This window comes from Balaenoptera acutorostrata, chromosome 1 (genome assembly GCF_949987535.1).
Source record: "Balaenoptera acutorostrata chromosome 1, mBalAcu1.1, whole genome shotgun sequence".
NCBI lineage: Eukaryota > Metazoa > Chordata > Mammalia > Artiodactyla > Balaenopteridae > Balaenoptera > Balaenoptera acutorostrata.
This window is the reverse complement of record NC_080064.1, coordinates 100,185,690-100,257,778: the sequence shown is the minus strand read 5'-3', so window position 1 is coordinate 100,257,778 and position 72,089 is coordinate 100,185,690. Positions and strand designations below refer to the sequence as shown.

At 40.4% G+C, this 72,089-nt stretch overlaps 1 protein-coding gene across 1 annotated transcript; it reads left to right on the top strand.

Annotated features, from left to right (window-relative positions):
• Positions 1-24,132: 24,132 nt before the first annotated feature.
• On the top strand, positions 24,133-58,124 carry SLC16A1 (solute carrier family 16 member 1). Its single transcript, XM_007169376.3, has 5 exons — positions 24,133-24,272; positions 43,139-43,399; positions 47,860-48,003; positions 53,223-54,074; positions 56,345-58,124. The coding sequence occupies exons 2-5, from the start codon at positions 43,183-43,185 to the stop codon at positions 56,620-56,622; spliced, it is 1,491 nt and encodes a 496-aa protein (XP_007169438.2). The 5' UTR covers positions 24,133-24,272; positions 43,139-43,182; the 3' UTR covers positions 56,623-58,124.
• Positions 58,125-72,089: the final 13,965 nt, after the last annotated feature.

Here is a 72,089-nt window from a genome sequence, read left to right as displayed (position 1 = left end):
TCTTGCATGGAGTTTGTTTTCTGAACATTCCTCTCTGTACGCTCCCCTCCCTACCCACTGAGGTATATTCCTGGTCTTTCTCCTGTATCTTTGGCTTGGCTCAAGCCTCTGATCCCTCCACTGTGGAGACTAAAAGCAGGGAGATGGCCAAAATAGGCAGTCAGGGAAGAGCACAGGCATTCCTATTGCATCTGCTCAGTCTCTCAGCAATCCTCGTGTCAGGGAACCGCTCAAGTTTCCAGGCTGGGGACAGAGAGAGAGGCTCCCCTTCTTCACTCCCGGTGTGAGACATGGAGCAAGGTCTCTCAGGGGCTGTCTCCTGAGTGCGGAAAGTCATAGATACTGGTGTTGAATGTGGGTGTTCTCCGGCGGCTGCCTTCTGGATGTAATTCCTCAAAGCTGTTCCCTGGGTCTGTTTGAGGCAGGGTCGAATGACTGTGCTCCCAACATGACTCCTTGCCCTTTCTCTCATTGTCATTGGCTCTCACGGGAGTTGTTGCTCATGGTTGCACAGGTAACACCTATTATTGTTGTTGTTGTTATTTTTAACACTCAAAAGAACCGACACACAGGGTTGAAAGATTTCCACAAAACCAGGCAGTAACGACAGGCGACCACTTTGGCAAGGCTTGCTTGACTGATTGATTTATCAAAAATATTTGTTGAGTATTGGCATGTGCAATGTGGATGTGCAACTTGATGATGTGGAGGGAAACAAAGATGGGTGAGAAAACAAGATTCTCTCCTCCAGGAGGTTGCATTATAATGGAGGCTTAGCTGCACATATAAATCACTGAAATATAAGGTGAGGACAGAAAGGCAGGTCACAGTTACCCTCTCCACACCTGGAAAAGTTGAAGGAGAGCATTTTCAACTGTCAGGCCACCAGGCAGATGCCTGTTCATCTCCTGGGGTAGTCTGATTCTGTTTTTGCCTAAGAAGCCAACACTAAGGTTAATAAAGTCAATTGTAACATGTTAAGCACCATAAAGTAAATACTTCGTAATGCCCTATGTGCATATAACAGGAGCTCAGTGTGTTATCACTTTCTTTTAAATGGATCTCTTTAAATTAATGAAATAGGTTGACCGCCATTCACTTCCTTTTTATGAAAGGGAAAGAGAACTAGAAAAATAGAAGTGAGAAGTAGAAGCTGCACTTCCCTTCCATGTTCCTCAGGGCAACTAACAAGAGAACAAAAAGGATTCAGTACCAGGAATAACGTTGACTCATACTCTTAGGCTTTCTCTCCTTTTAGAACACATTGATTGAAGACTTGGAATGGGATAACATTCATTCTCATAGGGAAACAGATGAAGTCGCCAGGGAAGAGAGGGTAAGGAGGGAACAGGGAAAATGAGGTGAAGGAACAGGAGGCAGCAGCTGCTGCACCGCTTTTGACAGTCTCTTCATCTCAGAAGAAAAGGCTGCCCCCGGGAAAATTATATTCCAGGCAGAGTGATGAGGATGAGTAGAAATCATATATATTCTGGCCCAACATCCTAGGGGAAGAAAGTAAGTCTTGGGACAACATGAATAAATACATCTTTGTGGCCTGGTACCAGCCCAAGGTCCACAAGTCTAGAAAACTGAAAAACAAAATCAACAAGAGTATAGGCCCTAACATACAGAGCTAGTAGTAAAGAGAGGAGGTGGACATTTCCCAAGGCAGGAATCACAGTGAGTGCCATTGAGTAACCTTAGGTCAAGAGATGAGAACCAAACATCCAGGAGATGGCCCAAGGTACATGGAAGACTAATATAGGACAAGGACATCATACCTCTTCCACAAGTGCACCTCAAAATAGTAACATGAAGGAAAACAGGGCATGGGGAACTCTGACACTGGGATCTGGCTTTCTAGATAAAGGGGTAAAAATGATGTCTTATCCTCCAGTAAATTCATTTTTTCTGTAACATCTGTCAGTTGTCTTTACACTATTTAAATATTGATGTTTATTTTTATATAAACTATAAACTACTTGAGGGCAGTGATCATATATTTGTACCTTTGATGGTAACTAGCTCAGTGCCTGTTCTTATTAGGTCACTAAGAAACGTTGTTTGATTTAACGTTATAGGAGAATTGGACTTCAAGGGTCAACAGCTGCAAGGGCCAACAATCCATAGGTCTGGCCAAGAATTTCCATGAGGCAAGGCAACGTTTGGCAATTACAAGGGCATTCCAGTGAAGTGAATAGGAGTGTCAGATTTTGCAATAGTTCTGCAAATAAGATAGATTTTCTGGAGTGGCTGGTTTCTCGGAAAATTATGTGCTGAATGGCAAAAAGTAATCTAGGTTCTCATCTTTAGAGAGATCATATATAATCTGCACCAGATTCAAATAGGAAAGGGTGACATTAATAAGTTTTCTTAGATCTATATAGCATTATGCTAGGTACTGCACATGAAGAACATTTTATTTTATTTTATTTATTTATTTTTGGCTGCGCTGGGTCTTTGTTGCTGCTCATGGGCTTTTCACTAGTTGCGGCGAACAAGGGCTACTCTTTGTTGTGGTGCTCGGGCTTCTCGTTGCGGTGGCTTTTCTTGTTGTGGAGCACGGGCTCTAGGTGCACGGGCTTCGGTAGTTGTGGCTCGCAGGCTCTAGAGCGCAGGCTCAGTAGTTGTGGTGCACGGGCTTAACTGCTCCGCGGCATGTGGGATCTTCCCGGACCAGGGCTCGAACCCGTGTCCCCTGCATTGGCAGGCGGATTCTCAACCACTGCGCCACCAGGGAAGCCCTGTAGAACATTTTAAAAAGTAAGATGTTATTACTACCCTCAAGCTTAAAACCTTAATGTAGAGTCAATGTAAATATAAACTAATCAGAGAACAATATGAGCGTTACACTGAGTTATAAATTAAACATTACAGCACTGCTGTTGGAGGTGTCCTAAGATGGTGGCCTTGATATGGGTCTTCAAGACCCCCCAGTTTTTGTGCATTTTTGCCCCTTTGAGGCTTTAAAAGTTATCCTGTGGACATTTGAAATATAATAAAGTTTATTGCTTTAGACCCCACCCCACTCCACCTCACTCCTGCCTATTTGTATTTCAAGATAGCATTTCATGTACCTGGTGTAACAATGTGCTTAGCTCTTAACTTTGTAACGCTCTAGGCTTTGAGCTTGAATCTATAACCCTAACTTGTAGTTTCAGCTTCACTCAATTCAAGGACTCAAATTCTTCCTGCTAGAAGAACATGAGGAGACTAGGTCACTAGTTCAATGATTCAGTCTCAAAGGTAATCGAGCTTTCAGGGGATTCCGGTCTTATACTTCTATTCCCCAGAACTAGATTTCTTGCTGGTAACTTCTCCTCCCATGAATAGAGTTACAGCCCCCAAAACTATATTCTTGTCACTGGGGGCTCTGTTTTCTATGGTTTTTTGGATGCCAACTTTATGCACATCTGAATCGGTTCACATTGTCTAATGCTCGCTTAGATTAACACCCTGAATCTTGGATCCATTTTGGACTTTTACCATAAGTAAAAACTTCCTGCATGGTCCTCGGGGGCTAGTTTTGGCACCAGAGTCACAGAGAAGGCAGTACACTGGTAGCCCAAGGGTCTCTTATTTCAAGTGTTTCTGGCTACAAGGCAAGAAGAGCAAGTAAGAGGCTGCAGTTCTGTGACAGGCTCACAGTCATCAACTTGTTTGTGATCCAAACAGTAGCACAGATGATTTCTGCTTTAAGGCATGAGACAAGGAAAAGAGGTATTTTAGGAAAAAAACTTAATACAGCATTAAGTGGATTAGATAGCAAGATGATCAAGATACTACATGCCTCAGCATTTACATCAGATCAAACGAGATACTGCAAGCAAAGTACCCAGCACAGTTCCTGGCCCTCAACAAACATTAGTTCTTTGTCCTCTGCATATAAATTTTACAGTTAAAGTGCTTTTGCATACATTAAATCCCCTCCTAAAACCTTTGGAATTCGGTATTTCCCCAAAGAGTAGTGACTTGACCCCTGGAGCAGCTCACCTGAAAAACCACAGGGCTGAGAGTCAGACTCAGGTCTTCAGACACTAAAGCCAGTTCTCTTTCCTCTTAGCCCCAGACCCTTCTTAATGCATTGCCCTAGATTTAAGATTGTGAAGGCTTGGACTGGAGTGCTAACAATGGGATGGAGATCAGAGAATGATGTGAGCTCCTGGGTAGCTGAGCTTTTGGGGGACTTATTATTATATATCCTTATTTGTAAAAAAGACAATACCTTATCTCTTCCAAGATACATCTATTTTCACATTTTAACGTCTCTGAAATTGAGACAATTGGTCTTTTTCAGTTGTTTTCACTGCTCAGCAGTTTCAGTGTAGTTGCTATTGTCTGCTCATCCACAAACTTGGTCGTTATTCCTGATGGTGTGACTGGATAACTGAAACCCATGGACGTTTTAATCAAAAAACCATTTAAGCACCATTAACACAAGAAATACAAATCTTAGTTGTTGCCTGAAAACCTTCCCTTGACACCTTCCAGTAAGATCAAGAAAGCACCAGCATCAGAACATGTAGAATGGATGTCAGAAGCTTGGAACAAAGTCTCAGAAGAAAAATGGTGGAGCCCTGCTTAAGGAATGCTGCATCGCCAGTGCTCTTGATGGCACAGAGGGTGATACTGTATTGAAAATACAGACATCAGTGGCTCAGAGTTGAAAAGTGATTCAGAAGAGAGACTCTGGGGCTCCCCTGGTGGCGCAGTGGTTAAGAATCCGCCTGCCAATGCAGGGGACACGGGTTCGAGCCCTGGTCTGGGAAGATCCCACACGCTGAGGAGCAACTAAGCCCATGTGCCACAACTGCTGAGCCCGCTCTCTAGAGCCCGTGAGCCACAACTACTGAGCCCACATGCTGCAACTACTGAAGCCCGCGTGCCTGGAGCCCGTGCTCTGCAACAAGAGAAGCCACCACAATGAGAAACCCACGCACCACAACAAAGAGTAGCCCCTGCTCGCCACAACACCTAGAGTCAACGAGAAGGTATTTGGGTAAGAATGTATTTGAAGTTGGCAAACTCTTTCTCAAAGTAATTAGATCACATGAAATCTTTTCTATGGGAGCTTAATGATTCTTTAAATTTACGAAAATATTAGGAAACACAGTACTCAACTCTAAAGCCAGTTTGGAGTCTAAGTTTTACTTAAAAATGAACACAGACTGCAATCTTCCTAAAAATGATTGCTTAGGGAGTTGGAAATAATTTGCCATGATGATAAGAATTCAGATTGTGATATGAAAAGGCAAACCATAGTCAGGTATGGGGAATTGAGCAATAAGTAGCAGTTCTTTTGGCTCTAATTCAACACCTGTTCTTGATATCACCTGCATGATCAGGAAGGCACAGAGAGTTCAACACCGATTTTCACAAAGGAATCTCAAAGTAATTACAAGATGTAATTCATCATTCATTCAACAAATGTTTATTAAAGCACCAAATATGTGCAAAGCACAATGCTTTGTGGAGAGTCAGGTGCAGAAGACAGATATGATTCCTACCCTAATGGAACTTAAAATCTAATAGGGAAGATAGACACTGAACAACTATTATCATAAGCATGACACAGGTTGCAAAAAGGGAAGTACCAGATGCTATGGAGTGATGAACTGGGGGACTTCTTGGTTTTGAGAAGTAAGAAAGTAGGATTAGGAAAACTCTCCTCAAGAAATTGAGGTTTCAACTTAAACCCAAAGGGTAAAGAGGATTTGGCATTGGACAAGTGAGGGAAGGAGAATTCCAGATGGAGGGAATACCCTGTCTACACAACCCCACTATGAAGTCACTCAGGATTACATGCTTTATCGTATAGCTGGAGAAGTGGTAGAAGAACAAAGTGATTTAAACAATGTTCAGAGAACATTGTTTAACAAACAACTTGATTAGGACCATAGGCCATATTCCTTACCTTTCAGGGCAGAGCACACAATTGTCTCTTTCCTGACTCAAAACAGTAGCTGAGCCAGTCACCCTTTGTTTTTGTTTTTTTTTAATTAATTAATTAATTAATTATTTTTTGGGCTGCATTGGGTCTTTGTTGCTGCACACGGGCTTTTCTCTAGTTGCGGCAAGTGGGGGCTACTCTTTGTTGCAGTGAGTGGGGGCTACTCTTCGTTGCAGTGTGCGGGCTTCTCATTGTGGTGGCTTCTTTTGTTGCGGAGCATGGGCTCTAGGCGCACGAGCTTCAGTAGTTGTGGCACATGGGCTCAGTAGTTGTGGCTTGCAGGCTCTAGTTGTGGCGCACGGGCTTAGTTGCTCCGTGGCATGTGGGATCTTCCCGGACTAGGGCTCGAACCCGTGTGCCCTGCATTGGCAGGCAGATTCTTAACCACTGCGCCACCAGGGAAGCCCAAGCCAGTCACTCTTATAACCCACCAGGCACATCAACCAGTCATGAACTAGACTGATTTAATAGATATAAATTTATAGCCTGTTTCACAGTGTGCAGGATGAGAACTAAAGAGCCCTAAATGGCTTTCATGCAGGAAGAGGGTAGAGTGTAGTGGCCGAGAGGGAAGCTTCATTGGTGAGAGCCAAGTGCTAAAAGCAGCTGCTTGTGACATTTCCATCAGCAGTCCTCCCTCCTTCATTGTGTATGAGATACACATCAGATGTTTTGGTTTATGATTTCAGCTTCAGAGGACATACCCTTTGAGATCTAAGCTCATGTATCTCTCCCTGGCATGGTTCCTGTTCATTAACTGAATACTAAGCCCATCTGAGACTGATAACTAAATGCTGAGAATACTGGAACCCCTTTCTCCTACCTTCAAGGAGGTCTGGGATCTTGTGGAGTGGTTAAGTCTTTGGCCCAGGTACCTAGTTGCTGTACTTGCTAGAAAGTGACAAAGCACAGGCTACCAAAAAGATTCTGTCCAGATGCCAGAACCATGTCAGACACAAGGTCACATACAGCTGCTGTCTTCTGTTTATATCAGCCAGAGGACAGTGTATTTTGTTTCCTTTGGAAGACACAGTAGAGACTAACTCATGGAGGTCCCAGGTAAGCCCCACTTTATCTGTTAGGTAGACCAGACCTATGGAGGGCAAGTCTGTGTCTTTTCATATTGTGTACACCTCTCCAGGTAAATAAAGTAGAAAAAAATCTATTATTTACAGGGGAGATAACAGAGGAAAGCCCTTACAGGCTTTTGCATCTTTGATTTAAGAGCACAGATGCTGATTTAACTGAGATGTCAGCAAATGAAATGATAAGTTTGCATACCACCTAAGAATCTCCAAAAATTTAAAAGTTCCTGATATTCTGATCATTTAAAAATATATTACTTTAGAGATTTCCATTAAGTATTGGTGTTGAAAACTGTTACTTGCTTCCAAAAACACTGGGTCAGATAATCGCTCGGATTACTTCCCCAAATTATCTCATGCGACTATGAAAACCATTGTAAAGTAAATGCCAAAGGGTTTTCTTTATAAAGAACAAAAATTATATAATGTTGACAATAATCTGTTCTGATCTAAATGACAGCAGTCTCTGAGCACCAAGGCTGCTTGCTTTATCGTTAGGAAGCCACATTTAAATGAGTTTTGTGTCAGAAATCTTTTCATAACCAGATATTAGACCCAATTTGAGGTGACTTGAATGATGGATTTGCTTTGAAAGGAGGGTGTTAAAGTGAGTAGTGAGACGATATCAGGGCTTCTCAGTCCACATTATTACCTCTTATAATCAGTCTGTGGCCTTGAGGAAGGTAGCTGGGTAAAAAGGGAGGATGTGAGAGATATTTAAATCAGCATCATGAAGTTGTATTTATAGGTGTTGTTTCAAATGGGCTACTCTGAAGATAACTACAGGGTATGGGTATTTTTTTGGGTGGGGGAGGCAAGTGCCAATTCAGAAACAGGAAGAAAAGCTACGTTACTATGTTATTTAAGATATAGTAAAATCCTAAAAATTTTCCATCTCTTTTCTCAGACTTAAAAGAACACAGTTGCCGACTATTACATTATACAATAAGTAGAAAAGAAGAAAGATGAGATAAAGATTCTAGGAATTAGAAAATCCAATTATTGTTTGGATTCTAAACACTATCTCTGTGCCCTTGGGTAAGTTTAGACTGTATTTTTTCATCTATAAAATAAAGGGAGTTGGATTAATTATTTCTAACTCATCCCCCAGTTTGAATAGTCTATGGTTTCACCTGACAGGCAAACTCTCCCCCTTTGTCATCCTTGTTGTGGTATATGGAATGCTCAGTCTTTTCCAGTTAAAAAAAAAAAAAAAAATCACTTACCACAGGTGCTTAAAACAAAATAGCTCTCTTATATAAAGTGTATTCCTTTTTTTTTTAGGTAGTCATGGCACAACTTAAAAATTATAAAAAATATCCAAATAAAGATATAAAGAAAATAAATACCACCCTATAATCCCACCACTGAGTAACATTCTTAATATTTTGAGTTATAATCTTCTAATGTTACTTTTGTGCTCATACTTTACTTAAAAAATAAAATCGTGATGGATTTGTACTTAAGTGTTTTGCAACCTTCATTCTTTAATAATACATCATAAATATTCCCTATATTTTTCTAAAGCATGATTGTTTTTCACGGCTACATTTGTAATCCAACATTTAGAAAAACCAGTTTTTTAGAAAAATATTTATTTATTTATTTTGGCTGTACCAGGTCTTAGTTGTGGCACGCGGGCTCCTAGTTGTGGCTTGCGAGATCTAGTTCCTTGACGAGGCATCAAACCCAGGGCTCCTGCATTGGGAGCATGGAGTCTTAACCACTGGACCACCAGGGAAGTCCCGAGAAAAACCACAATTTAACTCACCTATTATCGTTAAACATCTAGGTTATGTATAGTCTTTATTATAAATAACTCTGCACTGAAAAAACTTGTACAAGAATATATGATTATTTCCTAAGGATAAATTCTCATAACTAGAATTACTCCTACTAGCAATGTATGGGAGTGCTGGTTTCCAGATACCCTTGAGAGTTATAAAACTGGTTTTATAATTTAAATACATCTTTGCCAATATGTCTTGTGAAAAACTCTTACATAATTTATTTCTTTTTTAATACAGCAGGTTTTTATTAGTTATCTGTTTTATACATATTAGTGTATATGTGTCAATCCCAATCTCCCAGTTCATCCTCCCCCACCCCCGCTTTCCCCCCTTGGTCTGGACTTCGTAAGTCAGAGAAATCCCTGTCGATATCCATATCTGATTATTATTGAATACTTTTCTGTATTTTGCTTTGGTCATTTGCATTTCTTTCTTTGGTTAAATGTCTACTCCCATTCTTTTGCCCATTTTCCCACTTGCTCACCACTTTTCTTTTTGAGATATCCTCAAATGCCTCATTATTTTTGATGGGGTAGAGTTTAGAAGGTGCCCTGCAGATTCAGGGAGATTCAGGTTTTTAAATTTTATGCATTTTTTATTAAAGTATAGTTGATTTACAATGTTGTGTTAGTTTCAGGTGTACAGCAAAGTGATTCCCAACTAACACAATCGGCTATGTAGTACTGTACTGCAATAGGTTTATATTACTTTTAGCACAAATAATACATAAAAAACAAACACAAAAAATAAAGAAAACGTTTTCAATCTTACAGTACAGTATCTTGAAAAGTACAGTAGTACCATCTACATCACTGCTGCTTTTAAGCTTGCTTCCAAACATCCTGGGCTTGAAATAAAGATACTGTACTCCTGTATTCTATATGGTACTGTAAAGTACACAAAAGCACAACTACTTGTAGAGGGTGAACATGTGACAATGTACGCCAGACACGTGAACCAACTTATGTGATTGGACATGGGAACGTATGTTCCCATCTTTGAAAGTTCGCAACTTGAAGGTTCGTACGTATGGGACTTACTGTATGTACACTTTTTCAGATTCTTTTCCATTATAGGTTATTACAAGATACTGAATATAGTTTCCTAAGCTATACAGCATCTTTCATTGCAGTGCACAGGCTCTTCGTTGCGGTGCACAAGCTTCTCTCTAGCTGTGGTGCACAGGCTTTGCCCTGTGGCATGTGGGATCTTAGTTCCCCGACCAGGGATCGAATCCATGTCCCCTGCATTGGAAGGCGGATTCTTAACTACTGGACCACAAGGGAAGTCCCAATAATGAAATATTTTTAATTTTATTTATTTTTTTGTTTTTGGCTGTGTTGGGTCTTCGTTGCTGCTCATGGGCTTTCTCTAGTTATGGCGAGCGGGGGCTACTCTTTGTTGTGGTGCGCGGGCTTCTCCTTGCAGTGGCTTCTCTTGTTGCGGAGCATGGGCTCTGAGCGCGCGGGCTTCAGTAGCTGTGGCTTGCAGGCTCAGTAGTTGTGGTGCATGGGCTTAGTGGCTCCACGGCATGTGGGATATTCCTGGACTGGGGATCGAACCTGTGTCCCCTGCATTGGCAGGCAGATTCTTATCCACTGCACCACCAGGGAAGTCCCTGAAATACTTTTAGTAAGATATTAAGACTTCATTAATTTTTTGCATTGAACATTAATAAATCTTAAACATCAGTAAGCCAATACTGCATAAACTGGAGGAACACACATTGCAGGTATTCAATTTTTAAATGTACAACTTCCTAGACTGTATCAAAATTATGATGGCAGAAAAATTTACATTCAGATATTTGACAATTTGACTCATCAGATTATGTGGGTGGACTGGCTAGGTAAATAAAAAGGCAAAAACCTTGGAAGTCACTACCTTCGTTAGAACTTTCTAAAAAACAAAACAAAATAAAAAGCTTTCAGTGATCCTGACAAATGCGGTGCTCTTTAGACCCCTTAGAAAAAACACTAAGCTAGAAACAATGGAAACCCACAGAACCTCCTTGCTGGACTCTGACTTACTGGCTGAGCAGGTTATTGTTGATAGCTGATCATTCAGAAGAACAACCTGTAACATGTACAGAATCACAAAGCACATCTTCACATAGCTTATTGCCCCTTTACCTTTTTCTGAGCCTATACAGATTCTTTTCTGAGCATGTATTTATTATTATTCTCTTTCCTCTTTTTTTATTTTTGTTTTTTGTTTTCTTGTTTTTTGGTTGTTTCATATGTATAACTATATTTACAATTTATTTTTTAGAAAAGGTAGAAGTTTGTGATAACTTTTTGATTCTGTAACAAACACTGTCCTATTGACTTAAGGAAATCATTTCACGGTCTTTTCTGGAGCATCTTTTTACTAAAACTTTAATATTGAAATGTGCTCATCATGATATTGAAATTAATCTAATGTACCCAAAGAGCAAAAATCTTATCCATTAGAAACTGTTAAGTGAAAAAAGGAGAGGAACAGAATAGTATATACAGTATGCTACCATTATATATATATAAAAAAATCTACGTATATACTTATATATACATAGAATATCTCTAGAAGCATATAAAAGTAACATATTAATAAAAATGCTACTGGTAATATTAGTTGACTGTGGGGAGGTGAGGTGAATGGCTGAGGAACTGGGATGTAAGATTTCTTTTTTGCTGTATATTCCTTTGTATTATTAAAATTTTGTCCCATGTACGGGAATTAACAAATTTTTACAAATAATTTAATTATAAAAATCTTATTACACATAGTAGGTATTCAATAAACATGGAATGAATGAATAAATGAATGAATTAAGTACAATGAGTGAATGTCTTAAACATGCACTTGGATTACTAAAGCCTTGTGGAATCCATAAGTATAGCAGTGGTATTGCTAAAATGGATATGCCAAAACGGTAGCAAACTTTCTGTAAACACCTTCAGAAATGGCCGAAGTGTGATGCAGCTAGGAAAAGTGCTTTGGTTAATAGAACAACAACATTTTTATAATTGGTTCTAGGCTAGTGCTTTAAAAATTCCTAAGTTGGGACTTTCCTGGTGGTGTAGTGGTTAAGAATCCACCTTCCAATGCAAGGGACACAGGTTCGAGCCCTGGTCCAGGAAGATCCCACAAGCCAAGGAGCAACTAAGCCCATGCACCACAACTACTGAGCCTGCACTCTAGAGCCCACGAGCCACAACTGGTGAGCCCACACATCACAACTACTGAAGTCAGCGCGTGCTAGAGCCCGTGCTCTGCAACAAGAGAAGGCACTGCAATGAGAAGCCCGCACACCACAACGAAGAGTAGCCCCCGCTCACCACAGCTAGTGAAAGTCCGTGAGCAGCAACAAAGACCCAACACAACCAAAAATAAATAAATTAAATAAATAAATAAATAAAAAATTCCTAAGTAAACAAAGCCAGATTATCTTCCATCCCCTAAATCTACGGAAGAATTACTAATTGGCTAAAACACCTCTTGTTTTTGTCAGGTGTCAGGTCCCGGGACTTCCCTGGTGGTCCGGTGGGTAAGACTCAGCACTCCCAATGCAAGGGGCCTGGGTTCAATCCCTGGTCAGGGAACTAGATCCTGCATGCATGCCACACTAAGAGTTCACATGCTGCAACTAAAGATCCTGCATGCCGCAATGAAGATCCTGCGTGCCACAACTAAGACCTGGCACAGCCAAAATAAATAAATATATTTTTTTAAAAAAAGGTCCAAGCTTGTCTAATGGCAGTTTTATCAAACTTCTTCTCACTGCTAAACAGTGAAATTTCATAATTGCATGAAACTAAATGTCTTAGGAAGAGAAATAAAGTCTGCATTGGAAGAAAAAAACTAGTCATTTTGTTAGATACTAAATTGAACCAATCCATTACTCTTTATTACATTACCAGGGAGTAAGGAACTTTCACATATATATATATGGCATATATTTGCTGACCTGGCCAATATTTTTCCGAAAAATTATGAAAGGTAGAGCAAGCAAACTTCAAATCAACATTTTTACTGCATCTTTTACTTCAGTGAAGCTAATCAAGGATTTATACCAAGAGCAAAGTTACTTGAGGCTTTGTTTGCTGCTTTCTATGCTAAGATAAGCAAACCAACTACCAGCTGTGTCCTCAGGTCAAGTCTTGAGGGCAAGCATGGATCTAAAAAGTGATAGTTTATTGGAGTCAAAATAATAAAGAGACGACACTGGAATTCTAGTTATTCTTGTTGGGGATGTGAAGGCTGAATTGTGGAATTTACTGCAGCACAGATTTTTAAAGCGTTTTGCCAGAAAAGTAAAGACAATCAGATAAAAGTGGCTTTACATTAAGCAACTCCACACAAAATGCTTACAACAGTACCTGGCACAGAGGCTGTGCTATATAAATGTTAGTTGTTATTTACCATCATTATTATGCTGACACCACTTTGAAATAATCAACCAAGTTGTATTACCATATACGTAGGTTTATATAAAGCAAAATGTATGATACCAGGAGAAGAAACAGTCCTTGTTTGTAAGAAGTTTAGAGCGATACATTGGGAAGGAGAAAAGATAGAAAGTTAAATTGTTAAAGAAAAAAATATTTAAGTTTCTTTGAGGTAATGTCCTTTGGTAGTTCAGCTGGAGTCCTGCATCAAAGGTTGAGAGAAGTTCATAGCCTACTCTTTTTTTTTTTTTAACGTTTTTTTCGGAGTATAATTGCTTTACAATGGTGTGTTTGTTAGTTTCTGCTTTGTAACAAAGTGAATCAGTTATACATATACATATATCCCCATATCTCTTCCCTCTTGCGTCTCCCTCCCACCCTCCCTATCCCACCCTTCTAGCTGGTCACAAAGCACCGAGCTGATCTCCCTGTGCTATGCAACTGCTTCTCACTAGCTATCTATTTTACATTTGGTAGTGTTTACATGTCCATATATACACTACCACTCTCTCACTTTGTCCCAGCTTACCCTTCCCCCTCCCCGTGTCCTCAAGTCCATTCTCTACGAGGTCTGCGTCTTTATTCCCGTCTTGTCCCTAGGTTCTTCAGAACCATTATTTTCTTTTTTTAGATTCCATATATATGTGTTAGCATACGGTATTTGTTTTTCTCTTTCCTACTTCACTCTGTATGACAAACTCTAGGTCCATCCACCTCACTACAAATAACTCAATTTCGTTTCTTTTTATGGCTGAGTAATATTCCATTGTATATATGTGCCACATCTTTATCTATTCATCTGTCAATGGGCACTTAGGTTGCTTCCATGTCCTGCATAGCCTATTCTTTCTCAAACGAGTTTAAAACAGAGATCACTGATATTTAAAATAAACAGAAAATACACAGTAATAATTTATTGCTTTTCAACAATTTTCATGTCATAAAACTTTTTTTTTAACTAGCATCTATCTAGTCTTTTTTTTAAAATATAAATTTATTTATTTATTAATTTTTAAACTTTTGGCTGCATTGGGTCTTCGTTGCTACGCACGGGCTTTCTCTAGTTGCAGCGAGCGGGGGCTACTCTTGGTTGTGATGCGTGGGCTTCTCATTGTGGTGGCTTCTCTTGTTGTGGAGCATGGGCTCTAGGCGCACGGGCTTCAGTAGTTGTGGCGTGCAGGCTCAGTAGTTGTGGCTTGTGGGCTCTAGAGCACAGGCTCAGTAGTTGTGGCACACGGGCTTAGTTGCTCCGCAGCATGTGAGATCTTCCTGGGCCAGGGCTCGAACCCATGTCCCCTGCATTGGCAGGCAGATTCTTAACCACTGTGCCACCAGGGAAGTCCCCATGTCATAAAACTTAACTGAGTGAAACTCCATATGTATTTTGAATATAGGAATAAAAATTCCCAGGGAGGGGCTTCCCTGGTGGCGCAGTGGTTGAGAATCCGCCTGCCAATGCAGGGGACACAGGTTCGAGCCCTGGTCCCGGAAGATCCCACATGCCGCGGAGCGACTAAGCCCGTGAGCCACAATTGCTGAGCCTGCGCGTCTGGAGCCTGTGCTCCGCAACGGGAGAGGCCGCGATAGTGAGAGGCCCGCGCACCGCGATGAAGAGTGGTCCCCACTTGCCGCAACTAGAGAAAGCCCTCACACAGAAACGAAGACCCAACACAGCCATAAATAAATAAATAAATAAATAAATAAAATTAAAAAAAAAGAGATAAGCAAAACATTCTCTCTATAAATTTAATCTTTAAAAAAAAAAAATCTAATTTGTTTTAAAAAAAAAAAAATTCCCAGGGAAGTCAGGTCCTTGAGTGGGGGCCTACAGAGTAATTTTTTTTTTTTCCTGATAAGGATAGAATGCCAAGAGGAAGAGGCCAGGAGGAAGGCTGCTAGAGACCTGGATACGTGGGAATGTCTTTAGGCTTCATCTATGTTTGCCTCCATTTCTGAACACCTTTTACCTTTTGATACCTTCCAGTCTAAAAGACAAAGGGAGGAGGGATAAAAGGAACTGTACTATAGCTGTATTGGATAATCAAGAGGTGGAAAATGTGCTTCAGTGAGTTAAAATTATCTTGCAATCTCTTTGAAAAGAAGCAAGCAAAAATCTTTTTGAAGAGGAAGTCCCAATTTCTAGTACAGACTGTCCTAGAAAGGTTAACTTTCCAAGTTGACAGAAAGTCATACCAAATGCTAACAAAGAATTTATATGTCCCTCCAATACATAGATAGAAAATTCTTGGGGCATTAGGCCTTTTTAATCTACCTTAAAAACATAACCTTTCCTTCTCTCTCCCCAGCTTTCTCCCCTCATGTGAAAATAAAGGAGAAACTTAATTTGCTTTGCTGAACTGAGGAAAAGCTTTCTATATGAAAAATGTATAAATTAGATCATAAAATGTTTATATGGCTATCTAATACTCTTAAGATATTTTCTGAATTCTATGACTTTTGCATTCTTGTTAGCTGACAACACATTAGAAGTCTGGAATGCCTGAATTTTAAAGTACAAAGACTGCAGCCATTTTTGCTAGAAGTCCTTAAAACTTCGGGAGATCCACTAACAGCCTAGCAGAGCCCTTCCCTTGGATTGGCAAGGCTTATGAATATGTAATGTTTTAGAGAGAGCGAGATATGGAATTTAATTATCAAGCCAAAGCTTTTTCCAAAATAATCATGTGCCCACCGGCAGGAAATAGGAAATGAAACACATTACATTTAATTTGGATTTGGAGGTGGCCTTCCTAAGCAATTTATTAAAGTGTAAACAGTAATTATGTAGAAAGAACCTGGTGAGTAAATATGATAATTATGAAACCTATTAATTCACATTAATTAGTGGGGCAGCTAAACTGGATTACAAAGAGGTTTGAATTATACAATAGAATTACTAAAACTACTCCCTAGTTAGTCTGTCTGCTTCTCTTTCATCTCCGTGTTATTCTGAATACAGCTCACCTGGTACACGGAGGAAGTGCTTTCTCTGAAGAAACAGCATGTACAAAGGCTAAGGCTCAGGGTTGGGACTATAAAACAGCCATCTATTTCCTGCCTCTTATCCTCCTCATCCCCATCCCTCCCTGTGACCTCAGAGTTTTAGATAAATGAAAATCGTCCAGCATTTAGGAGCACAAGCTATGAGACCTAGGTTTAAATCTCAGCCTTTTAGTAATTATAAGCTAAAAAATACCCACTTTATGACTAAGCCTAAGAATAGCTTAATAACATACCTGTAAGTTTGGGGGAATGGGATGAGATTTTCCTAGATTCTTGGTGGAAGGTCTTTGTTAAGAAGCATGGTTGCAGCAACAAGGAACTCCTCCGGTAAGCCCTGGTGTCCATACCTCACTCATCCCATTGGATTCTGTAAGTGGGCTTGGTAATCAACATAGCCTGCATTATATATTCCCGTTATGGTTGAAGCATATTTGGGCTGTGTTTCATGCATGATGTGGTCTCACCTGGGTTGGTAAATGAAATGACTAGCAAACCAGAGGGGATACATATGAAGTTGGAAGGCTCCAAGATTAATTTATCTTTTCATTGGAAACAGGAGCAAAAAACCCATTATTTCATTATTATTGTTTTGGCTTGATGCAACATGAAAGGTATACTTAATCTTCTACATGGATGGTTGCCCTGATGTTTGTTGCCTGTTTGCAGTTTATGGCTTTGTGCCTCCTGCTGTTGTTGGCGTGTAACTTCTCCAGATTCTGGTTCCTGGTGATGTGGCTATGGCAAGCATACATGAGACAAATCAATGAGGGAGTGGTGAAAAAAAAAAACACCACAGCTGCAGTAGAATGGTATATTCTGAGTTTGGTAAGAGTTACTATGCTTCTGGTTTTGGGGCACTGAATAGACCAGGTATCCCAGAGGTAGGTATCATAGAATAAAGGATATCCTGCTACAAGATATTCCAGTTTCTTTTTTGCTACTAGATTAGAAATGATAAAACAGTAAGAGGCATTATGTAGACCTAGAAGACTTAAAGAGGGCTCTCCCAAAGCAGGATAAAATTAAAGCCCTCAGTCTGAGACCATGAGTTTGAGACACTAGGGAGAAAATAACTTGTCTTTAGGCAGTTGGTCTGGAGTCTGGGGCTGGAGGCTGTCCATTGCAAATGATGAAGCAGGCCATTTCAGTTACTGTGGCCATGGTGACCAAAATGGAACCATGGGCCTGGAATGGGAGAAAACTGTGGGTGAAAATGTAAGGCAACCCACAGGGTCTCAAACTTGAATCCTGATCTGCCAAAGGTCGTAATGGAAGGAGAATCTCCTCATAGGGAGGGAACTGCCAAATCTTGTTACTAAGACCTCTGTTCTGAGACTAAGCTTTTCCTTGAAGATCTTTCATAAATCACCACTGACACCATGGGGAGGACTTGGGGGCCAGGAAGGAGCACTCCCCTTTTAGCCTGCTTCTTAAATCCTTCGGCAGAGACCAATCTGGAAGAGACTAGCCTGCTGCAATATGTTTGCCCTACTCCCCATCTGCCTACCCGTTCCTCACTTTCTAACCCCCACACAATTTCCTGTCATTGTTTTCCCCTTCATATTGATTAAATATAAAGTGTTAGTAATTTAAAGAATTCTAATTTCTTCTGAATTATCGAATAATGTATTATGCAGAAATGTCAAGCAAACTTGTACTGTTAGTGCTATACGGGAAAGTGCTTCATTTGAAACACGTGAACTTGGATGCCTAGATGGATAGATTAAACTTGACTTAAGTTCAAGGATAAGTAGAGTGATGCATCAATAAGCAGACTAACAAAACATGAATATTTACCTTCATTTTTGGGTCTCCAGGAAAACCTCTTTGCCTGGTTCCTACTAGGCAGCTCTGTGGCAGAGGCCATTTCCCCAGAATCAGTGAGGAGGGCCCTCAACATTTCTTACCTCCTGTAAGTCCAGACCCTAAGAAAGTAAATCCAGAAGTGCCATCTTGCCTGTTCCATGCTGCAAGTTTTCCTGTGTGAGAATTCTCTTCTTCTTTGAATGATCGATGGTGAGAACATTTACCTTATTTAGGGAAATCTTTACACCCTACCCAGAGGGGTATGGCCTTATTCTATGACCACAAAAAATAAGGCTGTCAGGGTAAAATACAATAGGCATGACATCTGAACCCATGATTTGTGCAAAAGGAAAGCGGGTGGAGAGAGGCTTCACTTTATTAATACACAGCTCAGAAGTGAGGTTGACAGCCCTGGACCTCACCTGGGCACAGGTGTCACAGGTGCTGTATGGTGCAGGGCACTGTGGCAGATTCAGCGTTCTCAGAGGTCACCACAGATTGATTTCTGTGCTTTATCCAAGCCTCATCTTGTACACCAGTGCAGCAGTATCAAGGTCCAGTTAGAACACCCAGGCCTGACTCCCCAAGCAAGTGGATACATAAAGGTAGTCATTATGAGCTAAAAGGCTTCCTTCGCTGCATACACCCCTCTTCTGAGTCACACCAGGTTTGAGGTACAGCTGTTCAAGGAGTTCCAACTGCCTGCTGCTGCTGTTGGGTGAGGGCCATAAGGTCCAAGTTCTCACGCTGAAAGATCTCACAGTGTGGAATGTGGGTGCCAGGACACCCAGAACTTCCTGGAATATAGGTGATCTTAAAATTTAGCTGTTGAAAAAGATATCCCAACATCTCCACCCCAACTTAGCTGCCCAGAGGTTCACAACTACCCTGATTCAGATAAGCAGGGGGTAGTTCCTTTTGAACTCTCTAGTTTCAAAGGCAGCTTCCATGGCCAACAGTTTTTTTGTTTTTTGTTTTTTGGCTGCACTGGGTCTTCGTTGCTGCACGCAGGCTTTCTCTAGTTGGGGCGAGCGGGGGCTACTCTTTGTTGTGATGCGCGGTCTCATTGAGGTGACTTCTCTTGTTGTGGAGCATGGGCTCTAGGCACACGGACTTCAGTAGTTGTGGCACGTGGGCTCAGTAGTTGTGGCTTGCGGGCTCTAGAGCGCAGCTTCAGTAGTTGTGGCGCACGGGCTTAATTGCTGCGCAGCATGTGGGATCTTCCCAAACCAGGGCTCGAACCCGTATCCCCTGCATTGGCAGGTGGATTCTTAACCACTGTGCCACCAGGGAAGCCCTGGCCAACAGTTTTTGTAATGACTGTTTAGCTTCACCAGGGGTAGAAGCAACCTAGAACATGGTCTTCCTAGGATGGCCTTCAAAGTCTATTGATTAGTCTCCTATGGTAGTATCAGTTACAAATGACAATTTCTACTCATATATTTATACTGAAAACTAAATAATGACTACTTCCTGTTAATTCCAGACAATGCTGATTATGTGACTTTGGGCCAGTTACTTAACCTCTCTGTATGTTACCTCTGTAACTCTGTCTGTAAAATAGGGATTATACTAGTACCTAGTCCAGAGACTTCCCTGGTGGTCCAGTGGCTAAGATTCTGCACTCCCAATGCAGGCGGCCCGGGTTTGATCCCTGGTCAGGGAACTAGATCCCCCATGCCGCAACTAAGAGTTTGCATGCTGTAACTAAAGATCCCGCATGCCGCAACTAAAATATCCCACGTGCCACAACTAAGACCCGGCACAGCCAAATAAATATTTTAAAAAATAATTTTAAAAAATAGTACCTAGTCCATAGCATTTTTATGAGGAATCAATGAGTTAATATGTGTAAAATGCTTGGATCGGGGCTTCCCTGGTGGCGCAGTGGTTGAGAATCTGCCTGCCAATGCAGGGGACACGGGTTCGAGCCCTGGTCTGGGAGGATCCCACATGCTGCGGAGCAACTAGGCCCGTGAGCCACAATTACTGAGCCTGCGCGTCTGGAGCCTGTGGTCCGCAACAGGAGAGGTCGCGATAGTGAGAGGCCCGCGCATTGCGATGAAGAGTGGCCCCCACTTGCCGCAACTGGAGAAAGCCCTCGCACAGAAACGAAGACCTAACACAGCCAAAAATAAAAATAAATAAATAAATAAGCAAATATGGTTAAGAAAAATATATTAAAAAAACAAACAAAAAAATGCTTAGATCGATGCCTGGCATATACTAAGTATTCCCTAAATCTTAGCCATCATCAATTTATTGTTATTGTTATTCCCCCACCCTCAGCCCACCTGCCTAGAACACTAAAGACAGGAAGGGAGGGAGGGAGGGAGGGAAGAAGGAAGGAAGAAAGGAAGAGACAGGAGAGAGGAAAAAAAGAAGGAAGGGGCGAGCTCAGGGTTAGCCAGGGTCAAGGAAGTAGACAGGCTGGCAAATATGTAGGACCATGCCTAGAAGGAATGCTTGCTAGGAAAGGTCCTAAACAGTGATGTAGGTTACAAACAGCATAGGCCAAAACTAGCCTGTGCTGGCAGAGACAAGAAGCAGGAGACAAAAGCCATATCAAGACCACTAAATGGAATAAGGGTATGGGAACTGGACTGCCATAAAGAGAGCCTTATGCAGTTTGGCTGAAAACAAATTGAATTAGAGGATAAATAGGTCAAAAAGGAATATTCTTGTTACTTGTTCCCCATATGGAGTGTTCTGAAAATTTCATTTTCCACATTCCCAATTAAATTGCTATAAATGTTAAATGGGGGAATGTTCTTAATCTATTAAGTATTATTGTGTTTTAAAAGAATCCTTTCCTGCTATTTCCTACATCACAGAAATGATGGAATAACAGGGAATGTAAATGAAGTACGCAGTTGAATTCCAGAGAAAATACACGGTAATTTTATTATTCTCCTTTTCCAGATAAAGCAATTGAGTAACTTTCTCAACTTGAATAGTAACTAGTTGTTATGAACTTTCAAATTTTGCATTTGCGTGTCTCATCTCATTACTAATTTCTGAAGTTATAACTCTTACCTTGAAATCTTCAGAAGTTCTGCTCACTTACTAACAAGCTTGCAAACAGTCTATCAACCTTTAAAATAGAAAAGTGTACCTAGAAAATTTTGTGATGAAGCCAAAAGCCACTAGAGAGCACCATACCTTCTCTGATTTTGAAAGACCCCATGATGAATTGCTTTTATCTTAAAGATTGCTTGGAACCGTAAGAACCTGGAGCCTAGAGATCTGGTTCTTCTGATCATGCCATTTATTAGATGGGTGGCCTTAGAAAAGTCTTTTAGCTTCCCTAGGCCTTAATTTCGCTTTCTGTAAAATGTAGGGGGTTATGCTAGATAGTTATGCTTCAACCTCCCCTCAGCTCTAAATTTCTGATCTTATGCTTACTAGTTTACCTCTTCAGTGCCTCATGGATTAATCAGGAAGAAAACCTGGCAGAAAAGCAAAAATTTTACCTGTGTCATTTCATTATTTTTGACAGCTCACCCACGCCGTTTCTACTTTTTCAGCTAAGAACCCTGGAGTTGCTTTTTTTTTATCTTTTACTTTGTTTCCTTTATTTATTTTTTGGCAGCGCAGCATGTGGGACCTTCACTTCCCAACCAGGGATCAAACCTGCGTCCCCGGCATTGGAAGTGCGGAGTCTTAACCACTCCAGGGACAGCCAGGGAAGTCCCACCTTGGGGATGCTTCTGATCTTTGCCTCTTACACACTTTATGGACAAATTATACCAATGTTAATTCATAAACATTTGTAGAGCACTTTCCAAGTTTCACTGCTTTTGCGAATACTATCTTATTTGACTCACAACAGCTCAGGCTGGTAGATATTACCTTCAACTTATCTGGTAAGAAAACTGAGGCCAGAATAGGTCAGTGAATTAACTGCCTAAAGTAACAGGGATAATAAGTTATGGGAACAAGTCTGATCCCAAAGCCTATGTTCTTTTCACAACACTACAGATCCTACTAGGAGCAGATCCAAACTTTATAGGGCTTGAGGTATATATAATTTTGGTGGACAGTTTCAAGAAAAGGAATACGAAAGTACAATACAAGACTAAGTATGATCCTGTGACTACACTGTTAGGACCAAGTGAGGGACCTTTAGAGTTAATCTTTAGGATTCAATTTCATGGTTTTCCATGGTTATACATTTATTTAGTGCTTACTATATGCCAGACACTAAAGTAAATACTGACTTTATTATAACAACTCTGAGGAAGGTACTGTCCTTGTTTTACAGAGCAGAGAATGAGGGAGGCTCAGAGAGGTAAAATGATTTGCTTAGGGACAAAGAGCTAGTTAAGTGCCAAGTATCAAAGTTGGAATTCAGATCTGATCCTGGGTCCATATCGTGAATCTACCACACTATGCTCCTCTATAAGCCTTCTTTTGAGGTTTCCTGGGAATCATCTTATTCTACTACTTCCCACTACATTCCATTGTTCGGGTCCTGATAGTTCACCTCTGAACTAGTCCTAGTTTGTCCCCCTAATTCAACTCTCCTACCATCTACCCTGTAATGCTGCTACTACCCTAACAGTCCTGAAGCACTGCTGTTCTAAATCCTGACCACCCGAAACACCTGAAGAGCCTTCCTTCTCTGCATTTATCAAAGGTAAAAAGCGATTACTGCTTATAAGCAGTACTTGGCTATAGATTCCATACTGTCTTCTAATGTGCTGAACTGTTATTGAAAGCTTTTTGTTGTGTGAAACAGAGGCAGAGTGGGACAGAGGAAGAAAGCACACGGAAGCGTTCAGAATTTTATCCTTCAATCCCCACTCCATCACGATCTAGGTTCCTCACTTGCAAAACAAAAAGCTGAAGGCCAACCTCACAGGGTTGTAGAGGGAATTAAGTAAGGAGAGGGGGAGGGGAGGAGAGGAGGGCAGGGTTAGGGCAGGCTCCAAGTACTTGGCAATGTTGGTGGATTTCTACCTGACTCACCCTCCCCCAAAATTTGTAAGGCAGGGGCCTTGATTCGTACATTCTTGGCATTTCTCAAAAGAAATACCTCTGAGACATCAGAAGCACTCCATGATTATTTAATTTGATCACTTCAACAACACCATAGGGTTGTGAGGATAGTTCAGGTGAACTGCTAAGAATACAATCGGCCCTTCAGAACTGTGAGCTATAATTATACTTTGTCCCAAATCCTCAGCATCCATAAAAAGTTGGCCTCTCTGCAGTCTCATTTCTTCATATTTCCGACACACAGACCCTCCCTTGGGACCAGTGTCGCCACCGTCAGACGTGCTCTTCTCTCCCGACTTCTGCCTTTATACCCACCATTCACCAAATGCTACAGACCAGGCTCTGTAGGAAGAAGGTTCCATAAATTCTCTCATCAAAGCCACCAAAAGTCCTTCTGAGGTCGCTTCTACTACTGTTGCCATTTTAGGGAGCAGGAAACAGGCCCTGAGGGTTTGAGCGACTTCCCCGAGGTCACGGAACTCAAGCAGCGAGCCCACAGCCCACGCTCTTAACCTCTAGCCCTCGGCCTCTTCCCGGGTCGGAGGTGCACCCGCGTCCACTCAAACCCCGCCCAGTCCCCCACTTCCAGTCACTTCCCCGCTCTTCCGCGCGCCCATCTCCCCCCACACCTGAGTCAGGCCCCGGGGGCACGCCCCATCCGTCCTTAGCGGTTTCCCTCTTTTCTCTGGCAGAGACTGAGGGCGAGATCGACGTTGGTGTCCCAGATGCGAGGAGGTCACCCCGAGGTCCTCCGACGGCTGGCCGAAAGGGCGAGTCCCTCACAGCAGTGCGGCAACGCAGTCGGCGTTACAGAGCGGGGCGCAGCTTTCGGGTCTTGCCGGGCCGCCGGTCACGTGGCGGGGAGGGGGCGCCAGCGCGCGCGAGAGAGTGAACGGGCGCGCGCCTGAGAGCTGTGGAGGCGCGAGCCGCGATTCGGGTGTAAGTGTAGGGGGGAGGGGGCGGCGGCCGGGAGGGCCGACTCCGCCCCCTGTGCGCATGCTCCGGCCCCGGCCAGTTATAAGGCAGCTTCGCGGTCCCTGCCCGACAAAGTGCTGGCGAGCTGCGACGTGACTACCCGGGCGCGTGGGTTCCCGGGCGAGCAGACGAGGCAGCCGGTGAAGGACGCTACCTGGACCCTGGGCCCTGCGGGACTCCAGCCGCGCCGCCGCGTCACGTTCACGCTCGGCGCCGCGAGCCGCGCATAACGGTTAGTTGGTAACTGGCGGCCGCGCGCTCGGCCGGGACCCCGCGGTGCCCTTGCTTCCTCGGCTGGGTCGGAGGGAGCCTCGGGGGAGCGGAGAGCTTGGTCTACGGGGGAGGGGGCGGGGCGGCCGGGCGGGGGCATCTTGGCCGCAGCAGCCACGTGGCCTCGGAGCGCAGCGTTGGTGAAGGAGACCCTGAGGCGCTGGGGACAGCGCTTCTCCCAGCAGAGCTGCAGCCCCGTTGTCAGGTGTGGGCCACCGGCCTGGTTGAGGAGTTGGGTCGAGGTGTCGGTGACCTTGGGGAAGTCACTTCCCCTCTAGTCTTAAGTAGGCTGCTCCGGAGATGCTTTTGATCTGGGAAAGGATCGACGTGGGGCCGATTCACGTGGTGCCTCGAGACTGCTGGCGGCTTTCTCCCGGGGTAGGGACTCGGGGCGGGAGTTATTTTGGACTCGTGGCACGCCCGCCCCAACCTCCTCGGCCAGCCAATCCTTGTCCCACCTGGCGACTTGGCGGTAGTGGCCTGAGGGAGCTGCAGTCCCCGCAGCCAAGGCGTGACTGCAGTGTCTGAGAGGACTTTGACGAGGGGACGTTGCAACTGGCAGACGCCCGGAGTGGTGCTGACGGTAACTCTTTGTCATTCAACCTGTAGCTGCAGAACGTCCGCCGCAGCGCCCTCGCTCTGGGGCTTTAAGGCGGCCCTGTCGGGAGGAATCTGAAGCATAGCGTTACACTTGGTCTGATGCACCCTTTTTGTTCCAAATACATCCTTTTTTTCCACGTGCGTTTTAACATTTCATTTATTTGTCATGACTTATTTGGTGCGACAAGCAGTTAGTTGCCAAAACTAGTTTGTAATTAATATTAATCAAAAAAACAAACATTACTCCCCAAAAAACAAACGTTACTACTTTAGTTTCCAGTTTGCTTATAAACTAGGCATCTACTGATAACAGTAAAATGTTGACAAGCTACTTTATTTGTCAGAACTAGTTTTGAAATTTTTTTTTCAAAAATTATTCTGGTTTCGAAATAAAATGTGTACACTTCAGTGCCCTGATAAAACAAATGTGGGTATAGTTACTAGAGGAATGTCGTGATAGGGTGAACTCTGAACTGTGAGAGAGTTTGAAAGAGTGTAAGTAGGAATTAGCCATTAATAAGCAGTTTTGATGTCAGCTACCAGACCAGTGAGGTGATGCAGAGAGTATGTATTTTAGTGTAGTTTTTTAGTTAGGCACGAAATATACCTATAAATCCGAGTTTTATACCATAGGGTATAATTTTGCCTTCAAATTGCCATAGATATAATAAAGAATTTAAGACATCTAGCCCTTAAAACAGGTATTGGGTAAGTATTAAACAAAAGTTGCACTTCAGTAATTCAGGGATTAGATAGATGCTGTTCTTTCATTGGATTGCAGTGATCCTTGTTAAAAATGCAAGTTAATGGTCTGGGGAACATTACCTGAGATCTTTATAGCTGAATAGGTTCAAAGGTTTAGTTGTAAGCTTAACATAATAGACTATAGCATACCTAAACAGATTAAAAAGGAAAAAGGATCATGCCACCATAGGATGAACCAACTGATCAGTGTTTCAATAGTTGACGTATTTTTAACCTTTTAAATATTAATGCATATAACTCTGGAAAAGATGTTAATGACCAGCTAGTCAGTTTCCCTTATTTTATAGATTAGTAAATTAAGGTTGGAGAGGGTAAGTGACTTCTCATCTTAGTTCTGAAAACTTTTTAATGGTTGGGTGGAGATTATGTGTCTTTTGACTCCCATTTAGTGAGTTCAGCGCTCCTGTGCGTTCTCTAAAATATAGATATGAATTATCTCATGCCAAAAAACAGTTATTTTGAATAATAACTTCCCAACTTCTTACGTCCTTCATTCCCACTATATTTTACATCCACTTCATGATATGCATTCCTATGCAGGATTTAGGTCCCTGTAAATGCCTACATGGCCAATCTCATTTTGTTAGAGGACTAGGGAGATGCGACTTGATTTATTATTGGCTGCCAGGCACTGGGATTCAGAGAGAGCAATGAACAAGTTCTAGCCCTGTCACTCCCAGAGTTTATGGTGTAACTGGAAAACAAATAATATATATAATTACCAGAACAAGTACTCTTTACAAACAAGTATTGAGTATATGATCGAGGAAGTACAGGTTCCTTTGGGAACAAATACTGTATTATGTAGGTGTGAGAAAACTCCCAATTTAGTATAGCAGCAAAGGTAGGCCTCTCCGAGGAAATGCTATTTAACCCGAGAATTGAAGGATGAATAGGAGCTAGCTAGGCCAGGGAGTGATAGTGGAAAGAACATTACAGACATGTACTAAAGCTACAGTCAGAGTACAGGGTACATTAGAAGAAAAACGTAAAGAATTTCACCAAAGCTAAAGCATGAAGAGGGAGCAGAGAGAATGGGGAAAGATGGAGGTAGACAATATCAGATAATGAAAGGCCTTATTAGTCATCTTAAGGAAATAGGGAAGGGACTAGGTAAAAAAAACTTAAGGAAGTGCTCCTGTCTTGAAGCTAAATGAAGCAGTTTAATGGTTTTAAATGGGGCTGGCAATAGCATGATCAGATTTTGAATTTTAGGAATATCACTCTGGATACAAAGTGGAAAATAGGCTGGAGGGAGGCTGTTGGAGTTTTGTGAGACCACAGTGATGGACAAGATGGACAGTAGTGGGAAGATGGAAGAGAGAGGGGAACAGACAGGAGTCAGTGATAGAGCAGATGTGGGAGACTGGGGAAGCCAGAGAAGTTAAAAATATCTCCCAGGTTTCTAGCTTGAGCCAATGAGTTTATTATTTTTCTCCATTTAACCTATGTGGACATTAAGAGGTTGTGTGACTAGCCCAGGGCTGTTCAATTTGTAAGGGTTGGAAACAAGACTCAAATCCATTTTTGTCCTTTCTGTGTTTTTGCTGTTATTGATAGTGATTTTTTTCCCTTCTAAATAATTCATTATGGAAAGTTTCAAACCCAATTGAAGTTTCAAACAGCCATTACTGTTTTATCTGTACTCCTACTTACTCCCTGCTGCCCCCTACTGGATTATTGTGAAGCAAAACATAGATATGCATTTCATCTGTAAATATTTCAGTGTATCTCTAGAAGATATGACTCTTAAAAAGCCGTAACCACAATACCATTATCCCACCTTTAAGCATTAACATCACCAAATAACCAGGCAGTATTCAAATTTTCCTAAATTGTTTCAAAGTAAGTGGTCTGTTTGATTTGGGATCCAAATAAGGTCACACATTACATTTGGTTGGTATGTCTTTTAAACTACAGGTTCCCCTTTTCTCTCTTATTTTCCTCGTAAGTTATTTGTTGATGGAACCGGGTTATTTTTTCTGCAGTTTCCCTCATTCTGGATTTTGTTGAATGTCCCTCTGGTATAGATTTAACATGTCCTAGTTTAACATGTTCTCCTATCCCTCATATTTTCTGTAAATTTGTAGCTAGATTGAGGTTGGATTTCTGAGAGGAGGCATGGTTTGGTGGAGAGGGCAAATATAATTCATAGGTGGTGGTGTGTATTTTTCCATCAGGAGGCATATTATGTTTGGTTGTCCCTCATTCTGCTATATTGATGGCCTAGTTCCGTTATTTCATTAGTGGTTTGCAAATGGCAATAATTTAATTGTGCCTTTAATTCTAACATTCCTTCATAATTGATTAGCTAGAATACCTCTATAAAAGAGAGGTAGTTGGAACAGGAAGGACACGTTAAAAGTTTGTGTGCTTTAATACAATATCATATATGATCACAACACTTTCTTTTTGGAGAAATGTATTTAAATGTATCAAGGTACATCCTCTTTAAAAAGCCAGTACATATTTTGTTAGGTTGTTTTTTAGCACTTGATGTTAATGTTTCGAATAGCTTTTAGTATTTGGGATATTTAGAATTTCTGTTCTTAAATTGGTAGGGATTCTTTTGGTCTTTGTTCTTTCTTGAAGAGCTTATCTGTTCCCATAGCTTTGGGGGAATTTCTGGTAGAATCACTCCCTACCAAATCTAAATCTCTAGCTGTAACCAGATTACAGATTTTAAATTCCTGGAGGACAGGGATTGACTACTCCAGGTAGCCAGACTTAAAATCTGAGTCATTTTAATAGTTCTCCAGTGGGCCCCCCCACTCTATCAAATGCAATTAAGTGCCAGCCCCTTTTCCCCTTTGTTGTCTCATGTCCACTCCTTCCCACCCCATTCTGCTCCCCTTTTTCATTCTTATTACTGCTACCTAATTTAGGCTGCTGTCATTATTAGATTGGTACAGTGGCCTTTTAAGTTGTATGTTACTCATTCTTTAATTTGCCCTGACAAATTTTTCTCCATGCTTTTTTCCTCTAATTTTTTTCTTTTACCTCTCCCTCTCTCCTCTCCCTCTTCTCCCTCCTCTTCCTCCTCTTCCCCTTTCCCTTCCCCTTCTCCTTCCCCCCACCTCTTTCTCCCTCTCTGTTTTTGGTTGTAGGATCCATTTTATAATGGATTTATGGCAGGAAGACTAGTGTAGGTGACCTGTTTGAGCCATAGTGTCTTGCAGACAAGTGATTAAAAGAGCAATAATGATCTTATAGAAATGGTGATTTCTCTCCTGGGGTTACAGTATACACAATAACTACATGAGTTCACATCCAGGACAGTGTGACTGGCTGCATGGGCTAAGCCATTGAAGACTGCTACTGACCTTTTATGTAGAAACAGTAGGATCCAGCTCCTTTGGTTGTCCACACTCCCTTATTGCTGATCACAACTACTCATAATGTTGAATCCGACTTGATTACAATGATTTAGTCTTCATATAAAGGAGAAATTCCTCAAAATATACAGGCATTGTAAGCTGCATATTTGATTATTTGTTGAAAAATATTTCTTCCCTGTGATTTTGCTCTTATATAAATCTTCCGAAGATTATTGAGTGAAGGCCTGATGATACTGTTCTGGTGTGTTCAACTATCTTGGATAATAACAGAGCTTAACAGAGCTTTTGTGAATTGCCTTATTGAGCTTTTGAGAACGAAAGCTAAGTTTTTACTTTATTAACTTTCTCTTCTGTTCCCCAATCAGAGGTTTTAACCTGGGATCTGCAGATTGATACACCATGTTGGATGGAATTCAAGGAGTCTGTGAACTTGGTTGGGGAAAAAAATTACATCTTTTCATTAACCTCTAAGTAAAGTTTAGAATTTATTTCAACTATGAATGCAAGCAACAAACCATAGTAGTATTGGCAGTACCTGTGACTTTGTCACCCATAGAAATCACATATTTTCGTATCATGATACAGCGGCTGCAGCTATCTTGAAATTGTTCAAATTCATCACTACTTCGAAATTACTGTGGTTATTAGACCCACTGCTAGATCTTATCTAGTTTCTTACTTTAAAAATCACTTTATTATATCCAATTTTAAATGTTTTGACAATAATACCTTTGTATACATTTAAAAACATTCTGATAAAGGCTTCATAGGTTTTATCACACTGCTAAAGGAATCTGTGGCACCAAAAAAGCTAAGAACTGCTGCTCCTAACTCCTGTACTTCTGTTCCTATGTGAGAGTAAAGTTAGCCAGAACCTGTGATGCAACACAGCCCACAACTCATGATGTCACAGTTATGTACATTTTTTGGCCATTGACTTTTATGTACTAAATCATAAATTCTGACCTCACAAATGAGAGGGAACAAAATGCTTGTGTATATGCTAAGGGAGAGTAAAATGATTTTCACAAATTAAGGCAGAATAATTTTCCCTTGTATTTAGGAAGTATATGTTTAAAATTACTGTTTCCAAAGGAGTTCTATTTTAAGGGCCATAACTTAAATAGGAAAATGCGTGTCGTCATTGACTTGGGGGATTTTCTTGCCCTCTTTTGGGTGCTTCAGCAAATGTGCTTAAAATTGCTTCGAATCTTGTCTTCAACAGCTCACTATATTAGATTCAGGCCTTTATTTTGCTCAACTGGAGGAACCCCTAAAGATGTTGATGAATCTCAGGTTTGAAATACCTACTCTGTAGGTTAGAAATACACTTACTATTATTATTACACTTATTATCTATTGTGATTGTGTAATGATGTTATTTGTATTTACTGTATTACCTAGAGAACTACTTACTTGATGTAGTAGAGGGAAGAGGAGTGGTTTAACAAATTACCTGTTTCCAGGAAAGTAAAACATTCATTTGAAACTTACATATTTTTTATATATATATTTGTTTATTTATTTATTTATTTATGGCTGCGTTGGGTCTTCGTTGCTGCGCACGGGCTTTTTCTCTAGTTGAGGCGAGCGGGGGCTACTCTTCGTTGCTGAGCGCGAGCTTCTCATTGCGGTGGCTTCTCTTGTTGCAGAGCAGGGTCTCTAGGAGTGTGGGCTTCGGTAGTTGTGGCTCGCAGGCTCTAGAGCTCAGGCTCAGTAGTGGCGCAGGGGCTTATCTGCTCCGCGGCATGTGGGATCTTCCTGGACCAGGGCTCGAACCCATGTCCCCTGCATTGGCAGGCAGATTCTCAATCACTGCACCACCGGGGAGGCCCCTGAAACTTATGTATTTCTAATAAAGGAACTGATTATTATCTTAACGAGAACACAGATTTATATTGTCAGCAATTAAAGAGGCTATTTAAGTTTAATTACAGTATATTTTGAGGTAATAATGCCGACTTCTTTTTGGTACATCTTTAGTCTCTATTCTTAAAACGCTTTGCAAGTAAACATTTGAGAATGGTGGATAATGCTTTAATTCCAGAAAAACAGTACTCAGTTTTTTTTGTTTTTTTTTAAATTTTATTTATTTATTTATGGCTGTGTTGGGTCTTCGTTTCTGTACGAGGGCTTTCTCTAGTTGCGGCAAGTGGGGGCCACTCTTCATCGCGGTGCGCGGGCCTCTCACTGTCGTGGTCTCTCTTGTTGCGGAGCACAGGCTCCAGACGCACAGGCTCAGCAATTGTGGCTCACGGGCCTAGTTGCTCTGCAGCATGTGGGATCTTCCCAGACCAGGGCTCGAACCCGTGTCCCCTGCATTGGCAGGCAGATTCTCAACCACTGCACCACCAGGGAAGCCCCAGTACTCAGTTTTAATACTTACTCTTTTGTGGTTTGTCTGTTACTAATAAAACAAACAAGAAAACAAAACAATTTAGTTCTTTGAGATAATGAGGGTCAAAGGTAGCGTAATAATGAAGTTCAGGCTCATTCAAAGGATATTTATTAAACCATTATGTGTATAAGAAATTACTAGAAAGGGATGAAGAAATATATATTTTAAAATATGGTTTGAAACTTTTAGGAATAGAATTAAGCTTTGAAATGAAATGTCAGCATATTACTATGTTGCCTCTAGTCTTCAAAACTTAAAAGTTTTTCATGTGAAACTAAGTATAGTGTTAATTATTTCTGAGTTCAACTCAGCCTTTTGCAAGAAAAGGAAAAGCTTTCTTTGTTGTTTGTCTTTTAATGAATTGTAATTCTCCCCATCAAGCTTCAGAATACTGGTAGTGAAGTAGATTCTAATAGAAATACCACCAGTTATATTCAAGTATTGATTTATATTCAAAGTAACATAAATGACACAGTTTTGACATCACATCTATTTTAATTCAGCCTATTATATTTCTTCTTTAGATTTTGGAAGAGGGTAGGTCATGTATTAATGAATTGAAATGGTAGGTCATATATTAAATTGAAATGGCCCACTTAGATCTTGATTTGTTGAATATCTATTTGCATTGCTGTAGAAAACAACATATACAGGTATTCCAAAATATAGCCTGGAATTCTGCCAAGCAAAACCTGCTTTTGGAGGACACAGCCTCCAACTTCCCTTTCTTCATTCACTACTACTCACATTCTTATGTTTTATATAAATTTGAAATGGTTTTACATTTGGAAACTCTTGCCCAAGCAAGAAATAAATTAACATGTGAAAGGGAACAGGACTTGGTCTGAACATGGACAATAGCTAGTTTTTTAATCTGCTAGAATCAGGCAAAAATGAAGCATTAAAGAAGGCAAAATCTGCTGGTGTAGTAATACCTCAGAAAGTGAGACTGATTAGATAAGTTCTGTGCCAAAAGTTGTATTCCATAATTTTTTTCTTTTATTAAAACAAAACAAAACAAAATACCTTTCTGCCTGTGTTTCTTAGAGTTCCAGAAAGCGTAACATCACTGGAGGGTTTGTTCTGGTTTCATGTTTTTCCACACTTCTCAAAAACTGGGAGAGTCAGATTCTTTGAATCCTAACATTTGGTCATGGGGGAGGGGTTAGTTGGTTGTTACTTTTTTTGGCCTCCCGCACAGCTTGTAGGATCATACTTCCCTGACCAGGGATCGAACCCCGGCCCACTGCAGTGAAAGCATGGGGTCCTAGCCAAGGGACTGTCAGGGAATTCCCTAGCTTGTTGTTGTTGTTGTTGAAACAATACAATAGCCTCTGTCCTTAATTCATGATCTAAAAGCACACACCTAAGCTAATTAGGGAAATAGTTACTTACAAAGGAAGAAAGAAATATACAACTTATTATCTTAAGAGTTTTCAGAATGCTACCCAAGAAGCATTGAGCTAAAATGTCATGGAAGGGATTAATTCCATGTGGCAAGGTATATTCAGAAAAACAGTAGTGATATTGGTGGGCTAGAACAGAATCTTAGCATTAGATAAATTTCTAATTATGGTATTGTTAATGAAAAAATAATTTCATTTTTGCAAATTACTAAATGCTTGTGTCACATCAATATGTGGATTTGGAAGAAAATTATACTGTTTTTGCTTTTGTTAGTTTCTGAATTGATCTTTAACACTAAGGTATCCTAAAGCATTGGTGCCTCTTGTAAGTATACAGTTGTGTCTGATGTAATAAAGAATTGGTTCTACTAACTTGTCTTAAAGCTTTGATAAAGCAACTATACTCCAATTTTTTAAAAAAGCTTTGAAATATCCATAGAAGTTATTTTCTTTTTTTTTAATGAGCAAACAACTTTGTCTGTTTAGGCCGCACAGCACGGCTTGTGGGATCTTAGTTCCCTGACCAGGGATTGAACCCGGGCCACAGGCCACAGAAGTGAAAGCACCTAGTCCTAACCACTGGACCACCAGGGAATTCCCCCATGGAAGTTATTTTCTAATCTTTGGACATCTTCATTTGCCTCCTTATCCCCATATGCAAGCCCCAGTATTAAAGAGCACTTAAACTAACTTGATCTCATGGTTTTTGTTTTAGTTAATTATGCTGCTATTTCCTAAAACGTATTATAGATGTACAGTACTTTAGCTTCTCTGTTGTGTGACTTTGAGGGTAGCCTAAGTGCCTAACCACACACATTGAGGTGGGATAGTGCCCTGGAAGTTAGGGATTTGCAGTGAAAAGTAAAAATGAATTTGCCACTTCTTTGACTAGGTGTCCACCTTTTACCCAAGGATTTTAATTAATGCTCAGCCCTAAATAATGCACAGACTTGTTATATTGGAGTATTAGCTGCTTTTTAATGTAGAAAAAAATGTAATGTTATTGTCTGTCTTAAAATAAACCTTACCATTGTTGACATACACTGTTCTCAGAGTTCTGAATATTGGTATGATTCTTAGTTTAAAGTGTTTTTGCCACAAAATACAATGAAAGAGGAAAAATAGGCTCTTTTTATTTTTTATAATATGAATCAAAAGCCTTTGAATTTTGCAGAAATTCCATATCTAAAAATCTGTCCTAAATTTCTAGTTCACCGCAGTAGCTTTTTGTTTGTTTGTTTTTTTGATGTGGACCATTTTTAAAGTCTTTATTGAATTTGTTACAATATTGCTTCCGTTTTATGTTTTGGTTTTTGACCACGAGGCATGTGGGATCTTAGCTCCCTGACCAGGGATTGAACCCACACCCCCCCGCATTGGAAGGCAAAGTCTGAACCACTGGACTGCCAAGGAAGTCCCACCATGGTAGTTTTTATAGAAGAAAAAAAAGTAATAACCCATATGTGCAACAATAGGTGATTTTTTTTCTTTTTTTTTTAAAGTATGGTACATCCATAGAGTATTTAGCAAATAGTTCATCTCTCTTCAAGGGTAGTATGTATAATTTCTTGTAATGTTGGTTGGATTTACCCTGAATGATAAGGGAGATTCAAACTGTTGGAAGTTTACAAAATCAAGTTTACATTTTTTTTTGTAAGTTCTTCATATGCCACTTGATCAGAATCATGCATTTTAAAACTGCCGAATGTTTGCCTAACCAGTGAGAGTAGTTATATTTCTCCTTTTAAACTGCACACCTCAGATTGGGACTCGAACCCGATCGTACCTCTCAGCTGGGACTTGAACCCACAAGCTCTGGCTCAGGAGAGTACTCAAATCCACAGTCTCAGCTGAAACCACACACCTGGTCCCAGGACTTAATGAAGCTGAGGTTCTCTATGTCTCAGTGCAGAAGGAATTCAGCGAGAGGCAAAGAGATAGGCAAGAAGTAGATTTATTAAATATAGAACGCTTGGAAGGACACAAGCAGGCAGGCAAGAGGCTCTGCTCCACAACTAAGTGGGAAAGCAGGTTTATTTAAGGAGATACACATTCCGTAGACAGAGTGTTGGCCATCTCAGAAGGTGAGAAGCCCTGGGAGACACACATTCCATAGACAGAATGTGGTCCATCTCAAAAGGCAAGAGCAGCCCTGGGAGATACACACTCCACAGAGTGTGGGCCATCTCAGAAGGTGAGAGCAGCACTGGGTTATGGGGTTGTTAGTTTTTATGGGCTGGGTAATGTCATAGGCTAACCAGTGGGAGGATTATTCCAATTATTTGGGTGGGAAGGGGCAGGGATTTCCAGGAATTGGGCCACTGCCCATTTTTTGGCCTTTTATGGTCGGCCTCGGAACTGTCATGGTGCCTGTGGGTGTGTCATGTGGCATGTGCTAATGTGTTACAGTGAGCGTATAATGATGCTCCAGGTCCACTGAAAGTTGAATCTTCTGCCATCTTGGGCCTAATCAGTTTTTGTCCTGATTGGCTATGACATTCTTTTAAAAGTTGTGCCCTGGGAATTCCCTGGTGGTCCAGTGGTTAGGACTCGGGGCTTTCACTGCTAGTACCCAGGTTTCATCCTTGGTCAGGAAACTTAGATCTTACAGCAAAAAAAAAAAAAAAAAAGGTTGTGCCCTGCCACCTTCCCTCCTGTCTCATTTTCATTAGTACCTTCTGCTTGTTTGTGGGTTTTTTTTTTTAATTTGTTTTTTGTTTTCTTCATTTTATTCAATTTCAAAATGGAAAAGAAGGCAAAAGAAGGAGTTTTCCTAGACCTTGAATCATGTGATTTACCTTGGGGCAAGTGGTTCTGAAAGCCATGAAGCTGGACTAAGGCCAGTTATAAAGAGCAGTAAATTAGCTACTTCAGCACCAATAGCTTCAGTAAATCAGCCTTTCTGGATTTGAATGTGTCCATGTGAGTTTTTTTTTTAATTTATTTATTTATTTTTGGCTGCATTGGGTCTTCGTTGCTATGCTCGGGCTTTCTCTAGTTGCGGCGACCGGGGACTACTCTTCGTTGTGGTGCGCAGGCTTCTCATTGCGGGTGGCTTCTCTGTTACAGAGCATGGGCTCTAGGTGCGCGGGCTTCAGAAATTTTGGCTCACGGGCTCAGTAGTTGTGGCACGTGAGCTCTAGAGCGCAGGCTCAGTAGTTGTGGCGCACGGGCTTAGTTGCTCCGCGGCATGTGGGATATTCCCGGACCAAGGCTCGAACCTGTGTCCCCTGTGTTGGCAGATGGATTCCTAACTACTGCGCCACCAGGGAAGTACCTCCATGTGAATTTGAAACCTAAAACTGGTTTACACTTAGTAACAAATTCTTTTCAGATGATTGATTTTAGATGCTTTCTGCTTCTTTTAAGTTCACGTACTGGCCATTGTCATTTTAGGAAATGACAGTGGCTTTGTTTTAAATGTTGATGGAGAAAAGTGTAGAGAACATAATGAATACTATTTCCAGGGGCTTTTCTAACTATTCTGGAGTAGGGGCAGAGCATGAGGGGTAGGGAGCTCAACTTTGGTTTTCCAGATGTTTACTTGCACAATTCCTGAGAGTTATGAGAAAGGGAGAGAAACCAGAAAATCTAGAAGGTGGTTCTTGTCACCACCATCATTGCTAAGAAAAGTTAGGGTTATTTATTGTTTCCCATTGTTCTTTACCCTATCACTTTTTTTCTTTTGACAGTCACTGTACCTCCTTTAATTCTTTTTTTAAAAATATCTTTATTGGAGTATAATTGCTTTACAATGTTGTGTTAGTTTCTGCTGTACAACAAAGTGAATTAGCTATATGTATACAATATATCCCCATATCCCCTCCCTCTTGAGCCTCCCTCCCACCCTCCCTGTCCCAGCCCTCTAAGTCACAAAGCACCAAGCTGATCTCCCTGTGCTATGCAGCAGCTTCCCACTAGCTATCTATTTTACATTTGGTAGTGACAAAGGAGGCAAGAATATACAGTGGAGAAAAGACAGCCTCTTCAACAAGTGGTGCTGGGAAAACTGGACAGCTACATGTAAAAGAATGAAATTAGAACACTCCCTAACACCATACACAGAAACAAACTCAAAATGGATTAAAGACCTAAATGTAAGGCCAGACACTGTAATACTCTTAGAGGAAAACATAGGCACAGCACTATGACATAAATCACAGCAAGATCCTTTTTGACCCACCTCCTAGAGTACTGGAAATAAAATCAAAAATAAACAAATGGGACCTAGTGAAACTTAAAAGCTTTTGCACAGCAAAGGAAACCATAAAAAAGACAACCCTCAGAGTGGGAGAAAATATTTGCAAACAAAGCAACTGACAAAGGATTAATTTCCAAAATATACAAGCAGGTCATGCAGCTCAACATCAAAAAACAAACAACCCAATCCAAAAATTGGCGGAAGACCTAAACAGACATTTCTCCAAAGTAGACATACAGATTGCCAACAAACACATGAAAAGATGCTCAACATCACTAATCATTAGAGAAATGCAAATCAAAACTACAATGAGGTATCATCTCCCACCGGTCAGAATGGCCATCATCAAAAAATCTACAAACAATAAATGCTGGAGAGGGTGTGGAGAAAAGGGAACCCTCCTGCACTGTTGGTGGGAATGTAAATTGATACAGCCACTATGGAGAACAGTATGGAGCTTCCTTAAAAAACTAAAAGTAGAACCACCATATGACCCAGCAATCCCACTACTGGGCAAATATACCCTGAGAAAACCGTAATTCAAAAAGATACATATACCACAATGTTCATTGCAGCAGTATTTACAATAGCCAGGACATGGAAGCAACCTAAGTGTCCATTGACAGATGAATAGATAAAGAAGATGTGGCACATATATACAGTGGAATATTACTCAGCCATAGAAAGGAACAAAATTGACTTATTTGTAATGAGGTGGATGGACTTAGAGCCTGTCATACGGAGTGAAGTAAGTCAGAAAGAGAAAAACAAATACCATATGCTAACGCACATATATGGAATCTAAAAAAACGGTACTGATGAACCTAGTGGCAGGACAGGAATAAAGACGCAGACGTAGAGAACGGACTTGAGGACACAGTGGGGGAAGGGGAAGCTGGGACTAAGAGAGTAGCATTGACATATATACCCTATCACTTTTTAAAAAAATCTTCCTGTCGCTTTCAGGCAAACACTAGAGAGTCATAAAATAATAGCTAAGCTAATAGGAAGGCCACTGTGCACATTGTAAGGTTTAAAATATTAAACTTTAATCTCTTTTAGCCTCTGGACTTGAGTATTCCTTCTTCTCAATGGGGCTCTGAATACTGCGCCAGGGGGCCTGCTCACATAAATTTACTTTCTGAATGAGACCTTTTGTTTATAGCTGAGATTTGGTCAGTTTGAAAGAAAATAGTGTGTTTAGATAATGATATTACACACTTTCTATTAGGTACCATCAGAATTTTTAAGTTAGGAAGGACAGCCATTGGTTGGATGGTGGCAGAACTGTGTTGAATCCACATCTGGTTTTTTGAAGTGTTCTTTTGAAATTTGGATACTTTTCTTATACTTCTTATTTCCTAATGAATATTTTTAAAGCTTCTTGAAGTTTTAAATCTTAAGTTTTATACTATGGAATAGGATATTATTAACTTGATAAGGCAAGTTTTAGAGACTAAAAATTGTAACTGCTGTAACTAACTGGGACAAATCATAGCTGGCAGCGTAGCTCAAAGTTTAATCACGTCCAGCACGTATTAGCTGTTGGAGTCAGAGCTTGATGTGTTAAGCAGCTCTACCGTCTGTGTGTGGGTGTCTCTCTCTGTGTGTGCAAACATTCTGAGGCAAAGTAATCCTTTTAGTGGTTCTTTGATTGAAAAATTTCAAGTGCTTTTCTCTTTTTTCATAATTAGATGAAGGAAAAACTCAAAATTAATGCCTGGAGCCGTTCTGTTTAACATAATTTTAGAATCCAGACTGTTCCCTTCAGCAGAACTGAGCTGTTAAATAGCTTTTATTTATATTCATTCCAGTAGAAATTTAAGGAAGCTTCAACATGTAAATATTTTTGTCCCACCTGAATCATAGGTAAGTGAAATGCCCTAGGATGAGGTCTTTACTCTTTCACCTGGGTTATATTTTTAATGGAATTATTTGCCAGATTCTCAGATTCACATACCCATAACTAAAAATCATCTCTCCTGAGAATAGAGGCCTGAGATCTTCTGCTTCTCCTTTTCTAATTTGCTTTATCCAAAAGCCCTTAGATCCACTACACAAGGAAAGTGTAGCTCTCATTTATCCCGGTTCTTACTGTGGTTCACTGCCACAGGCTGTAAAAATCTCTGGGGCCCCCAAAGAAGGGAACATTCCAGAATACATAGTCCCAGAGAGAAAGAGTCTCGTGACAGGGCTTAAGCAGAAATATTGGAAGAGGCAGGACCTTATTCCATCTGGACAACCCACATCCACTTGGAGTCTCAGAGGAGTGGAAAGAGGGAATGGTGAAGAAGCAATATTTGAATATATGGTGGCTGAGAGTTTTTCAAAATTGATGGGAATTCTGTTTTGTCGGTGTGATTATCTGTTAGTTTTATAATCTGTATTTTCTCAATAGTGTTTTTTTAAGATTTTTCTCTGGCTTGTTAGATTTCCTTAAACTGTAGGTTCATGTTATTCATGAAGTCTGGAATATACTTAGCCATTAACTCTTGAAAATTGTCTCTTCCCTACTTTCTCTATTCTCTTCTTCCAAAGTCCCATTAGATGTTTGCCAGATCCTCCCATTCTAAACTCCATGTTTCTAAACCTTTCTCATAGCCTCAGAATAAAGGTCTCCCTGAATTTTATTTTCTTCAAACCCATCCTCCAGTTCATTGTGTTTCTTCCCAGCTATGTTCAGTCTGCTGGTTAACCTATTAATTTTGTTGAATATACTTTTCATTTCCAGAAGTTCTGTTTCAAATTAACTAGTCTTTTTATAGTATTTTGTGTGTGTGTGTGTTTTCTTTTAATGCCTTATTTCATGCTTTTAATCATTTTAAGTATCCGTATCCAATGTCTGTAGTTCTGGCTGCGTTGGATTGCTTTTACTTCCCTCATGGTTAATTGATTCTTGGTGTGTTTTGAAAATTTAGATTGTCAGCTTATACTTGGCAGAGCTTTGTCTGTGGGAAATCTTTGCTAGCAAAATCAAACATAATATATCTCTGGAAGAACAATGGAGGTTTCCCACAGATGTTCCCATGCCAAGCATAAGCTCACACAGGCCCGTAGTTGTGAATTCTCAGAAGAGAGTCTTCTCTCCTCTTCTTTGTCCTCTTCCTTTTCCTATTCTTTCTTTTAACCATCCAGATAGGCAAGACAGAGGAATTTGCCTGCCATCTTCTTTTCCTTCTGTATTATCTCCCTGTGCCACCAGAGTTTATCCTCCTTGACACTGTCCTTGATTATATTTTTTGTTTTGATCAGCTGTATTGAGGTATGATTCATATACAATAAAATGTGCTAATTTAAGATGTACAATTCGATGAATAATTACTGCCACAACCATAATAATAGAGCATTTCCATGACCAAAATCAAGTTCTCTTGAAACCCCTTTGCAGTCAGCCTCCTCTCTCCAACCCCCGATCTGTTTTCTAGTACTATAATTTTGCCTTTCCTAGAACTTAATGTAGGCTCATGTCTAGCTTTTTTTCACTTAACATAATGCATTTGTGATTTATCCATGTTCTTTCATGTGTTGGTAGTTGGTTCCTTTTTATTGCTGAGTAATGTTCCATTGTATGGCTATACCATGATTTGTTTATCCATTCACTTGTTTATGGACATTTGGGTTTTCAGTTTTGGGCCATTATGAATAAAGCTACTAGAGAATTCTTATATACATCTTTGTGAAGATCTATATTTTCATTTCTCTTGGATAATACCTAGAAATGACTGGGTCACATGTTAAATGTATATTTAACTTCATAAGGAGCTGCCAAAATGTTTTCCAACTTGGCTGTATCATTTTGATTTACCACCAGCAATATAGAAGTTCTGTTTGCTTCATATCCTTACCTAGTCTTGGTATTATCAGTCTGAAATTTGGTCATTTTAGTAGAGATATATTAGTATCTCTATTAGGATTTTAATTTATATTTCACAAACAAATAACAATTTTTAGCATTTTTTCATGTACTTCTTGGGTAAAGTATCTTTTCAAATCTTTTGCACATTTTTTAATTGTGTTGTTTGTCTTTTTGCTATTAAACCATAAAAGTTCTTTTCATATTCTGGACATGTCTTTTCTTGGATATATGATTTGTGTATATTTTCTCCCAATCTGTAGCTTGAAATTCAATTTATAAACTTTTTGTGTGTGTGTGGCTGTGTTGGGTCTTTGTTGCTGCACGCAGGCGTTCTCTAGTTGTGGCTAGCGGGGGCTACTCTTCTTTGCAGTGTGCGGGCTTCTCATTGCGGTGGCTTCTCTTGTTGCGGAGCACGGGCTGTAGGCAGGCGGGCTTCAGTAGTTGCGGCGCACACGCTCTAGAGCGCAGGCTCAGTAGCTGTGGTGCACAGGCTTAGTTGCTCTGCAGCATGCGGAATCTTCCAGGACCAGGGCTCAAGCCCATGTCCCCTGCATTGGCAGGCAGATTCTCAACCACTGCGCCACCAGGGAAGCCCTAAACTTTTTAATTAAAATGTTGCCATGTGCCTTCAGAAATCTTTGCCTAAATTTTGATTTTTTCATATCATGGGGTGGGTTATCTATTTAGTTGTTTAATTTCTCAGTAATATTTTGTAGTTTTCAGTGTACACATCTTATATATAGTTTATCAGATTTACCCCTGTTCAGTTTTTTGGTCCTGTTGTAAATGTTTTGTTCGGTTTTTTTTTTTATTTCAAATTCTGATTGTTCTTTGCTGGCTTATAGAGTTGATTTCTATTTATTGGTCTTGTATCCTGAGATCTAGTTAAGTTCATGTTTAGTTCTAGTACCTTTTTTTGTATATTCCTTAGAATTACCTACATAGACAATTATGTCTTCTGTGAATGAAGACAGCTTTACTTCTTCCTTTCTAGTCTTTATGCCTTTTATTTCTTTTTCTTGCCTGCACAAACTGACTAGAACCTTTAGTACAATGTTGAGTAGAAGCGATGAAACCTATATCCTTGCCTTTAGGGAAACTTCCCTTTGGGACTGTCTTCTTCCTACCCCTAGAATGTCCATTGTCTTAAGTCATATTTGAAGTGTTCAGATGGATTGGAAGGAACAGTATTTAGGAGATGACTTGTACACTAATCCTGCACTGTGAAGTTAGGATTTGTGTTTTAGACTGAAGAATGCTGTAGCCAAGAGTGAGTTTGTCATCTGTGACCTGTATTTATTTATTGTATAATACAGTCTGAGTGGAGATAATTTGAAATGGACATGCTAACATACTGTTGTAGGATGAGTTATAGTATAGGGTGGAAGTTGGCTTTAAATAAAGGAGACCTTCATGAGAAAATAGATAAGCCTACTATCAAACAAACACTCCCATCTTCTCCCTATTCATAATCTAACAGGAGGTTTCATTTTCTAACCTTGCTATTCATTAGTACTAGGTGGCTTCAAGAAAACGGGATAATCTTTTATTTGAAACTACCATCTTTTGACATTATAGTTCAACTTGTGAGTTTAACTGTATTGTATTAGTTTCATTGTTTAGGAGTTTAACCAAGGAAGTTAGATAAAAGGAAACTTTTCTGAAATAATTTTCCAGGTCATTAAATGAAATTCTTATGTGTTCAGAATGATCTTTTATTTTGCAAATTGCTACATATCTAGTGAGTCAGGTACCTACTTCCTATTACTTTTAAGTCAGCATATTAGTAAGAGAAAGTCAGTATTGAAGAATACATGGGAAAAGGGAAAAACTTACAAAGCCTGTATTAAAACCTGAAACTTTTGTAGGGTATGTGTTATGTGAGTTTTGCAAGCAGATAGTCAAATAAGACATTTATTTACTTATTTAGTTATTAGTAATTTGGGGAATTATATTAACTGCTAAGACAAGAAGGCTTATTTGAAATACAAAGGCTACATTTACTGAAAAGGATTTGTTTCAGTTATGGTTTCTTAAATGGTGAGGAGCTGTTTTCCTTTAAGCTACTAAAAAATGCGGACAATATTGTGGCTCTAAAGTCTCTTTTTCTGATAACGTCCTTAGAAGATAATGTATATTGGCCAAGTAATGTTGAAAAATAGTTCAGTTACTTGAGAGCTAGGTGTAAAGGGTGCTTTGTTGTTGGGAATGCTAGGTGGGAGTGCTTTAAAGCTGACATTTTATTTAAATTTTGTATCGTTTAGATATTTGGATTTGAACTGCATTTTGGGATTTATCTACACCAAAAATGCCACCGGCAGTTGGAGGTCCAGTTGGATACACCCCCCCAGATGGAGGCTGGGGATGGGCAGTGGTAGTTGGAGCTTTCATTTCCATCGGCTTCTCCTATGCGTTTCCCAAATCTATTACTGTGTTCTTCAAAGAAATTGAAGGTATATTCAATGCCACCACCAGTGAAGTGTCATGGATATCTTCCATCATGTTGGCTGTCATGTATGGTGGAGGTAAGTACCCACTAAGGCCTGCTGTTTTAATTTTCATTAAGCAACCAGATGCTCTGTTTAGGTAACTTTAAAAAAATGTTTTATTCGGTGAGGTGTTTTGAAATGGTATTTCTCAAAGCTTTATGTTTAGGGTCACATTTTTTATTCTTGTTAACAATGACAACTCTTGCTTTGTTTGTTGCACTATAGTATTCTGAAACAGAAATAAGAAATTGTGAGGATTTGTTCCAATTCGGTATCATTGAACTTAAAAAAGCTCTCAGAGGGAAAAAATTTTTTTAAAACTCTCAGAAAAATGACATGTGCACAACTTATTTTTCTTATTGCTCTCTGCTAGACTCTTGAGGTATAAATGTAAATCAAGATTTTTAAAATTTGATGTTGGGAGAAGTAAAGTAAATCAGGCTAACCTGAATAGCACAGTTCAAAGTCTGAGGTAAAATCTTTTCATAGTGTTAGAATTAAAGAACTGGATAAAATCCTCCTTGTTTTGTTCCTTGTGATGTAATTAGTCCTAAAGCATTTCAGCTTCGTCTTAAACTTTTAAGTTTTATCATTTTTTCCCTTTCTGTTTTCTTTGACATGTTGTGAAGAAAATGTGGAGAGTAAGTTGCTTACCTTAATATCATTTAAAATACTGTGGGTTTGTTTGTTTGTTTGCCTTGGAACATCAAAACACAATTTAACATGTAAAAATCAAAACCTCCCATAATAATAAAATATGTAGTTGCTTAGTTAGCAGAGATTCGAAAGTTAAGTGTATTTATTTTTTGGGATTGACAGGGTTTCATGTTGCTTATTTAGCCAGGCTTTCACTTTTTTAATCATAATTTAGTGCCTCAGATTATTTTCACATGAGCTCTTTAATAGCCCAATATAAGGATTCTGCATTTCAACTGTAAAACCTTAGCTTAGGCTTCTAATCTGGTGGCAGATTCAACCGATATTTACTAAGCCCTATGCACGTAGTCCTCACTAGGCTAGATGTGAGTGATAGAGAACACTGATCTTGATCCCTGCCCTTGGGAAGTTTGTAATCCTCTTGACAATAATGTAATCTCATGAAACAGGAATAAGTATTTGAAGTCCGTAAATTAGTTCAGTACTTAATCTCATTGCACAGAAAAACTAGTAAGTTTTTTGTGCCTTTTAAATTTTGAACGTATGCCTGTTTTGTCTATTTTAAAATTAAGTACTTTTTAAAAGAACGTAAGTGCTAAATTATAGTACTTACTTTTTTTTCATGAGCCCAGAGAAATCAAAAGGGATTTTGGACCAATAATTTTGGAGGCTCTGAACTTGATCTGCCAGGATTTCTAATCAGGTTTTGACTGATGGCTTGAAGAATTTGGCGTAAATATTATCCAGAGGCACTCCAGGTGCTCAGTGTACCTTTAAGCTGATTACAAACAAGAGGTTCACTGATAACAAACAGGAGGTTCACATGTTGCAATTCTAAGAGCAAGAGCTTGAGAGCCGCTTGCGTTTTGCATCAGAAGTAAGTGATGTCAGTTGTGCTAATTGCACATGACACTTTCTTTTGGGAAAACAGTTCCTTCTTTGTCCTCACCCAGAGATAACTAACACGTTTCTCTGAATTTGTGTTATAATAGGCCTACAAACTGTACCCCTCTCTATTTTTAGTGATAGCTAATTGGGGCCATTCTTCCTGAAATAACTCTGAAAGATAAATTGCATATCAAGAGCCTTGTGGCATAATTTTTACTAAATGGGTTATTTTGTTTTGTTTGGCTGCTAGGTGGTATGACCCCATAAGAATTATATTTAAAACTGCCTTAATTCTTTAACTTGTACATTTCGGCCACACCCTCAACACTAATATGTTTTGAGTTGTGAGTGGTTTAGGGTTCAGTTTTCCTTCCTCCCTCCCTCCCTCCCTCCTTCCCTCCCTCCCTCCCTTCCTCCCTTCCTTCCTTCCTTCCTTCCTTCCTTCCTTCCTCCCTCCCTCCCTCCCTCCCTCCATCCCTCCATGTGCTTTGGTTCACAGATACATACTGATACTTGTTAAAGTATATTTTTAAAGGAGAAGATCTTAGTTACTTACTCTTGGTTTTTGTTTGAGTTTTTCCTTTTTTTTAACATGAAAGAAAAGTATGGGGGGGGGTGGGAGGAATTGGGAGATTGGGATTGACACATATACACTATTGAAACTATGTATAAAATAGATAACTAATGAGAACCTACTGTATGGCACAGGGAACTCACTCTACTCTGTGCTCTATGATGACCTGAATGGGAAGGAAATCCAAAAAAGAGGGGATATATGTATACGTATAGCTGATTCGTTTTGCTGTACAGTATTGTAAAGCAACTATACTCCAATAAAAATTAATTTAAAAAAATGAAAGTATAAATTCACATATTTTCCGTTCCACAGTAATGTCATCGTAACATTCCTAGTTTAGAACTTAAAATACTGCAACCTTACAGCATTAACTTCTACTTCACAGAGTCAACAGTGTGGCAGTATTTTTTTACCTTTGTAATTCTGACTATACAAAAATCTGTTTAATGACTAATTTATATGGACATATTTCATGAATATTCTTTCAATATTTAATTCTTTCATCATACACAAGCTGTAAATTCAAATTATTTCCAAAGCAGCTGTGGCCTAATATTTTCATGAAGTGACTTAGAAGTTTGATGAGAACTTGTTTATACACATCCTTGGTTGAGCCTGTAGTCTCTCCCGCAGCCATTTCTTGACCCAGCCCCTTAGAGAGAATTGGTCCTCCAAAATACTAGGATATCAAAAGCTTTCATTCCTTCTTGCATGTTTATTATATGTATGTATACATATATACATACGACATTTTGAATATACATACCATAATTTGAAATTGGGTTCCCTGGGGCCAGAGCCTGTCCTTTTAATCATAGTGCACCATACTGCAATTCTGAATATAGTTGCATTAGAATATGAGTAATGCAGAATTTTTCATAAGTGTTTATGGAAATAAAATATGTCAGCATATGATCAGTAGTATATTCTGAATATGTGCATTCTGTGACTGTTTTTAAAAATAGACTTACTATCTTCTAGGGAGGTAAGTATAGAATAAACAGAATAAAGTCAGAATTTACCATGCTAATAGAAGAAAAACTTGATTTGTATGTCTTCTGCTTTATAACTTTGGAACTGTAGTTCCAAAAATACATATGTAATGGGGAGAAAATGGGCTGGATTCGAAACTTGGTTCTCACTAGCTGCAAGTTCAAATATTAGTTCTTCTTGTGGTCCCCTTCCCTACTGATGCATTGCAGTGACCCATTCTTATTTGCAGTCATCTGCCTTAACAAGGCAGACATGTTATGGTGTCATGTAAACAAAGTTGTTATCTCTGAAGTCCAGAGCCATGAAGTAGGGACATAAGTATTATAAATAAATGAAATTCAGAGAATGTCAAATGTCATTCGTTTGTAATTAGCAAATATTGTTAGTCTAAGAGTTGTGTTACAGCTCTTAAAACATTGTTTGCTTTAGATAAGATTCATAATTAAGACTTAAAATTTTGGAAAAGGGGAATTACAGTTTATACCTATTTGTAGCAAGTAAGGAGAGGCCATTTGATTTTTTTGTATTTGAAAACTGATACATGAAACGCATAAAATCTTTTTATTTGTGATCCTTATAACACTATACTTTTGTTTGGTTTCTTCTCTCACGTTAAAGAAAAACTGATTTTTTGGTATGCATCTCTTTAGCTGAGGAAATTTAATTTGGTTTATGTTGTTAAACCTGAGAATGTTTTGACCATTATCTGACTTAATCTTCTACAAACATTTTTTCATAGTTTTGCTGTCACAAAACAGCAGTATAGGCATGGAACCCAGTTAACCCTAGAAGACATTCCATTCAATTTAATACCTGAGATATCTAGGTGTAAATGGGAACAGTTTTGTTTTGTTTTGTTTTAAATTTAGATGTCCTAATTGCAAAACTGCTGAACTTGGGGGAAAAAATATGTATTTTGCCTTTGTTTTTTCTTCTTTTTAAAAAATATGACACAAACTACACTTATGATGATTTGTAAAGAATACTCTTAAAATCTCTCATCAGTCTGCCTATCCCAAAAATTAATATAGAGCAAACTTACTAAATATGTGTTGATCATATCCTAGATAAATCAAGAAGCCTATGAACGTCTGTTACCAAGGCTTTCAGCCTATTATGCCTTATAAGAGAAAGATTAAGGAAAGACTAGAGTCTTCTATATTTTAGTAAAATTCCATCCAAGATTTCAAGATAGAGAAGATACACAATTTATGATTCTTCTAGCATCTTTATTTTCCAGCACACGTACCTATGATTATGAAGTAATTATAGATAACAGTATTCTTACCATTGCCTTTTGTTGTATCTGCTTATTTGGAAGGACTTGTCATTTAGTGCCATCAATGCCTTGTGTACCACTAAATTTTTGATTATCTCTTAGGTCCTATCAGCAGTATCCTGGTGAATAAATATGGCAGTCGTCCAATCATGATTGTTGGCGGCTGCTTGTCAGGCTGTGGCTTGATCGCAGCTTCCTTCTGTAACACTGTGCAGGAACTTTACTTGTGTGTCGGAGTCATTGGAGGTGAGTTGATTCATTTTCAAGCATTAATATATTGCTGGCTATTTGGTATTCACCTGCATTGGTCTTTCAGATCTTTTGAGTGAAAGTCCCTCCTTATAGAAATTATCATTTTGACAACCTGTTAATTTAAGAGCAATAGAAAATCAAGTTTTAAAAGAAATTGCTGTCATACAGTAGGTGTACATTGTTGAATAAATGAATTGAAAGAAATGATTGTATCCCTTGTCCTAAGAATAGTCAGTGGTTTGTAGATAAAATGTGTCCGGCAGTCATTGCAAGGGTGGTCATTGGTTACTATCTCTGTCTCGCTCTCTCTTTTTTAAAAAATTTTATTTATTTATTTGTTTGTTTGTTTGTTTATGGCTGCGTTAGGTCTTTATTGCTGTGCGCAGGCTTTCTCTAGTTGTGGCGAGTGGCGGCTACTCTTTGTTTGCGGTGTGAGGGCTTCTCATTGCGGTGGCTTCTCTTGTTGCAGAGCACGGACTCTAGGCGCACGGGCTTCAGTAGTTTTGGCTAGCGGGCTCTAGAGTGCAGGCTCAGTAGTTGTGGCGCATGGGCTTAGTTGCTCCGTGGCATGTGGGATCTTCCCAAACCAGGCAGGGCTCGAACCCACGTCCCCTCTGTTGGCAGGCAGATGGATTCTTAACCCCTGTGCCACCAGGGAAGTCCTTTCCCCTTATTTTAATAGCCAAATTAAGATAATGAACTGCTGATGAGTATGATAAAAAAAGATTATGTATAACTTCACAGTCCAGAGACTTTGACTGCTAACATTTTGATGTATATATATCCTTCCCAACTTTTTTCTATACACAAACATAACTTTTTTCAGAACAAAAAGGGATACGGTTACATAAAGTATTTTGTAACCAGTTTTTGTCACTTAAGAGCATATCATGAACAACAACAATATGTATGTCGGGCACTGTCTACATGCTGTGGGCATAGGGCAACAAGTCCAGCAAAGTCGTGCTCTTTCATGGGAGGAGGCAGACACTGCTACTCACAAATAAATAAGAAAAATCAGGGAGTGATAAATTCTATATGAAGACCTTGCTGAAGAGATGACCTTAATAGAGTAACAGCAGGGAACTAGCTTTGTGAAAATCTAGGGGAACATAGGCCCTAAATCAGCAGCATGCTTGTTAGCACTGGTGAGAATGGTCTGGTATGAGATCAGGGAGGTAAGGCCAGGGTAAAGGTTATGGACAGAAAGCCAATAGCAGGTTTGCAACAGGGGAGTGACCTAGTTTGGTTTACTGGTTTAAGTCTCTGTGAATAGCTTAGACATAAATGGTAGGGAGAAAGAAGGGGCCAGGGAGAGAGCATCTCCAAGTTATTTGAATATTTACTTATACTAGCACCATTTATTGAATACTTCTTGTTGCAGTAATTTAAAATATTACTTTTATCATACATTAAATGTTTACATATATTTTAGGTATATTCGTGGACTTTATGTCCACTTTCTTGGTTCAGTGTTTACCTATTCCTGAGTCAGAGTCACACTATTCTATTGATTGTAGCTTTTAAAAGTCTGTTTTAAATATCTGTTCTGTTTAGTCCCATCCTGCATCACCCAAAAGTTTCTGGTTGACTCCCTTGTATTCTCTAGTATGTTTTAGAATCATTTTACCTCATCTCCAAAATGAAATGCACTGATATTGTCATTGGAATCACGTCAAGTTAGCACTTTCATTTGGGGAGTATTGACATCTTGGCAATGTTGTGTTTAATTATACAAAAACTTTGTGTGTTGGTTTTAATTCTCTGTCCCTTCAGGAAAGTTATACAATTTAGCCATTATAAATTGCACACTTTAAAGTTTTTGGTGCTGTTGTAAAAGGAATAATTTTGTATTGCCTACTTTATTTTAAAAACTGTTTTTAAAACTCTATTTGATAACCGTCTCCTTAATTACCGTCTTTGCTTATAATGATCCTTCACGTGACTTGCCAGATGACAGTTAATCACCTTCAAATAATATAAATAACAATTATAAAAATAACTACTAACATTTATTGAGTGGTTACTACATGCCAGGCACTAAGTTCTTTAGTCACAGCAGTGCTGTGCGCCTGTTTTACATACCAGGCAACAGTCACAGGAGGGTCAACATGTCTGACATTACACAGCCAATAAGTGATGATGACGAGATTTGAACCTACAGCGTCTGGTTTTATTTATTTATTTATTTTTTCACCACACAGTTGATCCCCTTACTCATTTCGCCCTCTGCCCCTTTTTCTTTGGTGACCACTACTCTGTTCTCTATATCTACATAATTGTTTGGTTTGGTTTGTTCATTTATTTTGTTTTTGTTTGTTGGTTTTGTATATTCCACATATGACTGAAATCATTATGGTATTTGTCTTTCTCCATCTGACTTATTTTACTTGGCATAATGCCCTCAAGCTCCATCCACGTTGTTGGAAATAGCAACATTTCATCTCTTTTTTATGGCTGAGTAGTATTTCATTATGTGTGTGTGTGAGGGGGTATGTATACATATACATCAACGATCTTTATCCATTCGATCGTTGACGGGCACTTAGGTTGTTTCCATATCTTGGCTATTGTAAATAATGCTGTGATGAACATGGGTGGGTGCTGTTATCTCTTCAAATTAGTGTTCTTTTGTATTCTTTGGATAAATACACAGAAGCGGGATACCTGGATCATATGGTCGTTCAAGTCTTAATTTTTTTAGGAATCTCCATACTGTGTGTGTAGTGGCTGTACCGGTTTATTCCCACCAACAGTGTATGAGTGTGCCCTTTTCTCCACATCCTCACCAACAGTTGTCATTTCTTGTTTTTGATAATAGCCATTCTGACAGGTATGAGGTGATCTCATTGTGGTTTTGATTTGCATTTCCCTAATAGTTAGTGATGTTGAATATCTTTTTATGTGCCTGTTGGCCATCTGTATGTCTTCTTTGGGAAAATGTCTATTCAACTGCTCTGCGTTTTTTTTTTTTTTTTTTGGCCACTCCTCACAGCATGCGGGATCTTAGATCCCTAACCAGGGATTGAACCCATGCCCCCTGCAGTGGAAGCGTTGAGTCTTAACCACTGGACTGACAGGGAAGTCCCAACTCTGCCCATTTTATAATTGGAGTTTTTTGTTGTTGTTGAATTGTATGAGTTCTTTATATATTTTGGACATTACCCCTTATAAGATATAGCATTTGCAAATAACTTCTCCCATTCAGTAGGTTCTCTTTTCATTTTATTGATCCACTTCCTTTGCTATGCAGAAGCAATTTGACGTAATCCCATTTGTTTATTTTTGCTTTGGTTTTTTTTGCCTGAGGAGGAGACATATCTAGAAATATATTGCTAAGACCATACTGCCTGTATTTTCTTCTAGGAATTTTATGGTTTCAGATCTTATATTCAAGTCTTTAATCCATTTTGAATTAATTTTTGTGTTTGGTGTGAGATAGTGGTTTAGGTTTTTTGTTTCTTGGGTTTTTTTTTTGGCATTGGCTGTCTGGTTTTCCCAACAACATTTACTGAGGAGACTATCCTTTCTTACTATATGTTCTTTGTTCCTTTGTTGTAAATTAATTGTCCATGTATGCATGGGTTTATTTCTGGGCTCTCAATTCTGTTCCATAGATCTATGTATCTATTTCTCTGCCACTACAATGCTGTTTTGATTACTATGGCTTTGTAGTATAGTTTGAAATCAGGGAGTGTGCTACCTCCATCTTTGTTCGTTTTTCTCAGGATTGCTTTGGCTATTCGGGGTCTTTTGTGGTTCCATATAAATTTTAGAACTTTTTATTCTATTTCTGTGAATAATGTCCTTGGGATTTTGATAGGGATTGCGTTGAACCTGTAGATTGCTTTAGGTAATAAGGACATTTTGACAATGTTGATTCTTCCAATCCATGAGCACGAAATATCTTTCCATTGATTTGTGTCTTCAATTTCTTTGAACAGTGTCTTATAGTTTTCAGGGTGCAAGTCTTTAACCTCCTTGGTTAAATTTATTCCTAGATATTTTATTCTTTTTCTTAGGATTATAAATGGGATTGTTAATTTCTGATAGCTCATTGTTAGCATATAGAAATGCAACAGATTTTGATTTATACTGATTTTGTATGCTGCAATCTTATTGTATTTGTTTATTATTTCTAATAATTTCTTGGTGGAGTCTTCAGGGTTTTCTATACATAAAATCATGACAGTGTACAAACAGTGACAGTTTTACTTCCTTTCCAATTTGGATGCCTTTTATTTCTTTTTCTTGCCGAATTACTCTGGCTAGTCCACATAGCCTGGCTTTAGAGCTCACACTTTAAACCGCTGTACAATATTATGTCCTACTTTCCATTACTTATATCTTTTTTTAAGTTTATTTTTCATTTTATTTTTTATTGAGGTATAGTTGGTTTACAGTATTAAGTTTCAGGTGTATAGCACAGTGATTCACAATTTCTAAAGGTTATATTCCATTTATAGTTATTATAAAATATTGGCTATATTCTCTGTGTGGTACAGTAGATCCTTGTAGCTTATTTTATATATAATACTTTGTACCTCCTAATTCCCTACCACAATCTTACCCCTCACCCCTTCCCTCTCTCCACTGTTAACCACCAATTTGTTCTCTATGAGTCTGTTTCTTTTCTGTTATATTTGCTAGTTTATTTTTTAGATTCCACATATAAGTGGTAACATACAGTATTTGCATTACTCTCTCTCTAACTTATCTTATTTCACTTAGCATAATACCCTCCAAGTCCATCCATGTTGTTCCAAATGGCAAATTTTTGTTCCTTTTTTATGGCTGAGTAGTATTCCGTTGGGGGGGAATTTTATTTTTATATATATCTATCTACATCTTTATTCATTCTTCTGTTGGTGGACACTTAGGTTGCTTCCATATCTTGGCAACTGTAAATAATGCTGTTATGAACATTGGGTCTTTTGTAGTTCCATGTAAATTTTAGAATTTTTTGTTCTATTTCTGTGAAAAATGTCCTTGGGATTTTGATAGGGATTGCACTGAACATGTAGGTTGCTTTAGGTAATAAGGACATTTTGACAATGTTAATTCTTCTAATCCATGAGCACAGAGTATCTTTCCATTTATTTGTATCTTTTTGAATTATATACCTCTTAATTTCTTTGTCTGGTTAAGTAATGCCAAATATGTTTCTGACATTTATTGGAGTATGTGATTCTTTTTCCCCCCCCTCTCCCCAGGTCTTGGGCTTGCCTTCAACTTGAATCCAGCTTTAACCATGATTGGCAAGTATTTCTACAAGAGGCGACCGTTGGCAAATGGACTGGCCATGGCAGGCAGCCCTGTGTTCCTCTCTACCCTTGCCCCACTCAATCAGGCTTTCTTTGGTATCTACGGCTGGAGAGGAAGCTTCCTAATTCTTGGGGGCTTACTATTAAACTGCTGTGTGGCTGGAGCTCTGATGAGACCAATAGGGCCCAAGCCAACCACTGCAGGGAAATATAAGTCTAAAGAATCCCTTCAGGAAGCAAAAAAGGGGGCAGGTGATGCAAATACAGATCTCATTGGAGGAAATCCGAAAGAAGAGAAAAGATCAGTCTTCCAAACACTTAATACATTCTTGGACTTATCCCTGTTCAAGCACAGAGGCTTTTTACTCTACCTGTCTGGAAATGTGCTCATGTTTTTTGGACTATTTACACCTTTGGTCTTTCTTAGTAATTATGGCAAGAGTCAGCATTACTCTAGTGAGAAGTCTGCCTTCCTTCTTTCCATTCTGGCTTTTGTTGACATGGTAGCCAGACCTTCTATGGGACTTGTAGCCAACACAAAGTGGATAAGACCTCGAGTTCAGTATTTTTTTGCTGCTTCTATTATTGCAAATGGAGTTTGCCATCTGGCAGCACCTTTGTCCTCTAGCTATATAGGATTCTGTGTCTATGCGGGATTCTTCGGATTTGCATTTGGGTGGCTCAGCTCAGTATTGTTTGAAACGCTGATGGACCTTGTTGGACCCCAGAGGTTCTCCAGTGCTGTGGGATTGGTGACCATTGTGGAATGCTGTCCTGTCCTGCTGGGGCCACCACTTTTAGGTATAGTATGTCTCTTTATTTCTGTGGTTCTAATAACATAAAACAGAAGATTAGGAAGGTGATAGAAAGCAGAAATCAGTGAGCTGCTTGATAGTCTTTCTTCGCTTCTGTACCCTCAGTGCTGGCACAATGCTTAGTACAGCGTAATTGCTCAAATACTTAATAGAACTGAATTAAAGTGAATCATCAAGCTGAAAGAGGAATAAAAAACTATTACACACTTAAGTATGTATAATATTTTTTCCTGATAAAAAACCTCACCTGTTTACTGTAGAAAAATGTATGTATAACCACCTTTAAAATACTGTTGGTGATTTCTTTTTAATTGTGGAATTTATCTCAGCAGTAATATTTAAAATAATAACAGTAGGTACCAGGTGAGGGCTCACAGTATACCAGGGACTGTCCTAATCTTTTTCTATATTTTGTCATGTATTATAAGTCTGTGATGTAGGACTATTATTGTTCCCGCTTTATAAATAAAGAAATAGAGGCTTCTAAAAGTGAAATAACTTGCCTAAGATCACACAGCTAGTAAGTGACAATAAAACCTGATGTATTATTCTCTTAAGAATGCTAAATGGTTTACATTTAAAAATTATTATTAATACAGAATGCAACAATAATTTGGACTTCTGGGTGTGACTCATGCTTTTGAGATTATGCACTATAAAGTAAGGAGGGATACATAACAGAAGGTCCACTACTGACCTGTCCACCCTCTCTCCTCCCTATATACACCCAAGGAGAGTCCAAATCCTGTCCATTTTCGCTTCCTAAATCTCTTTCTAATCTGCCTGTTTTCTCTCCATCACAACTACCACTCTTATCTAAATCTCCTATCTTCTATCAGTAGCCTTCTAACTTTACCCATATCCACCCTAGCTGTTCTTCGTCTCTTAGAACACTCCAGTTGCTTCCCACATTCTCAGGGTGAAGATCAAATTCCCTGTTGTGGCCTACTAGGTCCTGCGTGGCCTGGCCCACCTGTGTCTCCAGCCTCATTTCCCACCACTCAGTTTGCTCTCTGTGCTTCTCCTCTCACACCCTGTGCTTCCTCTTACCACCTGCCTTTGCACTGGCTGTTGTCTGCCCTGAGCCTTTTCCCATCTCCCTTCTCCTTGATAACTCCTATCCTGTAAGTCTTGGCTAAGGTTACACTTTAAGAAAAGGCTTCCTGACCCTAATTGCTGGTCTAAAACCCCTATTTTCTGCCTTCAAACCTTCCTTGTAGCACTTGTCACAGTCTATGTAGTTATTGGATTAACATTTCTCTTCTCCACTGAGCTGTGGACGTTACCTCCTTTGCACACCCTTAACTCAGGGCCTAGCAGACCCAGGGCCGTGTGTATATTTAGAGAATCAGTAAGTATTGCCGAGTGCGTGGTGCCCTATGTTGGAAAACCGTATGGAATTATATTTGAATTGGTTAATATGTCCATTATATGTGTAGGGTTTTCCATAGTTTAATAAATACTAGTTTGAGATGCTAACAAATTTTACTATAACAAGGAATTCATGGCCAAAAAATGTTTGGCAACGCCAAAGTAAATAAGTTTCTTTACTATCAGGCCTAATAAAGCCTTTAATAGAAAAGACTATGTGTCATTTCCAAATTTACTTGACTTTGGAAACACTAGGGAGTAATCCTGTAGCACAGAAGTTATGGTGCAGGCCTCAAGAGTCAGACTTGCTGTGGGTTGAAAGCCAACCTGTTTCATTTACAAGCTTTGTGACCTTGGACAAGTTACTTAAGGTTTTTCTGTTATACAATGGGGATGATGATAGAACCTTCCTGTTGTGAGGATTAAGCACTTAGAATGGTGGAAAGGTGTTGCTGTTAGTTAATGTTTTAGCAGAGGATGAGTGTTCACAGGAACGCCCTTTGGGAAATGCTGATGTCAGAGAAAGTACTTTGGCCTGGGAGACTGGAATTAGCTCTATGGCCTTGGGCAAGACTACTAAACCTCTTTTGAGCAACAAATTTTTCCATTGAATATTGAGAGAATTGACTCTAGGTGATCTCTAGGACTTTCCCAATTCAAATTTGCCAAGATTTAATTATTTTCAAGTTCCTAAAGTTAACAGACTACGAAGGGCCATCCAAAATCAGTGTGACATTATAAGTAAAAGATCAGATAATTATGAGCAGTTTCTTTTTAGACTAATTTGTCATTTATGGGCTCTTTGAATGGATTCTTAAGCTTTATTTGGGAAAGGGCATAACTGTCTACCCACATAATTTTTTTTTTTCTTTTTGACATCTTTAGGTCGTCTCAATGACATATATGGAGACTACAAATACACATACTGGGCATGTGGCATAATCCTTATTGTCGCAGGCATCTATCTTTTCATCGGCATGGGCATCAATTACCAACTTCTTGCAAAAGAACAGAAAGCTGAGCAGCAGCAGAAGAAGGAAAGTAAAGAGGAGGAGACCAGTATAGATGTTGCTGAGAAGCCAAAAGAAGTTACCGATGCAGCAGAATCTCTGGAGCCTAAAAGCATAGAAGGAGGCCCCAAAGAGGAGGAGAGTCCAGTTTGAACCTGTGGGGCTGATGGGTAAATGGAGCAGCTCATGACCCCAAATGTTCTATTGGCCTGTGATCTACCAGTGGTGCTCAATGCAAATACTGGACATTTCTGTGGGAATCATACCAGGGGATCACTGATGGAATTTTTGTTTCACTCCTTACCAGTAGCCTGGGCTAAAAATGTCATAGCCTTTGGGAAGGAAGTGGTTGAAAAAGAATGAGAGAAGGAAGTCGGGTTTGTGTGTTTGTTTGTTTAAATCTTTGCTTTTAACAGTGTCATGATAATGTGCTGTGATAGTGTGATAATAATATGTGCCTTAAGTTTTAGTCTTTAGGGAGCCTTAACTTCTAAAACCATTCTGCTTAATTCATCCATTTTAAGTGTTCCGTTACAAGGAAAAGTAACTAGTTTGAGGCAAATCTAAAATTTAAAATTAATCTTGCTTCATTGTCATTTGTAATAATAGTGTCAGACATTGCCACTAGAAGATTTGAAAGTTGGGGTTTTTATAAAATCCTGACTAAAATATTTTCCTAGCATCAGTAGTTCCTTGGCATATGTGCCTGCTAGATATATATTTAGGAAATTTAAGGCATAAAACTTTGCAAACATCTTGGCTGTTCTAGATGCACTGTACTCATCAGTACACCTCCAGTATCTTTTCCTGGTTTGCTTATTAGAAGCCAAGTGCTTGAGAGTTGACTTCATTAAATTACTATTTTTGCTCCCCTTTCCAAAGATAAATTTTGAGTGGTCATAGATCACTGCCCCTTTTGAGATCACATAGTATTTCCCCCCCCACTGGAAAAATTAGTATTAAAATACACAAAACTGTGTATTTGTGCCTCCTCAGTAAATTAAACATAAGACAGATATTTCAAACAGCAGCTGAATTCAGCTTAGGTTTTTCCAAAACTTCAGTTAAACTGTGAGACTTGGAATCTTTTGTTGTTGTTTTTCCTGGAATTTTCCCCCTTTGATTCATAGTGGTTCCATTTATATCCACATCTAGCTTAGCACTGTGTGTGAGATAGTCTTTGTGTGTTCAGTTTTTTGGTTTTTTTTTTTTAATGTTTGCTAATTAAGGGGACCCATAGAGATTTGGCCCACACAAACCAATAAGGATAAGATTGGGAGAGAAGTTGCTATGTTTGCTTCAATAAGTAACTCCTTTTCTTTTTCTTATAAGGCCTTAAAGAAAATTATGTTTTGCTTAGAATTATTGGACACGTTCTTACTCTTTACACAAACCTAAAGATTTTGTGACCCTTTTCACTTATCTGAAAAGTAGAGAAATGGGTTTAGTATAAGGATAGGAAGGAGGATGGACCAGAATGAAAACTGTAAATATTTTTTCACCTAATATCTTTTAAATGGTGGCAGGAGGATAATGATAGACATTCAATAAATTATATTCAGTGCATTTTAAAATATCATTGTAATTGACAGTGTGAAGGTATAGATATAAAACCTTAAGAGGCTGGCTTTTTAAAATAAACTTTTTTTTTTTTTAAGAAATGTTTCTTCTTCCATATGCTTATTTTCTTGAGGAAAATATTGTGTGTTTTCATTTTTATTGTCAAGATTCAATTTGGCCCTTCCTAATGTAAATTATTCAGCTTATGTGTGTTGGGATTTGTGTATATGGCTTATTTTGATTTTTCTCCTTACCTCTTCTTTAAGGCAAGCAGGAGGGGAATTTTTTGAAACGACCTCTCTGAAAGCATTTTGAAACCAGAGCAGTTAATCCTAAGGATACAATGAAAACTCCCTTTCTGTGCCCAAGTATCATGGCAGATGGAGGAGGAATTTTAGTGGAGAAGCCTACTGTGATTGTTGGCAGGCTTGGCTCCAGTTTGGACTCTGCCATTTTCCATGGACTTAACCTCTGTGTGCCTGTTTCCCCTTCTATAAAAATGAGGATCACCCTTGAGTAAAGTAATACAAGTAAAAAATGTGGGGTGGGGGGAGTAAACCCAGTGTATAAGATTATTTTTCCCCATCCCAGTTGTTAAGCTACATCCACACATAAGACCCTACTTAGTCTTTTTCCGTTAGTTGAATCTTGTTAGTGAAATGAGGGGGTTTTGGTGCAGACTGACCATTTATTAGAAGGAAGTGTTCTGAAGTTGCTGTATTCTGAAGAAAAGTTTAAAAACTGGCTCAAAGCTGGACTAAGCAAACCTTTTATCACCCAGTCCAACTCTGACTTTTTCCCATTGAAGATACAAGCTTAAGGGATTTATTCAAGATCAAGTTTGGTAATAGAGCCAACACTAAAACCCGATATAGGCCTACTCTGCCATCTATTCCTTGTTAACAGTCAGCTAATCCTCTCTGTGTTGCAGTGTTGTGTTCAACACTGGATGCATCTGGGCTCTCTGACTGGGCAGTCTGTTGTCCCTTGCTCCATATGAGGATAGACTAGACTTCTTAATTTTATTTCAGCTGACACAGCTTCAGTGGCTGCTTTGGGAAAATAGAGTACCTGCCTATCTTTGTTTGCTTTGTCCTACACTCTCCAAGTCACAGAGAGAACATACAGCTCTCTAAGTAGTTGTGCCCAAAGAGGCTGGGGACTGTTCAAGAGTATATACTCTGAAATAGCCTCCCAATTCAAATCTGGAAAATTATTTAAGAAACTGATAGGTTGGACAGTTGCAGATGATCATGATAACAAGACCATATTATCACATTATAGTCCTCTATTGAGAACTGAAATTATCTTAAACTATTCAAAATAAATAATTTCTGCAAAAAATATTCAGGAAAGGATGATGCTAAAACAAATTATGGAAAATTCAGGGAGGTATTTTTATCCCCGATTTAATCACGTTGATGAATAATCCTCTTATTCTTGGGTTGTGTGAATTTAGTAGTTTGTACCATAGATTATATATGTCAATATTAAAACTGTATTTTAAAAAGGAAAAAAAAATTGTTAACAGCCATTTAATATATGAGCCAATGTTTTATTATACTGAATTTCAGATTGATAAATTGGGTATTGGTTTATATGAAAAACCTCAATGTCTGGGTTTTACCCCTTCCCTAGCAAATGGTTCACAGTGTAATAAACTTAATTATCAGGTGTGTGCCCCCTGCCCCCTCCTTATGGTTGGAAAGATGAGGAAAGGTTAACAGTAAATTTCCACCTTTGCAACATCATGGCTTGTTTTTATAATCGGCTCAGGCACTTTGAAGAAAGAGGTTAATGATAGACTTCTGTCACTATGAAAACTTGATAAGGAAGTGATGGCCTAAGCTTGCCTGGCTTGCCCAAATGTGAGACATTAAGACAAACCTCCTTAGATGCTTCTAATCTGAAGCATCTAAGGAGGTTTCAAGTACGTCGTTCCTGAAATGTGTTCTAGCTTTTTATCCTTTCCCCCATTTAGTCTGGGCCATAGTGACAATCCTTCAATTGAGAGTGATTGGCAGAGTATCTTTCTCCTCAGCTGAACAGCACTGATTTACTTACTTTTTGCTGACTTTTACCTCGACTTGCTAGAGGAGACTGGAATAGCTAGCAAAGGAATCACAGCCTACCGGTTGCTTAACAATATAGACTGCTAGGGTTAAGCATCAGATGTTTTCTTTTGTAAGGTATTAATAATTAGTACCATCCCCCACTAGGGTTGTCATGAAGGTTAGTTGATATGTGACAGCTTGTGTTAAGTTAGGGCTTAATAAGGGTAAGCACCTGACTATTAAAAAAGAAATCAAAGAAAAGTGGTACCTGGGAAAAAATTGAGCTCTTCTAATTCCCAAGGTGGGTGGAGCCTTACATGCAGAGGATAGTTCTAAGGGAGTGACTCTTAAAGATAAGACTATTAGCTAAATGATCAAAAACTCTCCTTTTGGATCAGATCCTCCGTTTAGTCTTACAAATGTAATGGTCTTTGTTTGGTAATGAATGGAAACTAACACCTCATGAGGTTGTTGCATATATGTCCCGGCTCTTTAAGTAAGGTGGATTTGAATCCCAAAGCCCTTGCTCTTTGTACACTGCCTCCACAAGGAAGACACCTGACTAGTAACTGATAATCTTTTCCCTTCAATACTTGTGATGATTCTTAAAAGAGCAGAAATGTAACTAGTAACCAATCATGATTAAAGTCCTTTGTCCCTAGCAATGTTCTTAAAGGTAAACTGAAAGATTGATGAGATTTTTATTTTTCTCTACTATGTCAATAACATGACTTAAATTTTAAATTATCATCAGTTGGTGGCTCAATAAATTGGTACAACAATATTGGCAAAGCAATTTCATAATATGTGTCAAATACCATGAGTTCACATCTTTTCCCTAAGAATTTATATAAGAAAATTGTTCCTTTGAAATTATCAATTTCTTGTATCAATAACTATTTAAATGGATGGTTATGAAGTCCTTATGATATATTCACAGCACAATGTTAAATGAAAAAAGCAGAACACAAACTACCATGGTGTGTGTGTGTGCATAATACATATATACATATGCACAGGGGATAAAGGACATACACAAATATACTAATTTTGTGAGCATGGTAAATTTAGAGGTAACTTTCTATATTTTTTCCACATTCTAAATTTTCTTGATGTCATGGTTACTTTTATACGAAAAGAAAATATTTAATGGAGCACATAATACTGGTTTACAGAGAGGAAAAAACAGTACCTTTGATCTAGAAGAATTCTGGCAAGAGACACTTGACTCCTAAGAAAATGAAGCTGATAATTATTACAAACAGGATTTATTTTTCTGCTTCAAGAATTGCATCTGGTGAAAGGAAGGTGAATGAGATGGAAGTCACGAGCACAGTGGTCTCTAGCCGTGATTTCGCTGGTGCTGGACCAGAGCTGTAGAGTGTAGAGTCCACAGGCTGCCTGTGTCAACCACCAGTGTCTCCTTCCTGAGACAGTGCTCTCTCGGGGACAGCATTCCTGTGGTTCCCCTTCCAGTCATCATTCAGCTGCAAGTGAATGTTTAACTCAGGAAGCCAGACCATTCTGCGCTTACCCACATTACAGTGTTAACAGTTGTTGAACATTATCTTACTGAGATCAGCATCAGAAAACAATACTATGATGTCACAAAAAAGTAGAATTTGCTTGTCCGAGCAGCTATTTTAGTTTATTTACTAACAGGTATTTATTGGACCCTTACTAGTTCCCCAAGCATTGTTCTAGGCTTTGAGAATCCAGTCATGAACAAAATGTCTTTCTATGCATCTTCTAGTAGGGGAAAGCAGACAGTGAACAAACAGTAAGTTATAAGGAAAACAGCAATATTCAGAAAAGAGCAGTGGATATAAGATCAGCCTTCATTTATTCATTCATCTAAGCAGTGATTTTTTTTGAGTATCGTCTATGTGCCTGACTATTTGCTGGGTAGAGGGGATAACAGTGATCAGAATACAGTTCCTGGCACCCCCAGCTCCTAGTCTAGTGGGGGAGACTGCATAGTAAGTGCTGTGATGGGACAGCACACGGAGAGGTCTCTAACCCAATCTCAGGAGGGCCTAAAAAGGACCAAAAAAAAAAGAGCAAGTTAATTTCTCTGAGCCTCTGGTAAGTTAAACAATGAAATTATTGTGCAGATTGTGAATGTACACTGCATGCAGTTGAGTGCATAGTAGTATTAGTTGAGCTCATAGTAGTTTTAAAAATTAAGTAGTGTCAGTTGTCATCAGCCAGAACAATAAAGAACATGTGGTAATATTTGTGTAGCTCATCAGAGTGTACAAAGGCCTTTCAAGTATGTTGTATCATCTGATTCATGCACAATCCTAGGGACGTGGGTATAAATGAAAAACACCCTTTAGCTGGCACCACCCCTCCCCCACCCCTGCTGTCAGAAGGGTGCAAAGCAAGACTGCAGACAGCTCAGCTGCTAGAGCTAAATGTTGTACTGGATGGAAGTTTGGAAACACGAGAATGAAAGAGGTTGAATCCTGTATAATCTTGAAGGGTGAATACAGACCAAACCAATCACTTGGATCCTGCACCAAAATCAGTAAAATGGTCCTGTCCCCAATGAATTCACAATCTGATTTACAATCCTTTTCCTTGGCTTTGGAATTCATAACGTGATTTCTTCACTTGTGGGATTTCCTTTCCTAATATGCTTTACTGATTCCAGAATTAAAAGTTTGCATTTCCTGAGCTTACTCTGGCCAGGTCCCAAGAGGAAGTGGCCAGCAGCCATTAAGAAGCCAGGAGGGGAATTGGGCTGGGATTAAAAATCACCTGGTGTGCTGACAATCTGTATGTCTGTAATTATTGAGAAGGTTTATAATAGTTCTTGTCATTGTGTTTTATCTTTACTTTCCTAACTCATTTTTTTCCCTTAGAGGTCAAAAGAAAAGTGCCTGGGTACTTTTGTGTCAGGCCCTATTTACATATGCTTTTCAGAATGGGTAGAACCCTGTTCCTTTTAAATCCTAAGTACTATCTTGTTTCTCAAATGCTAAGAATGAGCATAAACAGGCCTGCAGTAGATGGAGTTCTGAGCTTTGGAGGGCTCCTAAACTACCTGCATCCCAGCCTCTCCCCATTCCCACCTCCACGTACCTCATCGGTTGCCCAAATGTATAGATTGAACTGCTGTACATTCTGTTTCTCCTTGCAATGCTTTTTCTTTTTCCCTGCCATAGGCTTGGTTTTTAACATCCTCCCTGTCTTTTCTCACCACCTCCAATCCAGCCTCAACACTGCTTCTAAAATGATTTTTCTAAAAAGGCCAGATTTTCAGCTGCTTTTATAACTTCAAATAAAGGCAGTAAAGATAAAAATAGTAAAACTCATCTAATCACTTACTCTGCTTTAAATCCTGTAGTTTGAGGATAAAGTCCAAACTCCTTAGCCTGACCCATAAGGGCCCTTCTTAACTCCCGCATATCTCTGCAGTCTTCTGCCAATACTCAGCCCACACCCCGCTCTCCAGCCCAGGTGAGTTTCTTTTTCTTCTTAATAAATTTATTTTATTTATTTATTTTTGGCTGTGTTCGGTCATCGTTGCTGTGCAGGCTTTCTCTGGTTGTGGCGAGCAGGGGCTACTCTTCGTTGCAGTGTGTGGGCTTCTCATTGCAGTGGCTTCTCGTTGCGGAGCACGGGCTCTAGGCACGCAGGCTTCAGTAGTTGTGGCATGCAGGCTCAGTAGTTGTGGCACACGAGCTTAGTTGCTCCGCAGCATGTGGGATCCTCCCAGACCAGGGCTCGAACCCGTGTCCCCCAAATTGGCAGGCAGATTCTCAACCACTGCACCACCAGGGAAGCCCCAGGTGAATTTCTTAGTTCCTTAAGTGCAGGACCTTGTTTCAGACCTCCCTGCCTTCCTATATGCTGACTTCTGCCTGGAAACCCCTCCCTCCTTTCTCTGCACCAACTCCTATCCACCGTTTGAAACTTGCTTCATGTCTCCTTTTACAGGAGGACTTCTCTGATTCCCCAATTTGTTTTTTTTCCACTGATCTGTTTTGTTATTTTAATTGAATGAATGATTCTTTAAATTCTATAGTGCTTTACAGTTTTCAAAAGTTTCACACACATAATCTCATATAATCCCATAGCAACCCTTTTTCTTCCTCCTACCCTTATATTGCCCCTCTCCCCACTGGTAGCCACTAGGTTGTTCTCTATATCTGTGAGTCTGCTTCTTTTTGTTTTATTCACCAGTTTGTTGTAATTTTTACATTCCACATACAAGTGATAACATATAGTATGTCTTTGACATTTCACTTAGTATAATGCCCTCCAATTCCATCCATGTTGCTGCAAATGGCAAAATTTCATTCTTTTTTATGGCTGAGTAGTATTCCATTGCATATATATACACCCACTTCTTTACCCATTCATCTGTTGATGGACACTTTGGTTGCTTCCATATTTTATTTATTTATTGGCCACACCACACAGCATGGGGAATCTTAGTTCCCTGACCAGGGATCAAACCCGAGCCCCCTGCAGTGGAAGCATGGAGTCTCAACCACTGGACCGCCAGGGAAGTCCCTATATTTTGACAATTGTAAATAATGCTGCTGTGAACATTGGGGTGCATGTATCTTTTCAAATTAGTGTTGTTTTTTGTTTTGTTTTTTTGGATATTTACCCAGGAGTGGAATTGCTGGGTCACCCACAGTGGCTGCCCCAATTTGTTTCTGAGTGCCTTTATGGCGACAGTGCAGTTAGACTATGAATATTAGTGTCAAATCCCAGGTCTCTGGGTACAAAGTCCAGATAGACCACTTATTAACTCTGGGTTCTTAAGCAAGTTACTTAACCTCTAGGCCTCAGTTCCTGTATCTGTAAAATGGGACTAATAAATAGAACTTACCTTATAGGGTTGCTATGAGGATTAAATATGACAACTATAAAATCTTTAGCATACTTCCTGACACAGAATAAATGCTCAGTACATATTATCACTACCTCTGTCATAGTTTTTACCACTGAAACATAATTTTTTAAATGGTAAAATCATAACTCTCATACAGAAATAAAATTAACATGTTTATATAACTCATTAACTAAGGAAAGAACCAGTATAGACAACTAATGAGAACATACTGTATAGCACAGGAAACTCTACTTAATGCACTGAGGTGACCTAAATGGGAGGGAAATCCAAAAAGGAGGGGACGTATGTATGTGTGTCGCTGATTCATTTTGCTGTGCAGTAGAAACTAAGACAACATTGTAAAGCAACTATACTCCAATAAAAATTAATTTAAAATAAAATAAATAAAATGTAAAAAACCACAAATATCTATATTTTAATTTTTCTATTTCTTACTCATATAGTAAAATAAGTAATTGAATTGGAAAAAAAAAAAAAAAGGAAAGAACCAGTAAGATTTTACAACTTTCAAATGAGAATTGGACTTATGGAGACTTATTGTCTACTGGACAAAATTCATTTGCATTGCCACGAACAGGAACAATTTGCATCACACATCAGGCAGGAAACATCTGCACCATCATCAGCCCTGTACAAGTTAACTTCCATCACAGCAAAGTTATAAAACAGCCCAGCAAAAGATAATCAAATGTGCAGTTAGTTCCCTAGAGAATCAGACAGCTTGGAATCCTAGACAACTCAGAGCATTCCACTGAATGAACACCCAGTGATCCTTTGCCCATTTTAAAGTCTGTCATAATTTTTCCTAGCACCACAGTGCACTGTACACATTAGCTTGCTTTTCTAAACCCCTACCAGACTGTGAGCTTCTTGAGAGGAGAGGGAACAACATGCAAAGTTGTTGAGCCCTTTTGATTTGAGAGACTGGGGAAGCTTCTGCGGGAGGTGACATCTGAGCTGGGTAGAGAAAGGGAAGGCTACATTTCTCCCGGAGAAGAGCATCCAGAGAGAGCTGTGTGGAGCCATGGTAGAACTGACCAGCAAGCATGTGTTAAACACAGACCATGTGCCAGGCCCTGGCTTAGGCTAGGAAGATAGCAAAGCGAACAAGGGCCAGTCTCTGTTTGCAAGAAGCTCTGTCTGGTGGGGGCAATAAAAGAAAATCAGTGCTTACGATACAGTGTGATAAGGACCCTAAAATCCAGAAGGTGAACTTCAGGAACTCTAGTGAATTAGCAGCAATGTTTCCCAAGCCCAGGTCTGATAGAGGGACAAACACAGGACATCCCTGTGAACCTATGGGCAGCCTCGGAGAAATGAATGAAAAAGTGTCCGCGTTCTACACCCTTTGTCAGACTCCCTCCCCTCCCTTCCTACCTTTTGGCTGAACTTCTGCCTGCAGACCTGTGGTGGTGGAGAATTAATGTCCCAGGTACCTCAAGTCTCTAGGAACATTAAGTCCTCATTACAGGGCCGGGCAACCCTGCAGTATTACCCACGTCTCACAGGCAACTAGCACACTTAGAGTCATTGCCAAGAAAATGGTTTGCACCTGTGGAAAGGCAGGATGTTGAAAGGGACTAATCAACAAGGAAACTCAGAAGACATGTTTTCCCTTGGAACATCTCTGTGAGGCAGGGAGGATCTGTTTGTGCTTGTTATGTGATAGCACTCATTTATTGAATCTATAAAAGAAAGAAAGAATGAATACATGAGTGAAGACTCCAGAGGAAGATCTGTCCAGGAAGAGGGGCTGGCCCACTGGCTGCCTTGCTCCCTGCCTTCAGATGTAGTCAGCCAAAGACTGGTGTCCTTTAACTACTTGAAGCATCAACCAACTCCTTTGATTTACTTTTCTCCTCACTGGACAAACTTTTGGCCTCTCCTATACTTTTAGCTGTCTAATAGGAGAGAGTATGCTGGCAGGAACATTCAATCTGAGTGCCCACCATGTTCTCCCTATGAATTCTGGTACATACATGAGCCTCAAATGTCTGTCAGGCGCTCAGGCTCTATTCAACCCTGGGGGACTGACAGGAACAAACCACTACAAGTTCACCGAGGTGGTGCCGCCCAAGACGGCCTCCGGGCCTGGTGACACCTCCACCTCACCATCCCCCTAATTTGATTTTGCACTGGTCACTTAAGTGTTTCTCCAGACACTGCTGATGGGCTCCATCCCTGGGAACTGACTGACGCGGTGCCCAGACGGCTTGGCTCTCAGCAGCCTCCCTGCCCCACACATCCCACAGCCCCAGCCTCGGGGTCAGTCCCCAGGAACCTGAGCCGCTTGTGCTTCTCAGGAAGGAACAGACACCTTGGGGACCTGCTCAGGACCTGACATGGGCATCAGCCCAGCCCACCGCCTAAAGCTCACCGGGCCTCCTCCCACATCCGGCAACACCAACACATATTCACCAGGCAAGATGGTGCAGTGGGCTCGGGGCTCAGAAAGACCTGGGTTTGGAGCCTGGCCCTACCACCCACTGGCTGTGTGGCTCTGGGAAGATCACTTTGCTTCTCTGTGCCTCGGTTTCCCCATCTGTAAAATAAGGATAACAACAGTCGTATCAGCCAGAGTTTAGCACAGGAAACAGGAACCACTCAAGGTATTTTGAGCAGAGAGTGACTTGATACAGGGGGTTAGGTGCTTATGGGATGGCTGGATGGGGGAGGGGAGGGGGTAAGGCTGAGTCTCCAGAGGATCTGCTCCCTCGTCCTCGGCAGGAGAGGAAGGTGGGCATCTGGACGTTATCACTGGCAACCTGAGTTCTGAGTTGAAGATACACCGTCGTGGCTGTGATCCAGGGAGCAGGCAGGGCCTCCACTGCTGCTGCCGGGGGTGGGGACCGCACACTGGACAGCACTGCAGGAGAAGATGCACATCTGTATTGACCCTGTTTGCCAGAAGGGAGCAGCCAAAGCAGTAGGAAGGTGGCCTCTGGCTCCCTTCCACCTTCCAAATCCCACGTGAGGGTCTCAGCGTTGGATCACAATGTGCACCCACCACTCCCGAAGGAGTAGGTCTGGGAGATGAGGCTTTAGTTTTCCACCTCTAAAGGACAGGAAACAGGCGGGAATGGACCCTGTGTGCTACTCAGCCCTGTGAGGATTAACCACATTTACGCCTGGAGGCACCCTCCCGGGGCCTGGCACGCAGTGTGTGCTGAACGAAGGCGGGCTGTGGCGAACGTTACAGGGGTCGCGTCTACACGCCTGCCAAGTGCCAGCCCTGGGCCAGGCCCTGGAGATAAAGCAGTGGGCCAGGCAGGGTCACACCCTGAAGAAGTGAGGAGACTCACTCCTCCTCAGGGGAGCAAAAGCTGGGATCACAGAGGTCAATGCGAAAGTACAGGCCTGGGGAGCACCGGGAGCTGGGAGAGCAGAGAGGGGGCACCCAGGCCAGCATGGACGGGGTGGGGAGGGAAGGAGGTAAGTGACAGTTTCCCAGTAGTAGCGGGGTCTAATATGAGGCTTGAAGGAGAACTAGAAATTAATCAGACTAAGCAGGAGGAAACAAGGGGTGTATGTTTGTGTGTGTGTGTGTGTGTGTGTGTGTGTGTGTGTGTGTGTGTGTGTGTGTGGAGATAATGCTAATTTCCACCTTTTGCATATACATGCAAAAAACCCTGGAAGATAAAGGGTGCTTGGCATTCTCCACAAGTGGACAGTTCAGTGTTACCCGTGCCCAGAGTGGCAGTGGGGGTAGTGGGTAAGAAGGGAAACTGGAGAGGAAAGCAGGCGCATGGGGCTTTACGTGTCATGTTGTGAAGAATTTGAGCTTCATCCTGTAGGCAATGGGGACGCAGAGCAGTGTTTAAGCACGGAGAGGGATCATCACCATTCTGGTCTCAGTAATATCACTTTGATGCGGTTTGTGCAATAGGTTGGAAGCGAGGATTTCAGGTATGACACGGCAGTGGTCTGGGCTGGAAATATGGTTGCCGAGAGAGGAGGACAAGGGAAAAGGCAGAGCAGATTCAAGCGAGTTTAGGAAGAGGCAGAGTGAACTGAGCAGGGCGGGAGTGGGAGCAGGGAGAAACCTAGGGTGGCTGCCAGGTTTCAACATCAGGCACACCCAGAAGGGTGCGGCCCCTATCAACTCCTGGCACTTGATCCTGGGTGGTGCCCACCTACAGGCTCCTGCCTCTGGACTGAATTCACATAAAGTCCCTTCGCTCCCAACAACCTTATTGTCTGCATGCAATTCAATTCCAGCAACATTTATTAGGCAGCTATTATGTGCCATGAACCAGGGAGGCTTCTCCCTGCCTCACCTAAGGGAGTTGTAACTGGATGCCTGAAAGGCTTCAGAGCAGGGAGAAGGGAAAAGCTGTACACACACAGTTTAAGTTCAGGCCCTTTCTCTTCCCCCAGTGCTGAAGGAACTTGACCCCTGAGCTCTCACCCCCATGATACGAAAGTTACAAGGGACATCAGCACGGCCTTACACTGAGCTCCTGGGCCCCAGCTTCTATTGGGGCAGGCAATAGAGACAGGCACCACCCCTCGTCTCTTTCTGCTCTGAAAGTTCCGTGTGACTTCTTCTGTGAGATCCCTGATGAAAGGAGAGGCGACCAACCAACAGACTAAGTCTTTGGAATCAAGGCATTTTCCCAGAGGCTCCCGTCAACAGAGAGACATTAACCCATTCCTGTCTGGGTAACATAATAACTTCTTAGTGATTCACTATCACAGTACAGTAGTACTGGCAAATTACAGGCTTGCTTTTGTCGGAGCCTGGAAGAGAGGCCTGGAGCCATGCTACATGGGTCTGGGCGTTGGAAAATAATGATAGTGTTACCAAACCGAACTTGGGTCGGCTTGCTCACGGCACAGCAAAGCCAACTTACTGACACCAGGCTGTGGTGAAGGCATGTACAGCGTCTACTGCAGGGCCCAGCAAGGAGTACAGGTGGCTTGTGCTCAAAGGACCCAAACTCCCAGATGGCTCTCAGGGAAGGGTTTTTGTTTTTTTTTAAATAAATTTATTGATTTATTTATTTTTGGCTGCGTTGGGTCAAACGCAGAGCGCAGGCCCAGTAGTTGCGGCGCACAGCCTTAGTTGCTCTATGGCATGTGGGATCTTCCCGGACCAGGGCTCGAACCCGTGTCCCCTGCATTGGCACGTGGATTCTTAACCGCTATGCCACAAGGGAAGTCCCCAGGGAAGGGTTTTTAAAGGCAACATTTGGGGTGAGGGCGGCAGGGGGCATGACTTTCTTCTGATTGGTTGGTGGTGAGGTAACAGGGTGATATTTCAGGAATCTTAATCACCAACCTTCTGGTTCCAACCAGTCTGGGATGTACCTGCTTGTGCTCAGCTTGACCTCCACCTGGATAAGGGTCTTACTTCCTGCAGAACAATTCAAAGATACCTGTCAGATTGTTATATATATCCTTAGGACTCTGTTTTATCACTGAACTATCGTTTCTTGGCCGCTTTTCCTTTATTTCTGCATTTCCTCACTTCCCTAGTTAGTAACTGCTTGAATCTGCTCTTTGGAACTCAGGCCTAGGAGACTAAAGCCTTTTCCTACAAATGAAAAAACGGGGAAATGGAAAGGTTTTTTGTACCTGGGAGATTTCTGCAGGGTCCTGCTAGGTTTCAATCCCCCTTTTTCTTTGATAATCCTCAATCCTGTGGGGAACAGATATGCAACAAGAAAGGGAATAAAATTTTGCATAGAGAGGTTAATCATAAACTCAGCAGAGGTTTTAGGTGAACTCGGTTTCAATAGTAACAGCATTTACTACTGACTGAGCATTCTACATTCCTAATTTCTAAATCTTCATAATTTTGCAAGGTAATTATTGTTCCCATATTTTGCAGATGATGAAACTGAAGTTCAGTTAAGTAATTTGCTCATTTAAGTTCACATGGCTACTAGGTGGCTGAACTGGAAATTTAACCAACCCAGGTCTGATGCTGATGCCTTCTTCTTAACGACTACATGGTCATTAAGCCTTGCTCCCTGGACCCCCCGCTCCCCACCAGGCCCTGCTACTCCCCAGAGTGGTCCCATCCCAGAAGGATGTTGTCCTCTCACATCTTCCTCATGGTTGTTTGGCTAGACCTAGGAATGAAGCTCCTGGAAAGAAGGGGTGTACAGAGCCAAGGCCAGGCCACTGGGGAGAAGTCTGGACAAGGACAGAGTGATCAGCCAGAGCCCTCTGAGGCTTGCTCTGGTTCTCCCTCCCCCGCAGGGCATCTCCTGGGCACTGCAGTGTCCTGCTCTCATCCCCAGGACGCCTGTGGCTTGCTATTCCTCCTCTTCCCCTGAGAAGCTGCAGGACTTTCTCTTCCCCCTGCTCTAGGACACTGTACAGGGCCTCAGCCTACTGGCCAGAGGCTCCCACCCTGGGTTTAATTTCTACCAACCCTAATGCTCTCAAATTCTGGGCTGAGACGCCAGACCAGGATATAGCCCGCAAAGCGCATTCACGTGCAATAGCCGACCAGTGACTGGTGGGAGGGGGAGAAGCCTCTAGGTCCGCGAAGCTGTCCCCGCTGTAGGAGAGGAAAAATAACTTTCCCCTACCCTTCTGAGTCTCGACTGAGACGTCTGTAAACAAAAGACCGACTAACAAGAAGAAAACAGAAGTTTATTCACATATACTTATACACCAGGGACACACCTAGGGAAAAGGAGTTAACTCTCCCAGGTGGCCTAAACCAGCGGTTTAAATACCACCTTCAGCCAAAAACAGAAGAAACAAAGGTGAGTGTGGGGAGGAAGCCAGTTCTGAAGGGTTACCAGGAAAAGCAGAGTAAACAAGGGTAGGGTTTGTTATGCAGATTTAAGTCACTGCCTTCTTCGGGGATTTTTAAGATTCTCTGTGATTCAAAGTCAACTTCTCCACGCAGTGAGGGAGATACCCTTACAAATGGAGATTTTCTTTATAAAAGTAAATTTGTCTTTCAAAAAAGTAGTTTCTACTGTTTTTCAGAACTCCTCCTTTGTCTGTAGTTTCTCAAAATAATCAGCTCAGAATAATCCTTGTGCTCTAGAGGCGTATTTTGAGGTGGCACATTCTCCCACCCTTCATACCCTCCTCAAACCTGGGCTCCCTGCCACTGCTTTTGGGAGGAAAAAAAAAATGTTCTGGTCTAAAGTGAGATCCGCGGTGTT

Excerpts from the sequence above, each read along its gene's own strand:
- SLC16A1 (XM_007169376.3), top strand. The coding sequence starts at position 43,183 with ATGCCACCGGCAGTTGGAGGTCCAGTTGGATACACCCCCCCAGATGGA. Across the intron at positions 43,400-47,859 it reads GGCTGTCATGTATGGTGGAG|GTCCTATCAGCAGTATCCTG; the intron begins GTAAGTACCCAC and ends ATTATCTCTTAG. Across the intron at positions 54,075-56,344 it reads GCTGGGGCCACCACTTTTAG|GTCGTCTCAATGACATATAT; the intron begins GTATAGTATGTC and ends TGACATCTTTAG.